Source organism: Platalea leucorodia, assembly GCF_965183815.1.
Source record: "Platalea leucorodia genome assembly, chromosome: 10".
Lineage (NCBI taxonomy): Eukaryota > Metazoa > Chordata > Aves > Pelecaniformes > Threskiornithidae > Platalea > Platalea leucorodia.
Window position 1 is genome coordinate 16,790,602 of NC_138832.1, and position 60,948 is coordinate 16,851,549.

Consider the following 60,948-nt stretch of genomic DNA (forward strand, 5'->3'; position numbering starts at 1 on the left):
GAAGAAGGTAGCCATGCACTTGTTTGTGCAAGTTTTTTTTCCACGCTTCTTTTGAGTTAGGCAGAATAACAGATCACAAGAATACTTATCAGAGACTATTTTACTGCAGTTAAGAGAGAACACTTTTTCCTTTATAAAAATAATAATTGTTGTTGAAAGTATGATCAGCCATATTAAAAGTATTCTTTTACTCTTTTTCCTGGCCAGATCTCTGACTTGGGCACCTCTCAGCTTTTCAAATAAATATATTTATCTGACCATGCTATTACTCCAGCACAAGGAAATACAGGGCCTTAGGCACACACAAAATTTGGATACCAATCTTGCCTCTACAAGAACCATCTTACACCATTTTCTGCAAAATAAGGTGCTGGATGATGGAAATGAAAATATTCCACTTCATTCTCAAAAGCTTAGGTGGAATTTTGTCCTAAATGGTGATTAACTCATTTATATTCCTTTTAAGCAGCTGCATAAAGATTCAAAGTGGTGCTCACAGATGCTGGGTAGGACAGCAAGTAGCTCCTTCCAGCCCACAGGGATGCAAGATTTTATGCTAAGGGGGAAATCCTGTTCACACTGGAGTAAATGTGGTTTTTGCTCTGCCTTTAATGGAGTTTCCGTTCCTTTTTCTGAACTTAAATGAGAATGGGATTTTACCCATCTTCTCACATGATGGTGGTGCAAACCCGAATTTTATTTTTGTCTTTTTAAAGGGGGAAAATGAAGATGAAACCATATAAGCCCAGAGAACAGATGCATCTCCAGGGGGAGAAGGACTCTAATAACTGTAGGGTGCTACCGCAAGCGTAGGGGGTGTTTGGGATGAGAAGAAGGTCATAACGCCACAGGAAGGAAAATGCACTGCTATTTCCAGGAGTTTTCAGTGAAACTTTAGAATTCACAAATATAAGGACAGATAAGGAACTGCAGGGACAGTGTTTCACATAGGCAAACTCTTGGGCAGTATATTTTTATGTTGCAAGTATCTGTGACTAAAATATTCCAGAAACTTCAAGTATATTGTTTACATTAAATGCAGTAATTATTTATTCATGTCCCAACTTTGATTTTGTTAAATAACCATAATTCAGAGGCAAGAATTTAATCCACAGAAAATTCTGCCCTCGGAGAAGATCAAAGTGAGTCTTGTGGTGTTAAGCACGCACCTACAGCACTTGATCCTGAAAAAAAATTAAGTGTGTGTTTCAGTCAGCCTATCCCTTCTTACCGGTTCCCGCGCATTAACCTAAGCCTCTGCCTGAGCATTCTCAGCGCCAGGATCAAGGACCTGCCGAGATCTCCACGCTGGGAGAGCCGAGGTCTGGAAATGTAGGAAGCGAACGCGTGAGAACACCAGCAGGCTGTGGTGGCAATGCCCACTCATTCCTCTGCATCTACCAACGCTTCAGGAAAGACTGAAAGTCTCTTGGGTGATATAAATATGCAAGATAAGTGCATACACTGGAACACAAAGGTGAAATACCCCTGTTTATGAGGCACAATTAAAATGAATAGAGGATGACTAATATAGAGGCAGTTTAAAATCTTTACATGACACAGTGTCAAGGCAACAGTGTTGTGCAATAGCACCGGCACAATTAACGCCGTGTCCCTGCCTTGGGCAGCACCGGGAGCGGAGCTCCCAGCCAGGTTCACCCACACGCTCCCATGGCAGGCGCTGGGTGGGCTCCACCACTTCAGCTCTCCGCTCGCTGCCACATCCCGGAGTCACGGGGAAACCTGCCCAGAACCAGCCTCTTCGGATCAAGGCAAGGGTATTTTTTCCACTTTGTCGTCTCTATTCTACTTTTTCCTTTCATTTGGCATTATCCCAAGCCTCACCGTTACTGCTGCGTGAAAAGCGAGAACATCATGTTGAATTTCTGGGCACACTCCGGAGTGAGATGAGGCTGAGGTGCCTGATCCTGTACTGGAGCTGGTTCTCGACTTAGCGCTGCGCAATGCAAACATTTCCTGGCTATGAATTTTTGCAGCATGTAATTTAAAGGCTAGCTTGGACAACCCTTTGCTCCGGATGAAAGATTGTGCATGGGAGCGTGATCTTGCAAAATACAGCCCAAGCTATTCCTCTGTTTCTTCATTTAATTATGTTACTCCTTCATAGTGCCTGCCAGGCTGCAGGTTTCTCCAGTGCACTGGGTGAGTGCAGCAGGGACAAGCTGGGTTTTTTTTCTATACATATATATATATATATATGTTCCTTGCTGTTCTTATTTTCTGACCAAAACTGGGTTTCTCTCAGTTTTATTGCTGCTGGCATATCTTTGCAACACAGCATTGTTAAAAACTAATAATATAAACAAACCTGAGGCTCTGCCAACCATCGCAGAGTACAGCCAAAGCTGCCCAACACCGCAGCTTGCTTAGCAATGTGTGAATTTTGTCATGTCAGAAATGCCTGGTTTCCCGTTCTTTTTTAACTTTTGGAAGGTTCTTAGTGGAGAGTGTGTTCTTCTAAACGAGATAATTGAAGTCATAGACATGAAAACTCTTTCAGCATTGCTATAGGAAGAGTGGCCCCTGCGTTCGCCCAGCCTGCTGTCTCTACCTGCCAAGGGCTGCAGGGGAGTTGGTTGAAACACTTCAAATACAACATGATTTCTGGTCGGAAAATCATGTTATTGCAATTAAGGGGTAAAGTGGTATTTCTGAGTGTTTTGCTTTATTAGAAGAGAGTGTTGATGCTGTTTGCTGTGCCTGCCAGGCTCGCGGGATGGGGGGTGGCTGTGGAAGCGTCCCAGGTGCCGACCTGGCCGGGCAGTGCCAGCACACCCGGCCGGCTGCCAGCACAACCCAGGGCAATGGCTGCGGCACCTGCTGCCTCCAGGGGAAACCTGCCCCAGCCCCAGCCCCAGCCCAGCCCCGCTGGGGCCACATCCTGCCTGCACTGCCCACAGCATCCTTCCCCGGGTGCCTCAGCTGCAGAGTGCGGTATTCTCTGTATGCCTGATCCAATACCCCAAATGTGTACTTGCATGCCCATGTACACGGGCTGCAGAGACGCACCTTAACTCAAGAAAAAAAAGGAGAGAAATGCCACATTCGATACCTATTTGTACCTTGCCTGAAAGAGGGCAGGAAGGATTTTTCCCACTTGAATGAGGGAAGGGTTGCTGTGTTTCATGTGATGAGACTGTGTGCCTCAAAAACCCGCTCTCAGTGGGAAAATGAGGTTTGCCACTTGTGGCAGTCAGCACAACCACGCTATTTGCTTTGCCTCCGATAAGAAAGAAAACAAGAAATACTAACTGCGTGCAGAGGTGCCCTTTGCCTCGTCTTCATCAATAATAGCCGATGTTCCTCAGGGTTATTGCTGTAACAACGTCACTTCCTTTTCCTCAGTGGCATCAGGTTTATACTAAAAACCTCATAGCAAAGCCTTTTGTCCACTGTCCCCTTTTTGGTTCTGCTTTTGTCCCCCGTGCTGTGCTTTGGGGAACGCGCAGGGGACTGGGCCATGCAGGGAGGCCGCCCGCCTGCCCCCTTCCTCCAGGAGAGCGAGGGCTGGGAGAGGAACAGGAATTTGGCTGAGCAAAAAAAGCCAGGGGTCAGGTATGCCAGCTGTGGGAAAGGGCTGCTGGGCAGGAGTGAGCTCCCAGAAGGAGCAGATCTCCCAGCATTGCACAGGTTGAGGAGCAGCTTTCCTAGAGGAGTTGCAGGGGGGAAAAAACCCACCCCACCCCCCCAAAAATACCCACCAAGTAAGAGAGAGCGCTCAGTTTTGGAAGGGGATTACATGATGCAGCTGCTTGCAGCAGCACCCTGGGTCCTGAGTCAGGGACCCAAGGGATGCCCCCAGCCCCGTGCTCCCTCAGGTCACCCCAACTGTGGCACAAAACCCGCGTTTCCCACGGGAGCACCCCAGCGAGCGCTAATCCCTCCCGGCAGTACCTTCAGCAGAGAAAGGAGGAGGCTATAGACCAGTCTTGATGCCACAGCTTTTGGTAGCTACTGCTTCCAGAAACAAGAGCAGGACAAATCAAATCCCCGGCAATCGGCATTACCTAATGGAACAAGTGAAGAGCGGCCCCACCTCCGGAGCTACCGCGGCAGGGCCGGGGGACCGCGGCCTCCTGCCACCGGCGCCGGCCCCTCGCCCGGTTGTTGTCGCGGGAAGGGGGGAAGCAGCAACCCCAAGGAGAAGAGGGAAAATAATTACGGTAGAGAAAGGGGGGGAAAAAAAAAAAAAAAAGTCGCATGAGGAAGGAAACAGCAAATGTTAAATCAGTGACTCATGGGATGGGATGACTAATGCCGTCAGAGCACAGCTCGTGTCGGGCAGGGAACTGGTGCCGTGGGGAGAGCAGGGAGGTGGCGGGACCCGGCCGGGGCGGCCCGGGCCCCGCCTCGCTCCCCTCCGCGGGGCGCCCGGCAAAAACCGGGGAGGGGAGGGGAGGGGAGGAACGGCCGCTGCCGCCGGGCTGCGCGGCCGAGCCCGGCCCCGGTGCCGGTGACCTGCTTTCCGCCGGCTCCTCCCGCCGGACAGCACCGCCGCTCCCCGCGGGACCCGCCCGGCCCTGCCCCGGCCCTGCCCCGGCCCTGCCCCGCCCCGGCCCCGGGCTCCGCGCCCGCGGCGGTCGCGCTTTCTGCGCGCCTTCTGCGCCCCTTCTGCGCGCGTTGCGCTCCGCCCGCGCGGAGGGGGCGATGCGGGCGGGCCCGCTCCCGGCGGGGCTGCCGCCGGCCCGCGGCCGCCGGTGGCGGCGGGGAGGGGAGGAGGAGCGCGCCTGTGCAGTGCCGGGAGGACGGGCTCAGCCCCGCCGCCGCGTTACACAACCCGCGGCCGCAATAGGCGAGTTTCACAAGTCCCGCCGCAGCTCGCCGGCAGCCCGCACCCACGTTGCGCCCACCCACCCGCTCGCCAGCCCTGCCCCTTGCCCTGCCCGCCCTCATGCCATGCCTGCCGCGGGCAGCGGGACCCCGCGGCGGGCGGTAACCCCTGGCGCCGGGGGGGCACCGCGCCGGGGCTGGGCATGGCACTGAGAGCGGCTGCGGGACACGCATCCTCCTAGACGGTACGTACCCGCTCTGCGGCGGGGCCGCGGGTGCCGCGGCCCCTCGTGGGCTGTGGGGGTGCGGGAGGGGGTCCCCTCACTGCCAGCCCGCGGGGATGCGGGGTGCCCCGGGAAGAGCCCCCGCTGCAGGGCCGGGTGCGCGGCACCCGCCGCTTCGCCCTCCCTCCTTAACGCTTCCAGGACGGTCCCAATTAAGTTTTGGAGAGGAAAATTTACAGCTTAGGTCGGCTGATCCCCCTCCCCAAAAACACCCGTGTGCGGGCTGCCGGGCGGCTCTCCCCTGGCCGAGGGGCGGCGGGGAGCGGGCGCGGGGCTGCAGCCGCGGCGGGGCGGGAGCGCGGCGGGGCCGGGCGGCGCGGCGGCCACCGGAGCCCGCCGACGGACCGGCGGGGGAGCGGCCGCGGGGCCGGGGGACCTGCGACCTGTTTGGGTCGGGGGGCGCCGATTTTCTGGAGGCTAAAATGGGCCTGAAGGCAGTCTTCTCGTGCTGTCTTCGAGTTCTGTCGTTCTGGGAATGCGTTTGCCTGAAAACACGGTGGGAAAAACCTCCGAACTGAGTCTGGTGCCTAAATATAGCGTCTAAAATCCAGGTTGAAAAGTTATTCCTCCCACCAGGTTTATTGTGTCATTTGATTTTACAGACTGTTTACATTATAAGCGGGGAATTATGAAGGCTTTTAAAGTCCCTCATATGTTTCAGCTGTGGATTTGTGAATGATAACTCCAAGCCTTGGTCCTTAATGGCAGAAATTGCCAACTGATTGCTCTGGGTAGCTCGCACTGGAAGCACGCTTCAAAGCTGAGCCCTGCGTGATTCATAAATGAAGTGTCAGATGCACTTTAGAGAGCACTTGTCCTTTGTAAAATGCCACAGTCCCCAAAGGCAGGAGGCTCCTGAGCCAGCCGCAGAGCAGGTCCCTCCTACGTGGATTTTGGAGGAGTCCAGCACAGCAGTCCCTTTTCGGGGGCAGAACCGGCACCTAAGTGCCAGCTAGCACTGATCCCTGAATGCAGTTGTCTTCTTCAGCAGGGGAGCAGCCCTGGAGATAACGTACCTGAAATCAAAGCTGTGAAAACGTCCCATGCTTTACCCGCCTGCGAGGGTGCAGTAAAACCTGGGAGGGCAGGGTTATTTATTAGCCTCGGTTTATTTTGTCGCGTGCAGTGAAAGCGGCGGTGGTGATTTAGCTAATGGGACAGGACGTTCTGGTGTACAGATGGGAAAATGTCAGGAGTCGCTTCATTTTTAGGCAGAATGAGGGTGCTCCCCTGTCCTTATTTTGCTGGATCGCTGCTTGCTAATCCCTAGCTCTGGAAATGGGAACTTGCCTTAAAGAGACAGCTAGCTCTTCATGTTTTTGATACATAGGCTTTACAGTCCTCGTAGGTCCTACGAATGTTGTTTGAAGCAGCACGTAATTTCAGGAGTATGCAGTGTGAACCCCTTGTACTGAACATACTACAACATGTGCTGTTTTGGTTGGGAATTCATGTAATTTTTATAAACTTCCTAGGCTGCGATGCCTCACCATAGTTGTCTGGTGAGAAAAATACGTTTAGATTTTTGGTTTTCTAGAAACTGTTTTTAAAAAAAGATAATTTTCCTGTAATGTGCTAATCAGAGTAAACCAGCGTGTCAGCGATGCATCGCGGAGGAGCAGAGCACCCTGCGCGCTGATGCGCTGTAACGCCGGCACTCGGGGCTCTCTCGCTGACGAAGTTCTGACAAATGCAGCAAGCACTAACGAGGAGAAGATGCTCGGGAGTTGAGCCAAAAGTGGAAGTTTGTGTGCAAGGGAGGCATTCGTATCTCTTGGGCTAAACATGTTTACTACCGAATCTTTAGAATTTTTATGGAAGATGTAATAGGAAAAATGCAAATGGCTTTAGGAGTGGTTGCTTATTGCTCGTTTATTCTGTTCAGAGCTGTAGATTAGCGTTATTTGACCTAGAGGAAAAAGTAAAATTGGTTTGAAATTTTTTTTATAAACTACAGAGTTCAGTGAAATTTGGCAGTAAGGTATGTGATGGTTCCTGTTTTTTAGCCACTCAGACTATGTCTGTATTAAATTATTTCGCTGGTTTAAGACACACATCAAGTACTCAAAAATAGCTCAGGGTTAAAGATTAAAATTAGCAAATGAGTAGTTCATAATTAAAGTCTCATGGCGTTGGAAGCAGCATTACATTTCAGAGATACTGATGTCGAATCCAACTTCTGCTCATTAGTAGTATCAAAAAATTGGTAGGATGTCGTTACAGTTTGGAGCTAGGGCTTGTCTATGCACAGAAGTTGCATTGTTTTGCCTTAAATTACGCAACCTCCCAAGATTCACGTGTAATGATACAAAGATTTTGATGCCAACATAGCTCATTCCTTCAAGACTGGGGCTATGTGCCCATACCAGAACAACTGAATCCAGGCTTGTACTGGAACAGTTATGGATTCTAGTGGAATAATATGGCTTTAGCCAAAATAGTAAAACCTATAAAACCCAAAATAGCATGGACCGGTCTTTGCTGGTATTATTAAAAGGATACACGTCTGTATCACTTTGGTTCCAAATCTCTATTAAGCAAGTACAAAAACTGGGTTTATTTGTTTCGACCTGGATGACACCCTTCTTTCACGCGAATCTTTGTTCACCTAAGGCCACGCTCTGCTCGATGTGCCCCACGTCGTCCCACTGCAGTAGCAGCCCTGCGCCCGTCGGCACAGCCGCGGCCGGCGGGGCTCTCCTGGCTGCAGCTCTGCCGTGTCTGTCCCGTTCTGCTGCCCAGGCTGAGGCCATTTCTCTTTTTTCCTATTTCTCTGCTACTTTTGGCGCACCCAGGACTGTCGCACAGAGCAACTTCTTGCCCTGTGGCCTGTGTGCCGAACGAACAGTGCCCCTGTGCAGAAGCCCTGCAAAAGCCTCTTTGTTATTATTCCAGTCCCACTTGAGCCCCGGTTTTACGTGAGGTTGAGGTGGTGGCGAGGCCTCGACAAGCGCTCTGTACACAGCTGGGCTTGCTGGCTGCTCATCTGCTCAGCCTCAGAAGCACCAGATTCAGCCAAACCGCAGAGGTGTGTACAATTAATGAGAGACTTTGGCCTACTTCATATTCCATTATTGGCTTGGGCCTTGTCTACACGGGGAGATTACACCCATTTAGTTTAAGTCTGTTTTTAAAGTGATTTGATTAACCTGATGTGACCTCCCGTAAGGACGTTCTTATTTTGGTTCAAATGAACTTATTTGGGTTCAGCCAAAACCTGCACTTAGTCAATTTACACAGATCTGAAATTAGCCGTGCCTAAACTGAAAGGAGAACTGGTGTCTCTAAATAATGACACAACTTTCTCATGAAAGCAGAACCTTCTGTAGAATCTGGAACAGAGTGTAATTACTAACAACTCTGCAGGAGACTGAAAGCTATTCATAGCAAAGTTAGAAAAAAAAAAAGAAAACAAGCAAAACTTAAATATCTTAGTGAGACAAATGAAGAAGTGCCAATAATCCCAGTCCTGGAATACTGAAAGCAGCGGCACAAGGCTTGCACGGCTTGCAGCAGGGTTCTCCCGTGGCTCTTCAGCTGCAGAAGAGGGGAGGCATTTGTGTCCTGTACACGGAGTCGCTATACAGTCAAAAAATAAAAAAGCAATGCAGGGAACTATGGGCCTGCTGATTTGAATGCAGTAGTACACAGTGTCTCATGACGTATTTTGTAGGAAAGAATAATTAGACATGGAAATAATGAGGAAGCAGGCTAAATTACAACAAGATTTTATCAAAGATGGATTGTGCTAGACTAATCTAACATCTTTTTTGTATAACAGATTATTTAGGTGGGGTAAGGGAGGAATGTAATTTATCTAAAGCCAGGCATTTGATACCGTGCCCCACAGGACATTATTGCTTAAAATGAAGATGGTGGTTCAATACAAGAATTGAAAGGTGGAAAAGGAGCTGGCTAAGGAAAAGATACAACAGTTGCATGCAAATAAGGTTGTCTGAATGGAGAGAGGTATTCAAAGAAAGTCATCGGGATGGAGAGAGATTAGTGCTGTTGCTCCCTTGGGACCAGGCTTGCTTGCGCCTGTTGAATGGAGCCGCTCTGACCTGTGGGCAGGATTTGGGTGCGTGCCCAGGAGCCGTGCGGGGTTACACAAAGTTGGGAGGTGTTGTCAATATGGAGGAGGATCAGATTATCATATGAAAGGAATTTAGATGACTTTGTTGATTGGAGTGATAGAAATAAAATGACATTTAATAGTGCTGAGTGCAAAGTCATGCAAAGTTTTAAGCATGGAGACCAGTAACAAGAATTTCCAGTGTGAAACAGGAGCTCGTCAGCTGTCCGTGATGGAAGGGAGAGATGGCTGGTCAGGAGATACCTGCAAGCAAGCAGTGAGATACAGCTGTGAAGGAGACCAATGACATCCTGGGATACCAAAGGAAAATAATATGAGGGATTCAGGGAAGTGTGATATTATCGTTGTACAAATCATCATACAGAGCGTCGGTACAAGAGCTTTCGTTGCTCATGGAGTAGTCCATTGGGATTTTGCATAGCTCGGGACACCCCAGTCAGGAAAATGTTAAATTACAACAGTAGGAGGGCTAGAGATGAGGTTACACAAACGGACCCTCTATTGTGTGAAGTGAGGTTAAAGAGAATAATTTGTTTAGCTCTGGCCAGTTGAACAAATGAAGGGGCAGGTTACAGTAGGTCTTTGTAAACCCAGTTGGGACTAAATAGCAAGAAGGCAGAAAAACTAAGTCAAAAGATAGCATCCGCACAAGATCAGGTTGTCTAAGTTGGTCATGAATAAATTTGGATGGGAAATTAGAAGAAAGCTTCTAGCTACCTAAGGATTGAAGTTGTGTAATAGTCTTTCAATTAGGGTAGTTTTGAGATAGATCTTGATAATCTTATGAAAGAGATTATACAATTAAATTAGAGAGTTCCTGGAGATAGGAAATTAAGTTTGCAGAGTTAGTCCTCTGGTCTCCAGTATAGTCATATTTTTAATGTAAGGTTGAAGGGAGAATGGACCTGGTTTTGTTTGCACTATTAACCCCATGCATCAAGGCTTCTGCTGTTTTCTTGGGAGCCAAGGCAAGAATGAATTTTCCTTGTTGTTGCAGATTTGAATCTTTTTTTTTCTCATATTTGCCTTCCTCTCAAGCACTAGACATTGAAAGTGTGCGGTGCAGAGACTCCTTGTAGCGTTAGATGGGCACAATTGCCTGCAGTTTTTTCTGGCATGCTCCCTGGTTTAACCTGTTCATCAGATTTTGGGCCAGAGAGGCATTTTTCCTTCAGGTTGTGTTGCCAGTAACTGTATTGTGCTTCATGGTATATTTTCTGGGATCTGTTGCTAGCCTTGTTTAATGAACTCTGTTTGGATACAAGGACACGCAGTACTGGCAGTGATCTTCACCTGCCCTTTCTGTGGCACAACACGGTTTAATCTTTAGTGCTTCTGATGTGTATCGTGAGTTTGTTGTAGGATGTGAGGACGTGTTCTGGGGCTCCTGGTGCATCTCGACAAGTTGAAGAGATGTTGTGAAGTAGCCATTAATAGTGTTGTTTTCTGGGGTTGGTGTCCCTACTGTTCCCTTTCTACCTGATATTCCTAAAACAAGTTGCAAAGCTGGACTTAAAATCAGCTCTGCTCTGGTGCTGATCAGAGCAAAATTCTGTCAATTGTGCAGGATAACCTCCAGAAGAAAGAAGTGATTGCTGACCATTAGTGATGGATTAGTAATTTTAAAAACACAGTTTTGTTACAGGGAAGTTGAATGTATAATGTGCATCTTATTACAAGAAAGGGAGAAGGAAAGAAAAAAAACAACAGAAAGCAAGCAGGCAAGCAAGAAGGAAAACAGCTTGACTTAGCCTGAAGCAGAGATCACATACCTGATATGCTGCCTGTAAAGAGAAATTGAAATATGGAAAAATGACAGTGCAGATGAGGATAATACTGCGATGGTAGAAAAGGAAGTGTGTTAACCAGGCTCCATGGAGCTGTTGAAATGCATCAAATCATCTGACTGTGACTTGTATTCTTAGGCAAACACAATTGTATAATTGGTTAATTTGTCGACATTTCTTTAGTGCATAACACTATGGTAACCAAGAGGCTCGCTAAACATTGTCACAGAGCACACTGTAAAATATGGCTTTCCTTAGGAGGGAGGGAGAGAGGCAGAGCAAGACCTTGGAGCTCTAACTTTGGAGGACTGATACACACACACACACACACACACACAAACGCACACAAGCGCACACATGAGCAGTTGGAAGTGGCCTCCTGTTGATGGTGGTGGAAGATGAGCATACGATGGTTTGCTTGTGACGTGCATGTTCTGGGTATGATTGAAGAGGTGACACTAGTTAACAACTGCCTTGAACACCAGTGCTACCCGTCTTTTGCAGAGCAGATGGACTGGGGACAACTATGCCACCCTCCTGCCTGGTCCCTAACACCCAAGGGTCCCGAGCAGACAGGGAGAGCAAAGGGCTTGGTCTTCCCCACACCACTGCTCACGTGGCATGGAGGACTATGCCACCCTGCTTGTCACCCTCCATCAGCTTTGGGGACCTCAGTCCTCCAGGGCTGCTTCTCAGGGACATGTTGCATGAAATAGAAATATGTGGAGTTTTACAGTGAGTATGTAATTTTTCACTATGAGGGTGGTGAAACACTGGAATGGGTTGCCCAGAGAGGTGGCAGATGCCCCATCCTTGGAAACATTCAAGGCCAGGCTGGACGGGGCTCTGAGCAACCTGATCTGGTTGTAGATGTCCCTGCCCATTGCAGGGGGGATGGACTAGGTGACCTTTAAAGGTCCCTTCCATCCCAAAGCATTCTGTGATTCTATGGTGATTCTACCCTGGGCTTGGCCAGTAGCTGTGTTGCACCTGCGGCTGCCACCTGCACTGCTCTCTGCGCCCTCGCTCTGGGCAGGGATTTAGGCAAGCCCCTCTGTTCCCCGTGGCAGCGTCGCGGCTCAGCAGACGCTTACACTCGACCTCTCTCTCCCCACGATTAGTGTTCCCCCTCACCTATAGGTGATCTATTAGTCAACGTGAGGTGCTTTGTTGAATGGCAGCTGTAGGCAGATTAATTGATTGACTAACAGATAAACACAAAGATATTTGTAGGTGTGTTTATTGTTGTTTACAAACTGCCCAGGCTTAGAAAGGATTTTCAAGTATGTAGCAATGGCAGGAATCATATCCATAAAAATGCTAATCTCCTCTCTTGCTTCATCTGTTCAGCGCACAAACACATGCATACACACATGCTTAAAAGAAATTAATAAGGTTTGTTTGTTCTCTTCTGGGGTCAGCCTACTTTAATCTTGTTTTAACTCACAGCACAATGTGCCTCATTGCTTCAGGACAATAAAGTTTTGACCATAAGCAACACACTAAAAGTAAACCATTTTTTTGAGAAATAAATGAGCAATAGATGAGCTGATAATAGCTCCCATTTCCATTGTCTATGCAAAATAATTAATGTCAAGGAAGATTTTCAAGCAAATGCAGATGCTTTATCTGAAGAGGATGAGATGAACTCCTGGCCCTGATGAAGGCAAAGGCTGAACTTCCATCAACTTCTGTGCAGTGAGGACCTCTCCCAGAGTATCAGCCGAAGAGAAAAATAAATGTCCCAGGGAGTCAGCCCTTGGGCTGTTTAAGACTCTACTGCACAAACTGCAAATATGCTTTTATGTATAGGAGAAGATGCTGTGTGTTTGGTCCACTGTTGGCTTGTCAGAGCAAACACAGCAATTAGAGAGGCTGTTAATAGCTGGGGAGGGTTACACCCCTTGCTGAGGAAGTTTGGCCATAAACCTGTTTGTCCTGTCTCTGAGTGCAGTGTACACTGCATGATTTACAGTAAATTAAAAATATTCACTCTGATCACACTGTTTCCAATCAAATTTTATTAAGTGATATATTAAGTGCGTGTGTTAAGTGAGTCATGTGTGGCAAAAAGACGGGACTTTGGTTGACTTCACTACTGATGTATATATTAAAGATTAATATCAGCAGTTTGCTTTTTCTCTCAAGTAGAGTAGTTGGAATGGCTTCATTTTGGGGCAAGCTTTTAATGGCAGGGGCGCAGTAGGAAGTATTAATAAAACAAACTCTTGGTGCTAATCCTAACACCTACATTTTCTATTTAATCTTGCTTATTGCAGAGGGCTGAGCTTTGTCATTAGTGGAGACAATGTGTCAACACAGGAGAAGTGAGTTACTTTATTTTCTTTCCATCATAAACTCTGGGGTTAGCCTCCCACAGGGCAGCAGTGATGTGGAGCGGTGTAATTGCAGAGGGAGTATACATTGGCCCCTGGGTGACAGACGATTCTCATTGCTCATTCTGCTGGAGCATGGACTTCTGTGAAGCTAAATCACTTTCTCATCTGGGGCATCTTCACATCTCTTGGGACTTGGCTCTTCAACTGCAAGACCTCCTGGTATCTATGTCTCACCAGGCCTGGAGCAGAAGTCCATTATCGGGGGAAGTTTGCACAACTCAGGAACCCTTGCTGAAAATTTTGTGTGGGAAAATTGCCTACAACTCCATTTTTCTACTTTCTGGAAATAATTCAGAGTTTGGAAGGAGAGGGTCCCAGAAGAAGGTTGTTAGAGTAGGAGAGTGTGTATGGTTCTGTAAGAGTCCTGGTATACCCTCTGGAAAGGCCAAAGATCCATTGGCTAAAATGGGAGAAGAATAAATGCAATGAACTAAAATTGCCACTAAACCATTTGGAAACAAGAAATGAGGCTAAATCAGAACTTCATCTTATCCAGGGCACTTGTTTCAAATCTGGAGCTGAATTCCTTATCTTGGGTATATTCATAGTTAAAAAGGCAGCTAGTAGAGCTATCAAGATCTAGAGCATTAGACTGATTAGTTTGTTGGTAGTAGGCTGTTGTGACTAGAGCAGAATCTCTGTTTTTGCTTGAGGGATGGAAAAAAGACTAACGCAAAGAACAACTTCTGTGTTTTGATTTTTTTTGAAGGAAAGCATATGAATATTAACAAGTGATCCAGCTGGAATAGCATCTTTCTTTAAAATTGTCCTTAGAGATAGTGTATTATATTAACATGAATTTGATTGCACGGTAAGTAAAATTTTATAAATATAAATCATCATCTTATTTCAAAAGCTGCAGTGCTGAGGAAGCTATTCTGGGATTTTCTAATATAGTCCAGTTTGAATTGTTTGAATAAGAAGAGATATCAGTGAATAAATCAGATAATGAGCTGCTTTACATAGAAAGCATAATGCCTATTTATGATGTATGGAAGCCCTAAGAGAGATGAATTGTCGGTTTAATCTTCTTTGGATTGTGTTTGAAATCTACTTTTATGAGGCATTCCTGACTGTTCCAGAGATTACTGTTCAGACACTTATATAGACTTTGTTTATATTTGATTTACAGCTCTACAAGGTCCTTTGCAGGCAAGTGTTCGCTTTCTTCAGTTGTTTTTATTTGGTTCCTTGACCTTGAAGTAAAATTTGTAGTGATTTTAGATGTTGCCAAAAGTTTTCTTCTGACCTAATTGCTCTTGTCAGAACTTAGGAAGCAGTGTTAGCTCAGGGGATGCACCTTACCAGAAGGAGCAGTAATACAGATCATCTCCTTTGTCATTGGCATCTTTGACACAACATTGAAGAGCTTTGCAGCTGACCTGAGAGGGACGAAGATTTCTCCCTTGCTCTGAAGAGTATGGAGTTTGGAGCCATTGCAATAAATACTTCTTTTTCCTGCTTTTTTGTAAGTGCTTGTGATAAGTTTCCTGTGGAAAAGAGGATTGCTGGATGAATTAAATCAGATTAACTAAAATTAGATTTCTCTCTGTTTCTAACAGTGCATTGGCATTGACCGTTTACCCATAAAGCAGCTGTTTTTTGAGCAAAAATCTGGAATTTATTTTTGTGTCTTTCCTGACATGAACGTCATGTTTTATTAGGGAATCATCTCAATCAGCTTTACTAGCAGCTGATTTTCCAGACAGCCTTGCAACACTTGCAGCAGCTTCAATCAAAGAGCCCTGATGGGGAAACGTTGCTGGAAGGATGACATGCAATGCTGGAGTCTGGCAGAGCAGGATTGCTGCTCTGCATAGAGGAAGCAAACATCTGTGAGATATTAAAAACTTTTGACAGGGATAGGAAGATAATTCTCAAGATAATTCCGCGTCAAGCTCTGCTCTAACTTCTCTCTCCTGCCAGGCTTCCTAAGCCCTAGGTCATAAGGTTAGAGAAAATTGTGGGCTGATTGTGTCATCCTTCACCTGTAGATACAGACCTTCCCAATTGCAGTCAGTCGCCACCAGACCCGCATAGCCTGTCGTCACCCTCCTATTAGGGATGACTGTTTCTAAAACATTAACATTCATGTCAGGTCTAGATATGGATCAGCACAGGCTTAAATCATTGTCAGGAACAGATGTGAGATACCTCATCAGTTATTTCCTAAGGAAAATGAGTTTGATTGCATGAATAGTTGTAAATATTTCATTCAGCAGTTCAGCTACTATGGCAATGGTAAACAAGCTTCTGAGGCTGAAGAGAAGCATTTTGTGGTACTGTACTTGATTTCTTATTCATTTAAACTTCAGTGTAGAAGAAAGCAGCTTAGGTACTTTGGATTACTTTTTGTGACAGCACTGGTCATAACCAGGGGCTCACTTTGAAGAGAGCCCAACGTACTTAACCCTAATAAACAGGGCCAGCTTCACCCTGGTTTACAATGTGCAGCATTTGTCCACAGGATGAGCGCAAAGCTGCAGATTTTGCCACTGGGACATGATCATGGCACAGGAATTAATTCTGGCTTCAGTAGGAAGATGGCAGCCTGAGCACCAAAACGTCCGTCCTCTGCCTCAGCTTTGCCCCTGCCCACCCGATGCCAAGCTTTGGTGGTCAGCATAGGCCTTGGCTCGGAGTTGAGCCAGGACTAGGTGCTCAGTGCCCCTGGCGTGCAATTGCCGTGCGATAACTCTGCTGGCTCTCTGGCGCCTTGGCTATACCTAAGCAATAATTAAGGGCATGGCTTTAATTTCTTGTTTGTTTTGCACTTCTCCCTTGTTGAAAACAAAACTGAATTAAATTGGAAGAAACTTTAATGTTAGATGAGGGTAGGTGTAATACTAATTGCAGTGAAGTAGACAGGAGTTTTACTACTGATCTTCTGCAGAAGGGCTGATGAGAGGAAGAAAAGGAAGTTAGCTTTTCTCTCTGCCTAATTGAATGTTTTCCCTGCTTGAGTTTTGGCTAAACTATTGTATAGGTTGCTTGTGATTTTTAGGAGACATGCACAAAAGCAGCGCCTGAAAGAAGGAGGTTGGGAGTACAGATGATATTTGCCTCTCAAACATGGCGTGAAATTCTGAGGAAACTGGGACTGCCAGCTAAAAGGTCATGGGCATTTTTAACTTGTGCTGCTGGCTTCATGCTACTGCGTAGATGTTTGTCAGGGATCTTGCTGGCCTTGGTGGTATTACGTAGTCAGATTATCACAGAAACAAGCTCCCTCTTTACCCATGCATTTTTTATGCATGTACATCACAGTATGATTCTTTCCATCAGCTGGTGTTAATGTGTACTTTCTTGGCCAGCCTAATTTTTTTGTGTTAAATACAGTATGGACATTGTTAGTATATGGATATACTGTTTAAAGTGCTGTGGTCAGGAAAGCTTAAGGTAATAAATTCGTGTTTATCCTAATTCTGGAAAGCACAGATGTTTAAAAAAAGAGGCATGTGCCAATGGGTCTGGCTAAATGGAGGGCCAAGCTCTTCAATGCTCTTTTCATTCTGTTCCAGGTGAGATGCGATCTCACACTGCAGCCTTTTCAGCTGGCCCAGTCTCTTACTTGAAAACCAGGGACCACAGATATCTATAGGTACAGATCCGCCGTCCTTGCCAGCCACATCCATACAGCCAGGATTGCTCGGCAGGATGGCAGTATCCATCACTGTTGCCATTAACTACTTAGTAGAGGAGAGTTATCCTTCGAGAGAGATGGACCCATGTATTTAATTTACTGGTTGTGTTGGAGTCTTGGTTTTGACTCATACTAGGAGGATTCATAGTACTATGATACAGGAAATAAAGCATATTTTAAAATGTTCTGCATGCTTGCACAATTCTAATCCACAGACAGCATTTAGATGTCCAGAAAAGCCCATATGTCCTTAATTTCAGGGATGCCCATCCTTGTGGGACGTGACCAGTTCTCTGTCCTGCGTCCTCCCTCTGCCATCGGTGAGAAATCCCCGCCTGTCCGTGCTGCAGCGGGTGACGAGGGACCGTGCGCCCTGCAGCCCTGGGCAGAGCAGCTAAAGAGACCAGAACCTCTTTGAGGGCATGATAGCAGAAACGTTGCTGTTTGATCCGTTCCCTTTCCCCTGAGTCTCTGTGTTTACTTGACTCTTTTTTACGTGAACGTTATCTGGGAGGGACACATCTTTTCTGGTCTTAAATAGTTAAAAAAAAAAACCACCAAGAGAATCCCCAAAGCAAAGTGGACATTCAGTCGTGCTGAGTCATATTTTGTTATTACGGCTGATTATCCAGCCAGCCATGCAAATAAACTGCAAGGGGGAAAAAGGATGTGTGCGAATATCTTATCTATGACAGAATGAGGCCTTGGGTCTTTGCGCATAATATGTGTAACAATAATGACCTAGTACGAAAGTGTTCCAGTGACTGACATATTTGCAGTCTAAAAAAAGATAACAAAGTAATAAGAGGGAGAGAGGGAGAGATCTGTGGATGTTTATCTTCTCTTTTCTTCGTTCTGAAGGAAAGTTTTGCTTTCTCATTATATTTCTAGTGCATATCAGCGGTACCATGCAGAATGATGAATATGATTGCAGTTAATTGTTTAAATATTCTTTTATTCCTGAAGCTTTCAAAACAAATAACCATCTTTTGAGGAGCTAGTTGAGAAGTGACGTGGGCAAGATAGTGCAAAAGAGAATATTGGATGTGAAGTTAAAAGTGCCTCAGAGAAGAGAAAGATAAGTAGGGGGGCGGTGCTTTAAAGAAGGAAAGAAAACCAGCTATATTATTAACAATACCAGTAACATAAGTGGCAGCAATTCTTCTTGAAAAAAATTTGTAAGCTTCAATAGTTCAAATCCATCCTTGGTGTAACAGCGATGGAATTACACTTGGATCAACATCTTTTCTGGTGCATAAGTCTTCTAGTGTTACCTAATGCAAATACTACAAATGAGCATGACTTTGTCCAAAATGCTGACTAAATTTATCATCTGTCTTCTTCATAGTAAACAAGAAGAGACATCTGTGGAGAAGGTCTGGTAGCCACAGAAAATATTTTGCATCACAGTGTTTAACTGGTGCCATTATGAGCTATTCTCAGCTCAAAGAGCTGTTCTTTAGGGCAGCTGAGACACAAATGTATATTTGGTGCTTCGGACCCTTTGCAACCGTATTATGTATTTGTAATGCAGGAAGTAAAACACTGGGTGGAAAAGTGCCACTTCAAGACAACTGTGAGTGATTTTGGAAATTCTGAGTAATGAGATGAGCTTTCTCACAATAATGCTCAAGTCTAGCCCTTAATCATACACTTGAAACAAGTGGGCTCAGACCTTATGAAAGGTGTTTACTTACTTAGCTTTAAGGCACAGGCCAAGAAATAACTTGATCGGATTAGGCGAGTTTGAATAGGAACAGCAGCAAATAGAATCAAATGAGTGTGAACGATGCTGCTGTGCTCTCTATTAGAAAAATATCTGCCAGCTGCCGTTGTAGAGTATAATCCTGCAAGATGCTGATGCCTCCGATTCCCATTGCCCGAGGGAGCTGGGCCAGGGCACTTCAGGCGTGCGGCTCCCATTACTCACCTTAGTCAAACAATGGTTTTTCTCTGAAATCCTTCTTTTCCCTGATGTATAAAGGCTGATTCTTCTCTACCTCCTCTTTCTTGAAAGGCTCTTGACGCTTACAGGGACTGGGTGCGTTGCTGGTTATTCTCAGCTGCAAGATTACAGAGATGGCAGTGGTAAGGTCAGCGGGGCATGAACACGGCTCAGCTGGAGAGCAGATGTGAGCAGATCATTTAAGAAAAGCAGCTGAAATTCTCGGAGCCAAATGAGGATAAGACAAATTTTGAAATGTAAGGGCTTTGTTTAAATTCCTTTTGACTTATGTGCACATTATACCTGGAATGCTCCAGAATTAAACACACCAAGAGGGTAAAGAAGTTTCTTCTGCTTGAACTTGGACGCATGAAGCCAAAGATGTAAAATGAGGTCAGTTAGCTCAGCTGCGGTGAATCCTTTGATATTCATTTAATGGATAAGTAGCTAAAACTCTAAGTAAGCTTGCATGGGAGGCTTTGAATTTTAACTACTAAAGCTCTTTATAATTTTCTCACAGGTCTTTTACATAGACTGGACATTAGGAAGCATTTCTTTACTGAGAGGGTGGTCAAACACTGGAACAGGCTTCCTGGAGAGGTGGTTGATGCCCCAAGCCTGTCAGTGTTTTAAGACACATTTGGACAATGCCCTTAATACCATGCTTTAACTTCTGGTCGTCCCTGAAGTGGTCAGGCAGTTGGACTAGATGTTCGTTGTAGGTCCTTTCCAACTGAAATAGTCTGTTCTGTTCTATAGGGCAGTTTGTGTTCAGACAACTAGCGCTGTTCCACTTCTGCTGCAGTACCGCTGCAGGTCTCCTCAACCTGTTTTCTCACTTTTTCTGTCTCTGAACCAGAAGTGAGAAGTGGGCTGGTTCTGGGAAATTCCATCATTTTGGCAGTTTTGGGGTTTGAGATTTGGGCTGAAGTCAAGAAGTTGAACTCTGGATCAGGAGCTGAATTCTCCTCTGCTATAGGGAGTCTTTCATTCAGGTTCAGACCTATCTCTAATCCTTTTGTCGTAGTATTTCCTTTTTTTGAATAGCTTCCTTATGTATTGAGTTCCAGAAATTCCAGGCTGGTGATACACATGGGAAACAGATTGCAACAGAGAGAAGATTAAATTACTCAGGTCTAGGATTACCGAGGCAGAACATTTTTTCTTCATGTTGTTTGAAAAGGGAGAAGAATCTTCCTTTTTTTTTTTTTTTTTTTTTATTTATAGGAAGGAGTTTGAGACCAAATGACTCTGAGCTGCCCTTCCATTGGTCAGTCAGTGATCACTTGAGGAAAAAATAATGAACTGGGTTTTTTTCCCCCTCCTTCATTTGAAAATCAGTTCTTACTGGTGCTATGTATTTAGGGGAGTTCTAAGACTATAGTCTGATGCTTCAGGAAGCTTATTTTAGGAGGGAAGACTTGACTGAATGCCAATAGACAGAGCTAATCATCAGGACATCTGGATTCGCTTCTTAACTTTGCTGCGTGACCTTGGGTCAATGATTTACTTCGAGCTTTTCCAAAACGTGCATTATTTGTAGGTGCTTATGCTGGGTTTCAGCATTACTGAAAATTAGGCTGTAACTGCATTTACTGTTTCAAATTCAACGTCCCAAAACTGGGACACTCGTAAAAAGAGACAGAAGTAAAATGTGCCCCTGTTTCCTCACTTGTACAACTAGGATACAACTGTGTTTATGGAGTGCGCTGAGGCTTCCTGACGTAAAAGCATCAGAGGAGAGAAAGGATGGCAGCAAGCTGCTTGCAAAGCGTCAGAAAGCAGATGTTGTTCAGCAGAAATCAAAGGACACTGAACAAGAACGAGACTTCCCAGACCTCCCACTTTATCAGCCAAAGGGCTCCCCAGACCGTGTAGAGGACCAAGCAGATCTAAGGAAGTGCAGAAATGACAGAGCCAGGAATAGCCGGCTATCTGCAGACTCTCTGCACAGCATCCAGCTGCCTTCCCACATGTTGCCCAACAGCATTAGAGGAGCAGCTGAGTTGCCCTTTCTTGGAGGAGGGATCCAGGAACGTAGCATTGAGCGTGGACAGGGCAGCGCCGGTGTAGCAAGCTGTGTGCTTCCAGGAGGCTCTGGTTTGTGTCACATACAGGCAGTCTGTGCATGCCAGAAAGGGGCAGGCCTACTGTGCAGGTGTGGATCAACTATGCTAAACATCTGCTCGTGTAGTGGAAGTGCTGATAGTATCAGGTCCCTTTCATTAAATGGGCTAGGGAGTTGGTAGACTCTTCTTGCTTTCACGGGTGATAAGAGTGGACATCACTTTCACAGGCGCATCCTGACTCCAAGATCGACTGTGGTTGCTATTGGGCTTTGAAGTGAGCTGAGGCACATATATAGGGCAATGGCCAGGGGAATGTGGTATGTAGACAGAAGATGTTTGAGTCTGAAAGAAAATCCTCCAGTCCACAAATAGCTCCCACCATCTGCTGGTCCTGCAACCTGTGAGCAGGTGGACTTTGAAGCCAAGTCATGCTCAGCATTTTTCTTCTCACTGGAGCAGAGCACTTTGGAAGTGTGTCCTGGAACCACCTAGGACCCACTCCTGCCCCATTCGAAGGCCCCTGCCTTTACTGTTCAAGGCAAGCAGCCCTCGGGCCTTACGGTTATTTTTTGCATTATGAGTTCAACCTCCTGCACAAACAAACACAAAGCACAAATGCTCATCTCCTCATCTGTACTGTCCTCAAGCATCTGAAATGCATTTTATATGCAAGACTGAGAAAGGCAAAGAAGAAACGAAGCAAAAAATGTATTGTTTGAGGAGAAAAACAGAACAGCTAAGGACATGAATGCTACTATTGCCTCTTTCAATGAACTGGTAGTTGCTGGAGGTGTTCTCTTGCTGAGAAAAGTAGAGGAGAAGGTATTTAGTTTAATTAGATAGCTGATTTTCTTTGTTGTCTAATGATTACATGTATTCTGTACACAGGGAGAGCATAAGGCATAAAAGTAGGTAGTCTGATGACATATGGACTTTATGTAGCTGTCTGCTTGGGATGAGTTTCACCCATAGTAAATAGAAGAGGAATTACAAGAGGGGTTTCATGGTAACACATTCAAAAAGACAGCTTTGATGTGTTTGTCCTAATATCTACATAGTTGCCAAAGCAAAATCCAAAACCGAAAAAGGACCCAATGACCTCACTTAATGCCATAAATACAGCTGATGCAAGCTATGTCCTCTTGGTGGGAGTAACGCACAGTACCTCCCAGGGAGAAGCTCCAGCTGGCGAGCCCTGAAAACCGAGCACAAGGTGTCAGGGTGCCCAGCACCCGCTTTATAGGCAGTTCTGCAGTCGGTGCAGAAGCCAATGCTGTCGCGTTAGCACTGAGTGTTGGTTTCTTTTAAAAATTTCCTAGCTGGTTTGCTCTGATAGTGTTGAAACTATTCTGAATGAAACCCTGAAATTAGCCTGAATTTCAGCAGTGGGTTTATGATCAGATGATGTCCATATTGTTTAAGCTGCAGAATCAATAGCTTTGGGGTTTTTTTAGCTTGTTGAGCCACTCTTTTCATTGCTGAGATTTATTGGGTTAACCTTCCCACACACACCCCCCATCCTTTGTGATTTGCCAGAGAAGTGAATATGATAGAAAGTGGCCTGAGGCATGAGAGAGGGAGCTCTGCTCACCTTCCCGTTGCACGCACCCGGCAGGAACGGTTACTTAACTTCCAACATCAGGAGGTGAGCGGTGCAAGAGTCATCCTGAATGTCACCACTGCTTTCCTCGGTAGAAATTGCTCTCGGTATTTTTTTGCAAATTGCTCTGAATTAAAATGTGTGTTTATATATGTGTGTCTATGCACCCACTCACACACATGCATTTGCACCATCAGGATCAGCCATAAGCAGAAGCAGAGCTTTAAGAGCATTTGTATTTGCTGGAAATTTTGGAGAACATTCTGTTCAAAAGACTTCTGACTGTTGGATTTCAATATTGCTGCTTTCTCTGTAGCTCTATGTGCCTTTCCTAGAAATAGTCCCATGAAAACACACATCTCAATTTCTGCTGAAGGATTAACGATAGACAACTACCTTTGCTCCCATCCTACACGAGGGAAAACTAAGTTATTATTTGAGGATTATTTGGCTCTATGTCTGACGGAGTCAGGTGTGTTGAAGAATTGTTAGATATCATCATTTCATACTACACCACACATTTACCTTTCCTGTAGTAACTGCACGGCTAGACATGAACACAGGTATTCATCCAAGACTGTAGAAGAAGTATTATTTGCATTTATGCATATTATCCTACCCTGCTTGTGCCAGTCGAAATATAGCATGCCAGCGAAATATAGTCGAAATATACTATTTAGGGTTGTGAATCAGCAGTTCTGCCATGTTTTGAGAATTTTAAGGGGCTATTAGACAAATTGATAGAATTAATTAAATGCATGCCCTTCTTGTTACAGAAACCCTGGAGACATTTTAAATAATATTCTACAATGCTGTATCTTGTACCTGCAAGGTTCAGTAATTTGCTGGAACAGAACAAACTTGGCCAGGTATTTTCTCCAGGATCTGACAAAAATCCTAGAGAACAAAATGTTCCAGTAATGATCTTTTCTTTTCAAGTGTCTGTTAGTTTTTAATCCTTTCCCCCCTTTCTTTTGTCAGAAAACAGCATATCCTGGTGAAAAAAAAAAAAAAACAAACCAAAAAAAAACCAAAAAACCACATCACCATTGTTCCTCCCTGTATCTTTCATTTCATTGCTGTGCTGAATCACAGTGTTCTGATACAGCCTTTTTTATGGTGTAATTGTTTTGTATAATCCATTTTCTTTGGGCACCTCTTAGCTTCTGTCTGAAGCTGTTACTGCTATAATGAATGTAGTCATAAATCTGTCACAGGTAACAAGCTAAATTTAGAGCTCAATAAACCAGGGGAGGGTATGCTGTAGATAAGTGAGTGCATTGAGATGCAATAGTTACAATAGTGGCACAAAAAATCCTCTCCTGACAGATTAACAGAAGAGGACAGAATATTTGGTTCCCTCACCAATTCACCACCATTACCGATGTTCCAGTAAACAAAGACACTGTGTGAAAATATAGGTACAGTCATGGCACGTCACCCTGCCTTGACACCCCCAAAGAGTGCAGGTGCGTGTTAGCTGCCACGGATGAGCGTGCCGTGCTGGGCCGTTGCCCTCAGCTGTCCCGCAGTGGAGATGCAGGGTGGTGTTTCTGTAAAGGATGGAGCTGCACGGCTCTACTGCTGAACTGAGGGGGATCCCAGTTCCTCCAAAGAGGGAAAGGGTCTGAAGCTGGAATTAGGAGCTATCAGGCAGGACAGGACCCAGTGCTCCTGGACCTGGACCAGGGTGGTGTGGGAGCCAACTGTGTTGAAGACAACCCATCTGATCCCCACCAGCATCATCTCTAAGGCAGCGTGTCCCCAGACAGCATTTGGCAGTCGTGCATGCCTCAGAACTGGGCAAGCCAAGAGTTCCCACAGGTAAATGGCTGATGATTGTCAATGCTGAGATCACGATAACATTTTTTTAATTTTTGAGAAGAGGACAGTGAAGAACACGGAGAAGAAAAGGCAATGGAATGATGAAGGCAGATGACATAAGAAACAAGATGGGGAGAAACCACATTCAAGAAAGATCCAATTTTCTGAACTGCAAACCAATGGATGTTAAGTAAGGGGGATAAGTGAAAGAAGAGCAGGAAAGAGTGAAGAACAACCGAAGGCAAGGCATGGCAAGGGAAGGAGAGCGTAAAATGCAAGCAGAAAAAAAGTAAGCAAGCAGATCAAATAACACAGAGCTGCAACTCCTTTGCCACATCTGTTTCAGTGTTTGCATTTCCATGTCGTGCTTTCATGCTGAGCTGTGACGCGGCAGCGGCGAGGCAGTGCCGTATGGGGTACACCAGCAAAGGGTAATGCCGTAGCCGTACAGCAGCTCCTGCTGCTGTTGTCCCAGAGGTGGGTAAGTTTGTCATCGAGTCTGCTCAGAGTAAGAGAAAGACCTTTGCAGCGGAGGGCTGTGAGAGCCGCTGCCATGGCTTTCCTCTGTGCTCTGTGACAGGCGAACGTCTGGGTAGCTCAGCGGCACAGGACAGGCGGCAGGGCTTCGGCGCTCCGGTGCGCGAACGGAGGTGGTGATCACTTCTGTGCTGAACTGCCATAAAGATTCAGTGGCACTGTTTGGTTTTTCAAATGTCATTTACATTAGCATCTTATAATTGAATCAGTAGCACTTTACTGAAAAGGTTAAATTCTGCCTTTTAAAAATTAAATCAGCTGTTTAGCTGTCAACCACAGTCATGCCCTCCTGTTGCCTCAAGAAGAATGAAACATTGGCATATTGACATATGAATCGTATTGCTGGAGAATGCATTAACTCTCTTATTTATGACTGCGTTGTGCCACAAAGTGCTGCATCTTGTAATTGAGGGCTCTCTGCTGAATTCACTGCATGTAAAATCTGTGGAGATTATTAGCACAGCACATTTCCATAATTAAAATATTTCCTACAGTATAGATTTGAAGACTCCCTAAGTGCCGTACATTACTCAAATGCAAAATTTTATGAAAATTTAAATGCAAGCACAACAAAGTTTTTATGCATAGAGAATATTTTTAGTTAGACCAGTTGATATAGTTGGAAAAAAAAAATCAAACTAGCTGGGTTCAGGGACCCTTTTTAGGTGACCGATGAAAGCCTGGTTTGTTGCTGATCACAAAGGAATGTGCAGCATTACACTCATAGAGTGATCTTTGCCTTGCCATCAGTGACATAAACAAATAATTAAAATTAAAGCTATAATAAAGCATTCACAGGAATTGTTGGTTTCAGGGGATGATTCTTACTAATGTGATGTTCCATGAAGAGTTATCCTGAGGTAATGTTAGTATTTTGATGATTTGCAGCAAGCCAATAAATAAACATTTTCTTTATTCAGAAGTTTGCAGTTAGATAGCTCCTGAAGTCAGTCAGTTCTGCAAAACAAAGATTTTTTAAAAAATTCCCTCTCCTATTCTCTCTTCAGTAAAAAATGTGCCAGAATATTGCAGATAGCATGGAATACTGCTTTAACTATTAGCTGTGTGTCTGAGAAGTCCATTTGTCTTGTGAAGGCTGTTATACTACATTACCCTGTCTGTAACCCTGGAAACAACTTCAAATACTGTGATACTTGAAAAGTCTAAAATATAAAATGCTATGAGTATTTTTTGAGACTCCCTGTACAAGGGAAGAAAAAACCTTTTCACTTTACAGAGGGCATTAAGCAATGATGGATGTGCATTTTTTTGTGAGAAAGCTGATCCTCACCTACTGCAGGTGGGGGTGAAAAATGATGCTGGCAGCACTGACGAGTGTCCTCTCTCTTTACCTGCCCACAGAGTTCAGGAATCCTTCTCTCCAAGTATTGCAGGAGAGGATTTTCAGGAGGCAATAAATAAATTTTGATCCCTCTGGTTAATACAGTTAAGGTCAAAGAGATTCTATCTGGAGCTATGTAAAATACTCTTAACATGCAGACACACTGCTGTCAGTAGTGCTAAGTGCCTTATCTTGCTGAGGAGTGTATACAACCCTTATGAAACTATTCTTAAGTATTCTAGTTACTATATTTAGCTCTGGCTCATAACAAGACAAAAAGCACTTAGCTAAATGTAGTCCTGAAGTGCTTAATCCGGTTAAGAATATTTTGTCCTTAGGTGTCTTCTACTAAGGCTTTTTGTAGCTCACCATCCTGCTGCATCATGCAAAAAGCTTTTCCGTGTGTTTGGGCTTGTGAATTCTTTTATGGCTATTTATTCTGTTAGAGCCTCGAAGTCTGGTGCTGGCTGAGGACATCTCTCACGTTCATTGAGGGTGTCCCACTGGGACTGACCTGGGAAGCCTCATTCCTCTGCCCCTTGCAGCTCACATCAGCCGTACAGCAGTGGGATGCGATTGCTGTGGCTAGAGACTGGAGAATCTGGGCTTCGTTTCCCAATTTAGACTCGGTGAGCATTAACTGGACTGTTGTCTCTCTCGGTGACCAAACAGCTTCCCTCAACTTACTGCTATTCAAGCTGGCTGGGAGGGCAACCATGCATACAAGGCAGAAAACCTGTCAAGCTTCTTGGGAGTTTTCAGTTGTTAGGCAACCCATGGGCAAGGCGGTGTGAAGGTTTCTGCATAAAGCTTTGCGCTCAAAGCTCGGAAAGAATCCTTTTGTTTGACTTAATTTTTGCATACTTAGAATCATAGAAATCATAGAATCACAGAATGCTTTGGGATGGAAGGGACCATTAAAGGTCACCTGGTCCATTCCCCCTGCAATGGGCAGGGACATCTACAACCAGATCAGGTTGCTCAGAGCCCCGTCCAGCCTGGCCTTGAATGTTTCCAAGGATGGGGCACCTACCACCTCTCTGGGCAACCCGTTCCAGTGTTTCACCACCCTCATTGTAAAAAATGTCTTCCTTTTATCTAGTCTGAATCTACCCTCTTTTAGTTTAAAACCATTACCCCATTACCCCTTGTCCTGTCGCTGCTGGCCCTGCTAAAAAGTCTGTCCCCATCTTTCTTATAAGCCCCCTTTAAGTACTGAAAGGCCGCAGTAAGGTCTCCCCGCAGCCTTCTCTTCTCCAGGCTGAACAGCCCCAGCTCTCTCAGCCTTTCCTCACAGCAGAGGTGTTCCAGCCCTCTGATCATTTTTGTGGCCTCCTCTGGACCCGCTCTCACAGGTCCGTGTCCTTCCTGTGCTGAATGTTTCCTGAAAAATTGTGATGGATCTGTTTGCACATTCACAAGTGGTTTTTATAATTTAACCCATTGCTTTAAAAAGAATTTTCTTTATACCTACATATCTCTGAAATTATTACGAGTCAGCAAAACTTCTGTATGGGTCATTCTTCTAGAGGAGAAACAACCGTATGATTTTGATACAACAGCACTGACCGATGAGCAGCAGTGACTAAGATCAGCCCCTCGGTTCTATGATAGCTCAACAGGGTGACAAATAACATCACACGCTCCTTTTGAACTAGGCTAAAAGCTTGTAACTTGACCAGCATACGACGACTGTGAAAGCAGAAGCACAGCAGATCCACTGTGTTTACACGGGTTATGTAGGTGTTGTTTTCAGTTGCAGCTTCACTGGGGATATCAGGAGTTCATGAGATTTTCCCTGGAAGTTCATGTTCCAAACTGAAAATAAACACTTCATCCCAGCTGCATTTCTTACTGAATCACTTACCACTGAAACACGTTAGGTATTTTATATGTTACTCCTGTACTTCTGTTGTGTCAGGAGGCTCAAGCCTCTTGCAGCTATCTTCCATATTACATTTACAACCACCCCATCACACTTTATCTGAGCCGATTTTTTTGAGTGAATGGACTGACGTAATTTCATTTAGCTGCAATGAGCAGCACTTCGGCCTGTTGTCACACATTAGTCACATAAACCTCCCCTCAAAGCACTCTCCCTGTACCACTGGTCGGGATCTGTGTCGTTCATGGTGTTTAGCAGCCGCCTCACGTGGTCAGCCCCTGCCCCGTCCCAGCTGCCCTTTCCAGCGTGCATGCCTGACCTGTGTCTCTTGCAGTGGTTCTTCAGCCACTTTCTTGTGTTTCCTTCCCTTTGCGGTGTTTCCACTAGTTGGAGAAACGAACAAGCTCTTGCTAGTCCTTTAGATGATCAAAAATGGGGGGGTATGTTTGCTTGTTCACCATGGTCGCAAATACGTAACCCCTGGTAGTGGCAGCGAGGTTTTTTGCAGTGTCTTGAGCTGATGTTTGAACTAGTGGTAACAGGAGAAACAGCCATGAACCTGGGCTTAAGGTGGGAAGGTCACTTCAAGGGCATTAAAAGCTTGTTAAATTTGGAAGCCCAGCATTTGGCTGTTGTTGCAGGTATCACTGTCAGTCGTGGACAGTCTGGTTGCATCTGCATCCTTCCTGAGAACGAGCCTCATCGGAAGCCAAACAAATTCCAACAGCGACAGTTTCAGAGAGATGGGCGCTGTGGTGTGGGTACAGCCAAGAGTTCAGGGTCTTCATAAGTAACCGGTTAAATCTCAAACAAAAAGACGTGTGTGTCCCATCAGCAGCAAATCTTAGTGGGAGGCCTTGAATCCACAGGTGGGTGGTTGTGGCTTGCACTGACTTTAGGTGATCATGTTCATCTCGAAGGAGGTTTTTCATTGCAAGATTGGATAGCTGAAGTATGGATCATACTTGCTGGTTTTCATAGCATGCATGCTGCGTAAACTGTCATACTTTGGAAGGACTCCGATCAATCCTCAGTGGCCCCAAGCTAGTTGGGCCATTCCTCCACCCTGCTGGGCCACATAGCTTTTTGTACAGGAGAAGTCAAGTTGGCCTTCCAGGCTTCTTCTGCAGCAGCAGCTGGTGCATACAGAGCCAGGAGCCCCAGAACATGGTCCAGCTCCCGTTCCTGGAGGCTTCGCTGAGCGTTCACCAGTTATACTTGAGCATGTTTCTAATTTACGGTGGTAGACTTTTTCAGCTTGAAGTGATTGCTGCTTTCTAGGCTGTCTTGCCTGCAACTGTGTTTGAACTGGTTTTGCTTTTCCTTCCAGGATTAATTTTTGTCCATCTCTATTTACATGGTGATAAGTGCTAATCCCACTCCGTCAGTCTGGACTGATGAATCTGAGGAATAGAACAGGTAACGTCTAATTTGGCTTGTAGCTTTCAGTGACTCAGGCAGTGAGAACCACTCCCTCCCCATGGAGTACGTTCCTATTTTGGGACAAAAGAAATCACACAGTTTCTTCTGCCCAGCTCATCTGCAGAGAGGGAGATCCTTGCCCTGGAGCAGGAAAGGGAGGGTAAATTTTTGTAGCTTTTACTGTGAGCAGCATCTTTGACTTCCTATCAGTTGTGTGTGGTTTTATTTCATGTTACTTTTATAGCCACCAAGTTGTTTGAGCTTGGAGTAGTCTCAAAGCAAGGAAAAACGTTTGGATGTACCCACTGAAAAATGTCCCTTGGCTGCTGGGTGGGGTGGGAGGGTTTTGCCAGTGAAAGTGCTCTCTAGAGCTGGAGGCAGATTGGTGCTGATACCGGGGATGGGTGCGATCTCCTCTGTGGAGGTGTCTGAGGTGGGTGCAACCTAGCAGTTCTGACCCGGGCAATGTGGCATAAAGTGATGGCAACTGGCTTGCCTGCATCTGCCTGGCTCCCTGTCCCTCAGACTTAGCCCATCTGAGTCACAGAAAGCAAGTCACCAGCGAAGAAGTTACCCTCATGTTGAATTTCCCATCATTTCACAGGGCTTAAGAGTACTGTGTCCTTACTAGGAGTTGTTGCCAACTGTTCTCCTTACGTGTGCTACAGGAATGGTTAAGATAAAGTAAAGACAGGAGCCCACAATGACTGTTCTGGTGCAGGGACGTAGAGAACCCAGGGAACCCAGGTCACATTCCCTTCTTTTCACTGGTTAGTGCCAGGGGAGGAAGTTTTAACTTAAAGTTTTGGGTATGAATCCCAGGGGTAGGACACAGCTCAGATGATGTGGTGGAAGTCCACCAGTGCAAGCAGCAGTCATTAGCTGCAGGGTGCTTTGGATGAACCTGTCTATCATATCATCTCTTAGGTGTCCTGATAGTACCCTGCTGTTGCCTAATACTAATCCTTTGGGGGATTAGCACAGTTTCCTTCTTCTTCCTATGCCCTTCCACTGGGAAAGAAATCTCAGATGCTTTTTAAGCATTGCAATGCTTGAAATCAGCCAGTAGCCTGTTTGATTTCCCAAAACAGGACCAGGCACAGTGCTGCCCGGTACAGACAAATCGGCTCTCACATTTGCAGAGACGATGCTGATTCCTGTGCAGCGTTCAGTGCTTCGGCAGGGTTCCCCATCCTGTGGCAGAGGGGAGTGCAAAGGCAGGCTGAGGGGCTGCTGGCTCTTAGCTCTTCCCCTCTAAAGTCACGCTTATTGTAGCTGTATGTTTAGGCGTATAGCAACAGTTTCACATCTCAAGCCTCAGTAGCTGACAGAACAAGCAAGAAACTACCTAACAAGAGTCGAGTTTGGGAAAGGGAAGATTGAAACATCCAGGAGGTCACAGAGTACAAACAAAGCTCTATATTCTGGCATACTCAACAAGATCAGAGAATATGTCTCAGTAAGTACTTCTGTCTTTTCCTTCCAGAGCCCTGTGCTGTGTAAACGAACTGATGGATGAAGATGAGAAGGACAGAGCAAAGAGGTATGAAGGGATGCAGAGAGCACTGAGAGTGGAAGCTCTCTCAGGGGAGAATTGTGAATGTTGTGTTGTCCAATGCTTGAAAAAGTACTTGGGACCACTGATGTCAGAGGGAAACCCCCATGCAGTTTACAGGCCGTGTATAGAGGACCACAAACAGCATAATTAAGTCACCATATTCAAGCTTCTCATAGTGTGTTTGACCACCCCTACAGTGGGTTAGTCAGCTGAGTGGTCCTTAAATTATGTTGTCGTGGCCTCAGAATCTCGTGTTATCCCATGGCTATTTATTATCTTGATGCAGGACTCCTGACCTGTGATTTTACTGACTTCATGCAGTGCTGCCCACCTGGGGTAGAGTTCCCTGTGAAACTTAGAGAGCAGTCCTGCTTTAGCACAGGTATGAGTTAGTCTCCCTTCAGAGAAGTATTTGGCTCAGTTCTCATTAGTCATCGTACACGAGTGCCAAAACAGAGATGGCTGTGAACATAAATGCTGGATCTGAGAACCTCCAAATGCCAACCTGAATACAAAGGGAAATGCTTTCTGCATACCACACTCGGTCTAGATCACAGGAAGCATGTATCATCATGAATACACTTGAAAAGAAAATTAATTACTACTGGAAGAGGTTGTATGAAAATAGGGTTATCTCAGATATGAGCATTGGAAAGAACATATTGGAAGAAACTGAATGGATTTGCTTTCTCCTTTATTGTTTTTAATGGAGGGGAAAACCCTAATAAAACACTCTTAAACTGTATTAATGCAAGCTGGAAACTTGTCTGTGGTTTCTGCAGCCAGACTCTTAACATTCCCAGTTTCATATCTCATGTCAGCAGATTTTCAAAGCCAGATACAAGAGCGTGTGCTTGACTGCATTCTGCAGTTGAGATGTCTCTGCACAGTATTGTCTGCCTATAAGCTAAGTCAGGGAATAAAGAATCCTTTGCATTTTGACCTTTATGTGTGTGTACTAACTGCAAAGCAAAAGTTCATAAAAATGAGGTGGGCAAAACAAGAGAGTGTAGATGCCAGGACTTCTCTTACTGGGGAAATTTTGCCCATAACACCTTCACCTCGTTGTCACCACTTTTGAAACAATGGGAACTGCTGCTGAAGTGTATGTAAGGATGCAGTCTTGCTCAAATGGTTGTAAATCATATTTGTTACCTCCAGGCATTCCTTGCTGACAGCGAGCTCGGTCCTGCTGCAGGGCTCTAAGCACCAGCAAGGCGCTTACACCCGAGCCTAATTTTAAACAAATGAGCAGTCCCAACAGAGTTTAGATTCTTGTCTTTAAAGTGTTTTGCTGAGGCAGGGCCATTTACCTCTCCTTGGGTCGAGCTGTACGTCCTTCATTTTACTTAGCGGCATTTATGTTTCTGTCACTCAGGGCATCCCGCAACAAATCCGAAAAGAAGAGGAGAGACCAGTTCAATGTCCTCATTAAAGAGCTTTGCACGATGCTGCAGGGCCACGGCCACCCTCTCAAGATGGACAAGTCCACAATACTGCAGAGGACCATCGACTTCTTACAGAAACAGAAAGGTACTGGAGGGCGCTGGCGTGCTCCCATTGAAGGCACTGGCTCTGCATCTGCCCAGCAGCCAGTTTCCACTCAGAAGATGAAAACTGTTTTTTCCAAGCATCCAAGACCTCCAGAGAGGGCATGAACCTAAGCGAGGGGCAGAATAAGGCATAGCTGTTGGCCTCGGGAAATGGGCTAGGTTTGAATACAGTGCTGACCAGTTAAACATAGATATACTTGAAAAGATGCAGTGCTGTATGCTTTTTAATGTAGTGACATGGCTCCATCTCCGCAGCCCCTGGCACACTTTGTACTCTCTCAAACAAAGCATGAGGGAGGAAGAGCTGAGGAACAGCATGCACTACAAAAGCCAGGGGAAAGGGGTTTCTGTGCCCTGTTCCCAGGTCTCCTGGGGTAGGACATGGCTGGGTGCAGCCTGTCCTGCTGCCTGGGCCCTCCCGTGAGCCTTGCTGAAACAGCTCCAGAGTCATGGGCACCCTCTGCTCACAGTGATGCTCAGCTACTCTGAAATTAGCCCGTTGACCTTATTTTTTAAGGATTTCTTCAGACTGCCCAAAATGTCTCCTCTTCCTTTTCTTGATTGCTAATGCATTTGTATCGTGATGGCGTGGAAAATGACTGTTGCGTACAAGAAGGCTTTGTGTGGAGAATGATCTGAGGATGATTCCTCCAAAAGCCTCTTAAAAGAAATCTAGTGTTACTTGAAAACGAAAAAAAGTTCCAACTAGCATGAGTCATGTTGCTTTTTTGATGTTTTCTCTTTAAGAAATCACAGCACAGACAGAAGCCTGTGAGATTAGACAAGACTGGAAGCCTTCATTTCTTAGCAACGAGGAGTTCACCCAGTTGATGTTAGAGGTAAGAAGAAATTAAAGCTGCATAGATTAGTGAGAAGTAATCAGTTCAGTGGAGTAGTTCAGAGATATAGTTCCTTTTCACCTGTAGGTCACAATGCTAATGTTAATGATTTCTACTCTGCTGGCACAAATAATCCAAACCTGACAGAGACCAATGTTGTGGTAAATGCTTTGCAGACACAGAATTAAAAATATGATTGCTTCCCCTTAAAGATAAACAACTTTTCATTTAGGAATGAAGACCAGTTTGGCCGAGATTTGGCCTGGTGAGAAAGGAAAAAGAGAATTTCCCTTCTCAGAAGAGCCACTAGAGCTAGCAGTTTTAGCAAAAACTTGAAAGGACCTGAAAAAAACAGAGCAGCTCTCATCCTCCCACATCCCATTAGCCAGGCAGCATTTACTTTGCTGCCTTTGCTGCTGCTAGCTGTGCGGTGCTGTACTTGGGATGTGAGCTGTATCTTCTGCTTGAATTGCCTTTAAGTGCATTCGGGAGAACAGCTCTGATACTCTCACCTGTAAAATGCTTAGCTGATCTAGAAACACTCCATGAGCCTACGTTTTTCCCTTTCTTAAGGATGCTGCTTTGGGTTTGTGCTGCATGCTCCTGTCGTGAGGACATCTCCTACCCTGCGTGGGCAGCTGTTGCTCTTTGCCCCACCAAAACAAGGGTGTATGCTGGGCTGAGCTGGGAGGTGCTGCAGTGTCTTAGCTATTCCTTTTCATCAGGACATCGTGACTCACCTCCCTGGAAAAGTCAGTTCGTTCTTTCTGGGAATTTCTCTCACCAAACAAGCTAGTTTGTTCCAGCTGAATCAAAACAAATTCCCCCCTTAAAAGTGGCAGGGGAGAGAGAGCCCTTTAATAACGGTTGGCTTGCTGGACTACGTTAGACTGTTGACCAGTTTACTTAAAATCAGTGGGTTTTTTCCAGAGAGGGCTTATTTTCAGCAAAGGCAGAGTAGACAGAGTCAATGGTAGAAGATGTTGTGAAGAATAAGGAGAACACCCAAAGAGGAAAGCACATGCAGTGACTTAAAAAGGACAGCGAACTTTGGCTCTGGGACAGAAACCATTGCGAATAAGAAAGGGGAAACAAAACAAACTTTAAAATTGTTGTGTCACTAGCCTAACAAATGAGTGCTTTAAGCAAAATAAATAAGGCTTTAGATCTTGTCCATATTGTCCATAAATTGCTAAAAATACAGCATTGTATAATTTTTCTGTCTCTGCTTATCCATCCGTCTGTCCATCCACCCATCCACCTATCCACCCATCCATCTGTCCATCCGTCCATCCATCTACCCATCTGTCCATCCATCCATCCACAATGCTGGGTTTGCTGTGATGATATCTAACATCTCCTTACGCACCAAATTGTGTAATTCAGAACACATAATGAAATGACTGAAGTCACCAGGATTGTGTGGGTGTAGAAATTTTAACCACCGCTGTCTTGCCTCATGTTAAATAAATACTCACTGGGTGAAAAATACAACTCAATTTAATATTAATGAGCAAATAAGAATATAAGAGGAATGTTGAATTAGACAGCATGTGTAATTTTTATTTTTCCACATTGAACTATCATTTCCATAATTGACTTATGTTAGTTTTAGGCTGTTAGAAGCATCACCAAAGAACAAATTAGCCTATTATATTTTAAGTTGTTCCCTTGCGTAATTCTTTTTATTTTTTTCTTTTTGCCTGCTTTTTATCATTAGGCACTAGATGGCTTTCTCATTGCTCTTACCACTGATGGGATTATTATTTATGTATCTGATAGTGTCTCATCTCTGCTTGGACACTTACCGGTAAGTTCTGACAACGCAATATGTTGAAGAATCATTCCCCTGCCTTAGCGCAGCCCCGTCACTGCAGGGCTGGGGCTTGGTTTTATCCAACCAAAGAGGCAACTCACTGTGGGTGGGGGGTAAACCAACAAACTCTTAGGGAGTTTCTCAAGCTCCTGTGAATAACAGGTTCTCTGTCAGGGTCTGCGAGTTAGCTAAAAAAACCCCACCTCTGCAAAATCACTGTACTCATAGCTCACCGCTTGGCAGCACGTCTGAAGGAGGGTCTGGGTGGTGTTTATCCCACCAGGTATATGGAAAATCTCATGCTTGTGAAATCTGTGCATGCTGAAGCTCTTCTCAGATAGTTTAAAGATTATTTCAGGACTGAATGTATGCTTTTCTAATGTCATTGCATTTTTCTACTTGAAGCCCATGGTCTTTAGTAACAAATATGTGGCCTTAGAGTTTTCTGGGAGAATTTCTAGACATCAGTTAGCTGTTGGGTACAGAAGTTTCTACTGTTCCCTCAAAAACATTTTTCATTTTTATCTGGTGCCAAGCATGAGGCACCAGTGACGCTATGTGAGGGCAAATTTGAGTACACGGTTAACCTGGCTGAATGCCCTGGTGTGCAAAGAAACGAATACGTGCTGACATTTTGGTAGAACCCCTTTCGTCAGGATGTGTGGGTTTATCAGCACTGAAACACTTGCAGGTTGAGCTGACTTTGCCAGATGTTCAGCCTAAAAGACAAATGGAGGATGTGAGGAGAAGCTCTCCCACTTCTGTCTAATGCTTCCAAGGGGAAATGTTTGAAATTTTCATTTTGATATGATATTTCTCATCGTGTTGTATTCCTGTGGTACCAGAGATTCTTCTCCAGCTTGCAACTGGCTGAACTGAAGGGCAGCCTCTGGGACCTGTTCAACCTTTTGCAAATAGATAGCAACCCTGGGGTAAAATAACCTAAGGGCTATATTTTGCCCTAGATCCACCTGCAGATTGACTGGGCTTCCTTGTCTTAAGCATCCGCGCTAAACCAGCAGTGTCTGTGCTCTGCTGCGGGATGGAAAGGCGTGTGGTTGTGTCAGGCTGTACTACTGAACATGACAAAGCATTCTTTTGTATCAGTCAGATTTGGTGGACCAAAATATATTAAACTTTCTGCCTGAGCGGGAGCAGAGCGAGGTGTACAAGCTCCTTTCTCCACATGTGCTCATGACAGATCCCGTTGCAGCTGATTTTCTAAACGGTAAGCTCCGCTCTCGTCTGTCCGTCAGGGAAATTTGCCAAAGGCAAACAGCTCCCAGTGGAGCCTGCACAGGGCTCTCCAGCTATTTAATTCTCCTGCCTGCCACTTCTGTTTTGCCGCAGTTAGTATTTCTGGTTATTAATGCAGCACATCATCTAATGTTCCTACATGCTCCCAGTACTTGGTCTTTGATTTGGACAGTCTGTGTTTTACTGTCTGCTTTGCATCATAGGACAGTGAAGCTGCCCTCATTAGATATTTTTCCCAGGGCAGGATGCTGGACTGAGCCTGTGAAAGGAGTGAGGGGCTTGGGGGAAGGAAAAGGGTAGGAGAAATCCCAAAGGGTTTTGGCAGAGTCTTTATTCCTTAGGAAGCTTGCATGTCTCAGGACACCTGAGAAACCCTACATGTAATTTAAGCAACAGCCTTCCTATCTGAACGGTCCATCCGGATCTCTACTGCTGGCTTCTGTCCCACCCCCAAAATGTCCCTTTCCCCCAGAAAACGTCCCCAGCACCAGAGCAGGCAGCAGCGTCTTCCTAACAAACAGCCACGTTTCACCAAGCCTGTGTTGGGAGCCCCTTTCCCACTGGGCTCGCCGTGGCCGGGCAGTGCTAGCCTCCCCTCTCTGCTGCCCCGTAGGCGTCAGTGGGAACTGGGCAGCCCTCGTGCTGAAGCTCTGCCCTGGGGTTGGTTTCCTTCTGGCTGCAGACCGCATAGCCTAATCCATGGAATTCAGACCTTGGGCAGAAAACTGAATAAGACCTTGGAATGGTGCCCTCCACCATTAATGGAAAGGCTTAGGTTGACTTCAGTGCCCTTTGGATCTGGGTTCTACGGAGCAGTGCTGGAGCAGAGGACTGCAATATCGCTTAACAGCTTTACATGAAATCATGCGTGCACGAGGTCACAGGAAAATACTGCTGACCGATATTGCCAGGGCTTCACGCCCAGGGGTGGCTGTAAAGCCATGGGAGAAAGGGTGAGAATACATTTCCTTAAGCAGAACCAGCTGATCGTTGCTCCTAGTAGTTATATATTTACTTACGGGTATCAAGAGCATCCCAGCAGGGTGTGCTCTGATACCACAGCAGCAGGGTTGGTATACACACCTAGATAGAGTCAATAGACGGAGCATGCTAAAGTGCAGACTTCCAGTAACATTGTGTATGTCTCCCTCTTTTCTCTCATTTCAGCAGAAAAACAAATAGAGTTTTGCTGCCATTTAGCAAGAGGCAGCTTAGATCCAAATGAACCCCTGATGTATGAATATGTGAAATTTGTAGTGGATTTTAAATATTTTACTCATGGTAAGTTACTGCCACAGCCTACCTTTACCTCTCTACCTCTCTCCTTTAAATTGTATGTTGATCTGTAGCCTCCTAAAGGCCTTATTTCAGCTGAAAATGTCCCATAATCGGCAGGGATGGCATAAGCTGTGAACATGTTGGAGATATTTTTCATATAAAAGTGGTGGGAAGGCTGTTGGTCAGAAGAGTACGCTCTTCTGCGTGCTGTGCTTAAAGAAGTGATGCCAGGCTGATCCTGCCTCCATTTGAGCTACTGCCAATTGTAAAGCAGCCTACTTATTCAAATAACCAGTAAATTATACTATTCTGTGTCACTCGTGGCAATCAAATGACACTTTTTTAAAGATTAAATCATTTGAGAAATGTGTAAAACCTTGGATCTTGCAAATGTTGAGCTGGAGAAAGGCTGACAAGGAGACTGTAGCTGCACGCTGTGAGCTGCTCAGGGCTGTCTTATGAAGCTTCCCTGCAAGCCAGGGGTAGGTGGTTACAACGGTGTAACTCGGAGCCTAAAGGGTCATGCTTTAAATAACATCAGCGTGTATCAGTGTGGCATCGCCTTGTGGGTAGGAGGAGTTTGTTTCTTGGGTTTCATCAGTCATTGTACCTGTCTTAACACGAAAAGAAAGCTCTCCTGCCTCTTCTTCTTAAATAAATTGTCTGGTTGTGTCTAGTGCCTACACCCTCCTGTAATGGCTTTGAGTCAGCGATTGCACGAGCTTTCAGGTCAGCCACGGAGGAGCAGATTTGCCTCGTAGCAACTGTTCGTCTTGTCACACCGCAGTTCTTAAAGGTGAGAGCTCCGTGAGTGCATCTTCCCTTTCGCGCGGGCATCGGCCGGCGTTGCAGCAGCCTCTCAAAGAGTACGTTCTGCAGCACAGATTGTGCAGGGGGTTGGTAAATGAGAGAGGACACCGCTGTGTTTGTGAGTGGGAGATGACATAAGTATGTATGATGAGATTGCTTTTGAGAAGAGGCGGTCGTGTGCTGGGGTGTCTCAGAGCGGTCGGCCCAGGAACCACCAGTACAAGGTGACCAGCTAAACCGCTCGAAAAGTTGCAGCCTTTAAAGAAATACATCCCACCGCTCCTTTGCGTAAGAAAGCCACCCGCATCTTGAAACACTGTGAACAGCATTTTTCAGGGACTCTTTCTGCTGGTTTGTAAAAGTGTCCTGTGGCGCAGCACAGTGATGGCAGGGATAATGACCGTAGGTGCTGCTTGCTCGAGGGAGTATTAGCCAGCTCAGTTTGAGGATGGACCTGGTGCTGTCATCCATCTTCAGATACCAACATTTACAAAAAGCTGCGGAATTTTGCCTACAGACTGCAAGATGAGGCCCTTGGATTATTTGTCCTATCTCTGAAATTCAGCCCAGGGTAAATGATTCAGCCACTTTTCATCAGTTTATGCATCTGTAAAACAAGGCTTATACATTCCTTAGAGGAAAATAAGTCAAATGCTTTAAAAGCCCTGTATTTTGCTAAGGTTTGTTATACCAAGATGCATCCTTGGTCTTGTTAGAGGGCTCCTTTTGGCATTTCATAGAATTAAATGTCTGAATGTGCCAACTGTTTTGCAGGAGCTCTGCAATGTTGAAGAGCCATGTGAAGAATTTACGTCGAGGCATAGTTTGGAATGGAAATTTTTATTCTTGGACCACAGGTAAGAGATTGGGTTTTAGTCACTGAAGAATAAACAAACTGTAGTTTAAAAATAGAAAACTTTGTGTAGCTATTGCCTGAGATCCTAAGTAGAATAGCTCTAATCAAATGCAACTGAGTAAGTAATAATACTCTGAACTTACTTATTAGGCATCCTTAAATGCTTTGATGTTTTCCTTATTTTAGGCAGGTAAGAAACCATATAAAACAGTGGGAAAATGTCTAGGAAAATTTCTAACTTCACCAAGATATTAGGTCATTAAAACTGAGCAGTGTGGGTCCTGTTCCCTGTATTGGTTTTGCTCCTCTGTTTTCCAGCTGCAGCTTCCAGGAATCCTTCTAAATCTTTTGCTGTGTCAATAAACTTTTGATTTTCACCTTGAGAAATGATGGAATTTATAAAAATAAAAGAAAAAGCAGTGGATTAGGTGATTTAATTGCAGATTTGTTTTTGACAATGCCGTATGGTGGGCTAGGATTCAGCTTGGTGAATGAAACAGACTGGAACCACTTTATTAAGCTGATTAATATAGGATTCACTCTCTTCAAAAGCAGCTGGAGGTTTTTGTTCACCTTTTTACTTCTCTGTATTTGACATAAGCACATTGAAAAATCCTGCCCTTTCCATTATCCCTTCCTTTGCAAGCTGTGCAAAGGTAGCCATTATTAGAAATAGAAGACTGGTAAATCAGGCTGTAGGGAAAAAAATATTTGGGAGGAAAAAAACCTAACTATCATCTGCACATTTAGAGGAAGAAAGAGAGAGAGAGCAAATATAAATGAATCATAACTTGCATTTATATAGTAAACAAGATGTGTACCTCATGCATCATACCTTGAAGCAGAGAGGAACTGACCTGCAACAGCGCTACGGTTAATGCTGTGTGGTTTGGGACAGTCGGCTTATTATTCATGTTGTCGAGATCTTGCTGGAGTGCCTTTGTTGGACTTTAATTGGCCTGTCCAATAATGCACATTTTCAGAATCAGGTGATTAATGTTAAGATTCGTAAAAGAGCCCTAAGGCCCTTATTTCACGGTCTGACGAAGTGAGCTGGTTTTCCAAAGGGCTGTGTCCCAGCAGCTCCTGTGAATAAGGCGAGCAGGAGCTGCTTTGAAACCTATCAAAGAGTCTTTTGATGAATCTGGGTTATGACTCAGAGAGGAATCTTTCTGCGCCGGGTGCTTGCAGCCACTCCAGTCCCACTGATATCCCCAGGGAGGAAACCATTGTTACTGAGAGTAAATTAAGCTGATGCAGATGCTGCGGCAGAATTTGTGACAGACCTGGATGCGAGCAGTGAGCCAAGAAGGTGTCGGGGATCGTGTGGGTTGTCTCATTTAATCACCGATTCAAACCTCTCTCCGGTACAGTCCGCAGGATGCTGTGAAACGTTGTTGGGTATTTTGCTGTTTCTTGCTTGTTTGTGTCAACTCGCACCACCTGGCGCTGGGGTGTGCCGTCAGCAGGGGCAGGGGGTACCCAGCATGAGTTGGAATCAGGACCTGTGCTGTCATGATGACAACATAAACTGGAGTACAGATAGATAATGCAGAAAGCACTCCATAGATCTGCATAAACATTAGGAAACTAAGAAAAATCTGTATTCCGGGTCTACATGTAAATACGTGCAGAGGAAGAAAACCTGTCAACTTTGATAATGATCTATTTGTCTTGTGGTCTTCTTATTTTCCCTTCATTTATTAAAAGACTGCACTCAAAAGGCTTTCTGAAGACTCTGCATTTCCATTTGCACAGCGAGCTGCAGGCCTCAAGGCTGGAACTTAAGCTAACAAGACACTTTTAAATTGTTCCACAAGCAAGGCAGCTCCTTGTCAAATGACACATGAGGAGCATTTTGCGGTTGCTTTCTCAGTTAAAGAATTCTGGTGAAAGTCAGGAAAGCATAATACTTTCCTGATCAGCTTGAATGTTTATCTGATGTGCATCTGAAAGACAATATTGTCTTGAATATAAGCATGTCATTAAAGATAGGAGAGACACTGGCGCATTCTGCCAAAGAGACAGCAAGGAAGGACACTTTAATAAATACACATATTATTAATCATCAACAGAAATCTGGGTCACATGAGGAAAAGGAACACAGTGCTATATGAAAAGTTATTTGAATAAATAAGGCTGTGTTGTGGCAGAGACCACTGTGTACTAAGTGCGCTCTGTTTCAAGAGATTTGCCCTCAGAGAGCGTGGAGGACTGGCTCTTCCAGCCAACCCCTCGTGCTGGGACTCGGGAGCTCCTGCTGCGACCTTGATCCTCCTGGGGCTGCCGTTGAGCAGATCCCTGGCTGTCCTTCCTTTTCCCCTGTTTCCCATTTGGTGCCAAACTGCTTGCGGTTGTGCGGAAGAGAGAGGTTATAGACCCATCTGGGCTCTCTTTAGTTGAATAATCTATGCCCACCATGTCTCTCAAGAGTACAAATGTGGAGCTTGGGTCGCTCAGCCAGGACAGGACAACTTCCCATATTAATATCCAGAAGACTCAGGATTGGTCCATCCAAACCCAAATGTACTTACACTTAAATAATTTTTTGCTCATATTCTTGGCCACTTTATGGCATTCACCTTCACTTTGTGGCGTTTACCATTCACGAGGGTCACTCGACACACCAAGAGAAAGGCAGCGGGAGAGGCAGGTTTATAGGCAGTGACACCTTCTGACTGCCCTGGTTTTGAAACGTTAACCGTTTCGCTAACACACCGCCGCCTTATTCCTGAGGAACACGCTGAACTTGGCAGGTGAGCCTCATGCCATCACCACATCCAGCAGCCAAAACAAATAGGTGGAGCCAAATTAGCACAAGTCATGCCTCACAAAGTACGTGTGCTGCTCAGATTGGTGCAAGCAGGAGTGTATTTGAGTGCTAGGGGACAGAAGGTGGCATGCTGATATAGGGAGTAGAGGCAAAAACTATCTCCTCACATGTTGTGGTTATCTCCTCACATTTCAGTGTTGTTTCATAATCGTAAGCCAGCAGGCTCCGGTGAAGGCTGTGCATAAGCTCAGTGTTGTTAGGACACCTGCTTAAAAAAAAACCTCATATTTTGCCTAGAAAATAGAAAATCTAGAATTGACAGCAGAATAGTCAGCTAAGTCATTGCACTGTGCCCATCTAAATACTTCCTCGCCTCCTTCTCTACCTGCCATAGAAATAGCAGCCCTTAAAATCAGCCCCATGCCTATTCTTATCTTTACATAGAAACATTTTTTGCTGGTTATAATTTCCCAAGTTTTTCCACGGGAACAGTTACTTTTTCTTTTACCCAAGCTGGTCCTGATACACATTGCAGCTTCCCACTTGCTCTTTCTTCTGAAGTTACTACCCCGATGACATTTACATCCAACCTACTGGATAATTTTACTCGAGCTCCACGTTATTATGCAGACGAACAGCCATAGCGTTTCTCAAGCTGCGTGTCTCACAAGCGTGCCTAACGAATTGAGTCACTTGCATACGTACATGCCTTTCTCTACACCCACATAATGAATAGGCTATGAAACAGTAAACACACACCTTTTCATTTTCTCAATTTTTACCTCTCGCTCGCTGGTTTTTTTTTTTTTCACTTGTATATGAAAATACATCGTTGTGTATATGAAAATCCACTCCTGATTTCCCTGCCAAGTGAACGTATGAGATGGTTTTGGTCGCTAGTATCGCAGCATATCTGCCAGGATGTCAAAGCGTCAGGTTTTGTGCTCACTCCCTGCCTTTGCTTCCCTTCTAGGGCTCCACCTATTATAGGATATTTACCCTTTGAAGTTCTGGGAACGTCAGGGTATGATTACTACCACGCAGATGACCTGGAGCTTCTTGCTAGGTGCCATGAACACTGTAAGTTCCTCTCCCTCTGCACCGTGCCTGTCTTTGATCTCGCTTGTCACTCGTGCAAAACCTTCTGCTGTCGTCGCAAAAGGCACCTTTATCTGGGGCAGGAGGGAATTCCCTCTTCCCATGGCAGATTGTCATAGTTGACGCTTCCCTGGGAGGCTGAATCTCTGCAGAACTCTCTCAGCTCAGGAACTCTTTATGCAGGTTTCCCAAATTGGCAAATAGCCTGTTTGAGCGCAGATTGTCTGAGAGTGAAATGAGATTAATTGGGAAGTCAGAACCTTACACCCTCTGCCCCCGGTTTGTGAGGGCAGCCCCAAACCCTGGGGGGTTTGTTGATTGTCACAGTTCATGGGGTCTTGCTGTTCCCCTGGGCTCCAGGGTCAGCCAGGAGGCTCAGCTCACCAAAATGCCTTCTGAAAGCAGCATTTGGATCGCCTGCCTGTGCAATTAGAGATTGTGAACCTCACTTACTATCAGTAAAATGGTTCTGGAGATTCAGACTCCTTTTTAAATTCAAAAGTACCAAATACAGATTCCCTGTGGGTGAAGATGGCTCATTTTTGGTCGACCTGAAAGTAAAGCAGAAAAGCAGAAAAGTCCAGTTCAGGCTGATGGTGAACACCAGAGAATGTCCATTAAGTTCATCTTCATGCAAGGTGAAATACTGTGACCAGCAAGAGCCCAGGAGGAGCCAGGTCAGGAGGAGCCAGGTCAGAAGGAGCACTTAGCCCGAGTACTGCGGCAGTGCAGCCCGCTGCTGAAGCACCATGTCCTGCTGAAGGCTGGAGCCGATCTGAGGAAGGGCAAAAGGTGGCAGCAGACGTGGTCTACTATTAATCAGTGTGCTTTTCTACCAGATGAGCATGTGAGATGTTTTGTCCTTGAGACTGTATTTTTCCGTTTCGTTACATGCACTTCAGACTGAGATTTGAGCCAGAATTAGGTCTGTCCTCCAGCTGGTTTGCATTGCCAAGCACTGTAATGAATAGTCACTGCGCACTTTGTAAAACACATTTAGGTAATCAGGTATTTTGCCAAGAAATTTTACTTGTAGGTTTCCTGTTGGGCAAACTCTCTATCTGTCTCTCTGCTGTCTCCATTTGAAAGGAGAGAGTTTTGTCAAAAGCAAACAAGGACACCCCAACGAGTGGAGAAAGTGGGATGCTGTAATTACTCTGAGATGCAGAGCAGCGCGATGCAGGGACACCAAGAAACTCCGCAACCCCCCAGGGCACTGGAGCTAGCCAAGCTGCTTCGTCTCTGAGTTGCAAAGCACCCCCAGCTCTACCACGTACCCTCTACCACTTACACGTATAAGATGCTGAAGGACCTAGTAGAGAATGGAGAAAATTACTTCTTCTCTGAATGTCAAGTTCCCCACTCCACTTTCCTGCTGGCTTTTCTGCCCTGTCAAGGCAAAGCGCTGGTACAGAACAGGCGGTGGGGAAGCGGGTGGCCCGGCTGAGCACTCGAAGGAGGCTGTGAAAGTGGCTAGACGCAAGTTGTGTCAAGTGCAGCAAGCGTGTAGATGGGAATATTAAAGGAATATTTTAATTGCTCTCAAGTACAGTACTTTTTAGTGCTGTTTGCTTAAAAGACCATTCAGACAGAAGTGAGCTACTTAACCAGGTGATGTCCTTTTGGTGCGGTTTGACATAGACGCTAACCATATTGAGAGTGGGTCAGATCATTCATCGGAGAATCTATTTAGTGATTTATGTGCTACATCTCCACTAGCCATGGATCCCCTCTTACATATTAAAAGAGTATTTGCACAACACACCTGAAGGAAAGGATCTTTTAGTCTTACTGTGCAGGGGGATAAAGTCAGGTGCTGGCAAAGTGACTTACAGAAGTTGCTTCAGGAAATCTCTGCCAGGACTAGGAGCTGAATGGTCCCCAGCATGGCATATTAGCCAGAAGACCTTCGCTAAGTGCTTCATCTAAAGCCCATCACTGTTAATGGGATTGCTAAAGAAGTTAGTCCTGATATTTAACAAAATACAGGTGTGCAGGTGAGTAAAAATACTTAGGTTAGTGTGGCTTGGTAAGTTCCCGTTTGTCAGGTTGACCGCTCTGGGCAGGCATCTTGCCTACTGTGAAGTGAAATGGGTTTGCTTAAACCACGTGTGTATTTTACTTTGCATTAATTATGGGTATTTTATGTGAGCATGCTTTATTTTGTACTCCCAGCAGTCCAGGAACAATTAATGTGGTTATTTAATGTAGTTCCCCTCATTATGTTCCAGTTGTATTACACCACTTGAGAATTTTCTGGACATACCCTGATAATATGTACCAGGTCTGGTGTATTTAGGTCATCTCTCAGAAGAAAACTCTCAGTTAAACTGCTAGAAGTCCACTATCTTATTGTTTTGTGCCATTATTAGGATCCTGACTTCAAGCCCCCAGTCTCTGAAATGCATTCTCATGTACTTGTGAAAGGCCAATACTTTGTTTAATTAATGTTATTTATGCTTATTTCAGAGGAGTCCACGAATAAGGTATAAGACTATAGCTAGTTATATAGTTATATATAATGCCAATTATTAGTTATAAGAACCACCTCAACATAGCAAAGTGCGCTCTTGAAAACCAGTAGCAGAAAAGAACCCAAATAAAAGCTCAGTATGTGGTTTTGTATCATCTGTCATGTTAATAAAGCCGCAAGAGCCATTTTAGTGCAGTGGCAGGCTGCAAGAGGGCTATGGGACCAAGTGGTTTTTCTAATCGCCTTTGCACCATGAAATTTCTGTTTGCTAGAAATTGCTTTCTTTTTTGTTTAACAGTGATGCAGTTTGGAAAAGGAAAGTCCTGTTATTACCGGTTCCTGACCAAAGGCCAGCAGTGGATATGGCTACAGACACACTACTACATCACCTACCACCAGTGGAACTCCAAACCCGAGTTCATCGTTTGCACGCACCTGGTAGTTAGGTAGGAGCAAGCACCAGCCCTTCACAATGTATCATCTCCCGTGTGCTCATCCATTATTTTTTCTAGTTCTGTTTTGTGTTAGCCACATATTTGCTGTGCATATTGACACGCTAAGATGGTATGTAATTCTATAAAACTATTGTGACAGGGAACATGGGGAAAAGCATAATGTGTTTTCATTACTCTTTTCTTTTTTTGGCAACCGGGCCAAAAGCCTGGAAGCCACCGTTGGCCAAGTCTGTCAGTGTGTTACATTCCGCTTTTATCCCTAGCGACGACATGGCCATAGGAAGAATTAAAGCTGTTAAGAATCAGACGGCTTTATGGGCATGAATGGGATCATACATCTCCTACAAAACCTTTTGATCAGAGCTTTAAATATTTATGACTTGAAGTGAGCTGCTGTCCTGCTGGCCTTGTTCCTCCCCTGAAACTCAGCCCAGGATCCCCCCCTAGTGGGAAGCTGCCTTGCAGAGCCGTGCTGGGAGGCCCTGCGAGCGTGGGATGCTGGGGACACCCGCCTTCTGGGGGGGAACCTGCTTGATCGCCACTGTCATCTGAGGAAAGGTTGTGTTAAGACTGAGAATATCATCGCTGAAGGGCTTGAAAAATAGTGACGTACTGGTTTGCTCTCTTAACTTGAGTAAACATATTGCTCACTGCATCTTTCTTTACTGTCAGGGATCTGTGAATTTTTTTCTGGTCCCCCTTTTTCTTGTCAAACGTCTGGAAGAACAAACACTAGTAAACTGGGATATTCTGAAACACGGGCTGAGAACACCTTACACCACTAAGCAGGTGTAAGTGATTAGAGCTGTGTGTGCTGCTATAAAGTACCTGTGAAGTGTTATTGTAAGCAAATGTTAGACAGAGAGATTGCTTCTGAGTTGTGTTGCTTCTGCCATCCTTCGGGGAATTCAGCTTCACTTTAAGCTCTGAATTTATTGTGCATGAACTTGTTTCTTCTTTCTGTTTCCAGTACCTCTTAAACATAGTGATACAGTCCTAAATAGATTTTTAAATTCAATTCTGTCTCATATAATTAAGGTTTAGAATATATTATTGAAACACACAAGTTAAAATGTGATTTCAGGAAAACTCATTGCCTATAATGATATGAGTTCAGTTCAGCACCTTCTCTTGCCTCCCACAAAGGTTATGGCCCATTAATATTTCAGCACCCTAAATTCTGGCACCTTTCAGTGCCTATGACCCACAAGCACTCAGAGAGTCTTTAAAACATCCTCGCCAATTTATCATAGAATCATAGCATCGTTAAGGTTGGAAAAGACCCTTAAGATCATCGAGTCCAACCATTAACCCAGCACTGCCAAGTCCACCACTAAACCATGTCCCTAAGCACCACATCTACCCGTCTTTTGAATACCTCCAGGGATGGGGACTCAACCACCTCCCTGGGCAGCATCTTCCAGTGCCTGATTGCCCTTTTGGTGAAGAAGTTTTTCCTAATATCCAACCTAAACTTCCCCTGGCGCAGCTTGAGGCCGTTTCCTCTTGTCCTATCCATCGCTTGTTACTTGGGAGAAGAGACCAACCCCCACCTCGCTACAACCTCCTTTCAGGCAGTTGTAGAGAGCGATAAGGTCTCCCCTCAGCCTCCTCTTCTCCAGGCTAAACAACCCCAGCTCCCTCAGCCACTCCTCATAAGACTTGTGCTCCAGACCCTTCACCAGCTTCATTGCCCTTCTTTGGACACGCTCCAGCACCTTGATGTCCTTGGAGTGAGGGGCCCAAAACTGAACACAGGACTCGAGGTGCGGCCTCACCAGTGCCAAGTACAGGGGCACTATCACCTCCGTGGTCCTGCTGGCCACACTATTCCTGACGCAAGCCAGGATGCCATTGGCCCTCTTGGCCACCTGGGCACACTGCTGGCTCATGTTCAGGCGGCTGTCAACCAACACCCCCAGGTCCCTTTCTGCCAGGCAGCTCTCCAGCCACTCCTCCCCCAGCCTGTAGCGTTGCCTGGGGTTGTTGTGACTGAAGTGCAGGACCCGGCACTGAGCCTTGTTGAATCTCATACAGTTGGCCCCAGCCCATCGATCCAGCCTGTCCAGGTCCCTCTGCAGGGCCTTCCTACCCTCCAGCAGATCGACACTTCCACCCAACTTGGTGTCATCTGGAAACTCACCGAGGGTGCGCTCAATCCCCTCATCCAGATCATCAATGAAGATGTTGAACAGGACCGGCCCCAACACTGAGCCCTGGGGAACACCACTCGTGACCGGCCGCCAACTGGATTTGACTCCATTCACCACCACTCTCTGGGCTCAGCCGTCCAGCCAGTTTTTAACCCAGCGCAGAGTGCACTTATCCAAGCCGTGAGCAGCCAGCTTCTCCTGGAGAATGCTGTGGGAGACAGTGTCAAAGGCCTTACTAAAGTCTAAGTAGATAACATCCACAGCCTTCCCCTCATCCACTAAGCGGGTCACCTTGTCATAGGAGGAGACCAGGTTAGTGAAGCAGGACCTCCCTTTCATAAGCCCATGCTTGCTGGGCCTGATCCCTCGGTTGTCCTGCACGTGCTGCGCAATGGCACTCAAGATGATCTGCTCCATGACCTTCCCCGGCACCGAGGTCAGGCTGACAGGCCTGTAGTTTCCCAGATCCTCCTTCCGACCCTTCTTGTAGAGGGGTGTCACATTTGCTAACTTCCAGTCATCTTGGACCTCCCTGGTTGACCAGGACTGCTGATAAATGATGGAAAGTGGCTTGGCAAGCTCCTCTGCCAGCTCCCTCCCACCGCCTCGGGTGGATCCCGTCTGGCCCCATGGACTTGTGCGCATCCAGGTGGAGGAGCAGGTTGCTGACTGCCACCTCTTCAACAACTGCGGCTTCACTCTGCATCCTATCTCCATCTCCCAGCTCAGAGGCCTGAAAACCCCAGGGATGACCAGTCTGACTATTAAAGACTGAGGCAAAGAAGGCATTAAGTGTACCTCAGCCTTCTCCTCATCCTTCGTGGCAATGTTTCCCTCTGCATCCAACAAAGGATGGAGATTGTCCCTGGCCCTCCTTTTGTTGCTGATATCTTTGTAAAAACATTTTTTGTTTTCTTTAACGGCGGTGGCCAGTCTAAGTTCTAGCTGGGCCTTTGCCTTTCTAATCTTCTCCCTGCATATCCTCACAACATCCTTGTAGTCCTCCTGAGTCGCCTGCCCCTTCTTCCAAAGGGGGTAAGCTCTCCTTTTTTTCCTGAGTTCCATCCAAAGCTCTCTGTCCAGCCAGGCCGGCCTTCTCCCCCGCCTGCTCGACTTGCAGCACATGGGGACAGCCTGCTCCTGCGCCTTTGAGAGTCCCTTCTTGAATAACATCCAGCCTTCCTGGACTCCTTTGCCCTTCAGGACTGCCTCCCAAGGGACTCTGTTAACCAAACTCCTAAACAGGCCAAAGTCTGCCCTTCTGAAGTCCAGGGTAGTGGTTTTGCTGACCCCCTTCCTTACTTCTCCAAGAATCAAAAACTATCATGTCATAGTCACTGAGCCCAAGACAGCCTCTGACCACCACACCACCCACCAGGCCCTCTCTGTTCGTGAACAGCAGGTCCAGCGGGGCACCTCCCCTGGTTGGCTCGCTTTCCAGCTGTGTCAGGAAGTTATCATCTTCCACGCGCTCCAGGAACTTCCGAGATTGCTTTCTCTCTGCTGTGTTGTATTTCCAGCAGATATCTGGTAAGTTGAAGTCTCCCACGAGAACAGGGACTAGAGATTGTGAGACTTCAGCCAACTGCTTGTAGAATACTTCATCTGTTTTCTCATCCTGGTTGGGTGGTCTGTAACAGACTCCCACCAGGATATCTGCCTTGTTAGCCTTCCCCCTGATCTTTACCCATAAGCACTCAACCTTATCATTATTACCTTCGTTGAGCTCTAGACAATCAAAACACTCTCTAACATACAAGGCTACCCCACCATTATCCTAATGGTGAATCATGTGGCATTGTTTACTGTAAATATTTTATTATTTAAGAGAAAAAATAGTGAGGAAAGCAAATATACACTTTTAGAGGCACATTCCTGGGGATTCCTGCACCTCGCATTGCACCCAGGCAGCCGTCGGTTTGTATTCAGAGCTTCCACCGGTGAGGGATGTTAGCTCTGATGTAGCTGTGCACCCACAGAAGGAGAGGACCTGGTCTCCTCCTCCCCAAGGCACTGGCTTAAGTCTCACTGAGCTACCGTACAACATGCAAAAAATTGATTCTTAATCATTAGCAGGCTAGAAAATGAATGTACATTTGCTATGGCAGTGTACCTGCACAGAAGCTGTAGGATCATTTTTCTGCCTGATTATGGAAAATGGGAATCGCCTTTATTAGGAAAATTGTACTGAGGACAAAGACACCCATTTTTGTCTTCAATAACCAAGTGCACTTTGCTTTTAGATTAATTTTGCTTGGAGGCATCCAGGGCCAAAATTTGCAAAGGACTGTCTACGTTTGTGCTTGGAATGATTAGTGCAATTAATCATATAGGCTCTGCGGTCCTGGGCGCAGTGGGACTGGGACACTGCCCTGTTGTTTCTTACCTGTGGATGTTCAGCATGTGCAGTTATTCACGGATTGCAAGGCTGTATGGTGATGTTCCTCTAAGCACCTTGTATATGAGAGTGTGTGTGTGTGTGCGTACTGTGCAAAGCTTGTGACTCAACATGAAAATGCCATAGTGACCTGTATGGTAGGATAGTTACCATACAGTAAACAATATCCAGACTGAAAAAATGGATTTTAATTTTTTTTCTTTTTTTTTAGTTATGCAGAAGTTCGAGCTGAAAGAAGGCGAGATCTTGGCCTTGAAGAGTCATCAATTGAACTGGCATCCTCTTCTCTAAAGGTACCATGTCCCTTCACAGTTGAGTGAGTAGGTGTTTACACTGAGTAATCGCTTACCAGTCGTAGGAAGATCTTTCTGTTCTTTCTTCTTCTCCTTTACTCCTATCTCCTTCCAAGCCTTCCATTGGGTCATAACCCAACTCAGGCAGACCCTGAGAAAGTTTTCCACTGCATGGCTCTAAACTGCCGGTCTTGGTTCAGGCGTAGAACTGCAAATTCAGCGGTTGCATTGCTGCTGTTCTATTCATTATGTTCCTGAGACCGTTACACAAACGATAGGTGAAACCACCCCAGTTCAGAAGCAGAAGAGTAGAGCTGGAGCTGGAGGCGAGATTGCTGTACCTGTCACCGTTAGTAAGGCGCAGAGGATCCGAGCGCAGGGCAGTACCACGTGGTACCTGTTTTGTTAACGCCAGCTCATCGCTGACACTCAGACAAAGATTGGAAGTGAAGGGAAAACACTTCTTCTTATTCCACATTTCAGCTCTGTTTACACCATTGGGCAGGATCGCATCAAGTGTAGGATTGTGACCAGAGCAATAATTTCCATGGCTTAAATCAGCCTGGCATCCCAACACACCTGCCTAATTAACAAGGTCATTTTAATTACTTCTAAGATCTTCCTCTCAGTAGTGTACAAATAAGACCAGTAATCAAAGTCATTTCAAGTGGATTGTTGTGTAATTATCATTCCATTAGCCTCATTGCTCTTCAGACATTACTTTATACAAGCCGTTTATAGGATGTATAGGGGAAGCTGTCCCAGAGATGTTTTGCACTTGAGCAAGGACCATCTTGCAAACAGCCGTTCTCTGTCACCACAGCACACATTTGTGTCTTTGTCCCCTTTCCACATGATAGCTGAGCTATTTTTCTGCAGACCTTAAGCTGCATCTGTTGATGTAACGCAGCTGGAGGAGAGGCAAAGTGATCCTCCCTTTGCTTGACCGTCTGGAGGGGAATGGGAAGCTGGGGAGCTCCCTGGGAGGCGTGGGGAGGGTGGTGGCACAGCCAGCGTGATCACCCACGTCCTGCAGGTGAAAGTCTCCTGCTACCCAACAGTTATGGGCTGTTTGCCGTAAACCATCTGCCAGGCGGCATCTGTCAGTTTGGTGTGACGGCTCCAAAGCTGTTAATATTCACTAGCTTCAGCTGTTCCCCTCTGTGGATGTGCTGCCAGGTTCCTGCCTAGAGCAGCCTGCTGGGAGCGACTGCTCCCCGGGGAGCGGCGAGCGGGATTGCAGCTCTCGGCATCGCCCGGTACCTGTCCCCCTCAGGAGCCATTTGCTGTAGGTTCTCCTAGGGCTGCAGCTGATGTCCCCATGCCACTGCTCCATGTCCCTTCCCAGCCTTCTCTCTTCATCTCTGCAATGAATAAAACCGTTCCCCAGCCAGCCCCTCCTGCTACCTTCATTCGTTGCCTCTGCCACCACTCCCCAGTGTGACACAGCCAATGAACTGTGACATCCCTGAAGAAATCAGGCAGAAGGAAGCTAATTATAAAAGCATATTTCCATTTGCATACAGCTTCGCGGGCAGGAGGGTGGCACACCAGAGCACGGGGCACGGGCAGCAATCCCACAGCATTCACCCAATGCACGGTGCGTCCCCTCCACTGCCGCTCACTGCCGCCAGACGGGTGTCCCGGGACAGAAATGTGTGGCATCGCCCCAAAGCCAGGGGTGCCTGGGGTGCGATCCTGAGGGTCCTGTCTGCACGAGGATACCTGAAGGCTTTAGGGTGAATACTGAGGGGCTGATCGAATACTGCAGCGGGATTTGGTGATGTGGTGCTGCAGTGCTGACCCTCTACGCACCCAGTCTGTTATTTTTCTCTGCAAACAAGCAGTCAGGGAGGTGGAGGTCCCCTCTAACGCCATCCTCTCCTGCTGACAGTCTTGCCGCTTGTGCTTCACTCCCCGCAGAGCCACAGCAGCTACCTGGACATGGGCCAGTGCGGCAGCAGCCAGGACGCCAGCCGGGAGGGAGTGTCGCTGTCGTCCCACAGCTCCCGTCGCTCCTCGCACACCGCCCTCTCCGACTCCGCGTGTAGGTGCCAGCGTGGCCGGGGGCAGCCCAGCACGGGGGCAAGGAGCGGGCTGGAGGGCAGAGCAGCCTCCAGAATACCGGGGTTCGGCTGGGAGTGACCAAGTCAGGGCGGGAGGGGGCTGCTCAGCACCGGGACCAACGTACTGTGCCATAACAAGTTATGGTACGGCAGCAGAGCCGCAGCCACGTGCTGCCTCCTCCCTCTTAGCCCACTGCCAAGGTGAGAGCAGCTTTCTACCATCTAAGGGTTGTGGCTGTTTGCTGTGGCTCAGGGGACAGGAGGTGACTCACTAAGCTGAAGCAATTTGATTGAGCCTTGAACCTTGACAAAACTTTTATTATGGGGTGGTTTGGTCCCTGATGATAAACCCCTGCAGAAGGAGTGCAGAAGGCTGCCGGCCTTGCTGGCAGCTTCATGCCAGCTCCCACGAGTGCTCCCCTATCCTGGGGGCTGTAGCGAGGTGACCGCAGTGCCCGTGCGTGGCTGCAGGTAGGAGCCAACTCAGGGGGCTTTTCTTGAAATACTTGCCAGGGGGAGAGTGGGAAAGCTCATCTAGAGACACCCATGGAGGGAAGGCTGAACCTGGGCGTTAGCATCAGAAGGGAGCCCCACGAGTCAGGCAGAGAGCCAGAGGGACCACGGAGGGGCAGTTTGGGGACCCAGTTTGGCAGCATTTGGGTCTCTGCTCATCTGCGTACGCAGAGTTCGGGCTTGGCCAGGGTACCCAGGCATGGATCTGCTGTATCACAGTGAACCGTCTCTTTTCCAGCCACGTCATCCACACGACACACGGACACCAGCACGCCCACCCGGCCGTCGGTGCCAGGGGGGCAGGCAGAGAAGGCAGCCCTACGGCTGGCATCGTCTGGAAGCACTCAGGTCAGTGGTTCCTGCGAGCAAAAGCCTTTCTGATGCCATAAAGAAATGAGCTTGACAAACCTTGATCTTGCCCTCAGAGAGGCTGGATCCCCACCTCTGAGCGTGCTGGGCCTGAGCATGGGATTTCCCAGGGCTGTGGGGAGCGTGGCTGGCCAGCAGAGCCGGTGGAGAGCTGCTAGAGGCTCCTCTGCTGCCTCCTTTCGGGATTCAGTTTGCTCCTCCAGGCCAAACACCTTCTCACACCGTGAGCCTGCTTTTCTTGGGGTTTGTACACGTGAAATGGCCTTTATCTAGAAAAGGATGCTGACACTGAGGATTTGCAATTAGCAGGGAGCATGCAGGGGCTTAAATTCTCCCTTCAGACTCATCCTCATGGAGTTGTCTAAATTCCCAGCTCTTCATCGCCGCTATGAGCTGGTATTGCACCAACTCTGCACTAGAGGTGCTATGGACCTACAGTAAGGCAAAGTTTTCATTTCTAGGCCATAGCAACTCCTCAAGCCCCTGGTGAACACCTCCCTCAGCATCCCGTGGCTCAGCCGGCAGTCCCCTCTCAGCACGCTGTGATGGTACGTCGTTTATTTTTGTTAAACGCACTGGTATGGCCAGTCAGCGAGGCAAACTCGGTTCACTGCTCTTACCTCCTTGCTGGCTGGTCCCAGTGTGGGGGCAAGGTTTCAGTGCCCCTTCTGTTGCTGTTACTGAGATTTACGTGCAACCAAATTATTGCAACCGCTTATTTCAGCGAGGAGACAGCAGGTAGGAACACCCAAGGAAATAGCTTAGAAGAAGGTTTACACTTGTCATTGGGGGCTGCTGAATGCTCATCTCTGAATTGCTGGCAACTAACTGCAGGCTGATATGGTGCTGAAGAGTTTTATTGCCCTGGTAGAGGAAGGGGATGTCGTGGAAGGTTTGAGTTAGGCCAGAAAAAGAGAAAAAAACACAAGAAAAATGTGGGAGTCATAAACCGTAACTATGAGGCCCATCCTCGCAGAGCTTTGAGGTCTGTGTAGTAAACACTCGGCCTATAATACAGGGATTGAAAACTGCCAACTTAGGTGTGAAGGATGGGTCCCAGGGTGGGATTACAACCTAACTTGGGCCTGGCATTTGGCAAATATAATCAGCAGCACAACGGAAAGCCCAGCCTGGAGGTGTGGCGAGGGTTAGCACGCAGTGTCTGCCACAAAGCACAAGTGGTCCGAAATCAGCAGGGTGTCACGCTGAAGGGACAGGGGAGTCCGTGCACAGACGCTACCTCTGCGCAGAAATTTAACAGACCAAGACCTGGAGGGAGGCACTGAGTATGAGCCAGTTGTGCTGCTGCTCTGGAAGTACAGTGGTAGTTTGGTTAAACACGCAATTGCCATTTTTTTGTCAGCATCACATTTTCTATGGCAAAAGCTGAAAAGCGGTTGTTTTTCTGAAGCCAGCATGACTATGAATGTGAGTAGCAGGAGTGGTCTTACCCCATGATCGTGCTCTCTGTCCTCCGCAGCCAGTGTACCATTTCCCAACCCAGCTGGGGATGATGCATCAGCTGAAAGAGCAGCTGGAGGAGAGGACCCGCATACTGCAAGCTGACATCAAGACGCAGCAAGAAGAGCTCCATGTCATCAAGGAGCAGCTCCAGCTAGTGCAGGACTCCAACCTGCAGGTACCCGCTGCCCCCGGGGGTCCCAAACCCACAAACCATTTGCTTTTCCTTTGAGCATGCAGATCAGTGGCAAAAGCATTTAGAAATGAGCTCTGGATAAATTGGTAGTTTGGTCTCAGATGTGGGAGCAGTGTCTCCCGAGAGATGAGTGGCATCAGTATCTGCTTAAGTATTGAATCAGTAATTTTCATGAGTTAGAAAAAAACAATCCCAAGCTAATCCAAAGTCCCCCCTGCACAAAAACCTTGGCGGTTCGGTGGCTGGTTAGTGCTGCTGGATCCCCAGTGCCATTCCTGCAAAATGCAACGGGCGTAATGGAGCTGGAATGGTCGTGGCTCTGAATAAATACTTGGGCACAAGCTAACATTTGATTTTCTGTTATTCATGGTTCACTTTGCCCCTGGATTCAGAGATGTGGCTGCTGCAGTGTTATATATGTTGGTAGAGACAGCCTGGGAGCCGGAGACGGTATCTCCCAGGCAGTACAACCACCGTATGAGCTGCAACAACTCATGTGTCTCTATTATTTAAAGATGTTGATGCAGCAGCCGATCCCTGTCGTCTTTAACAACGTGCAGCACCCGATCCCCAGGAGGCCGCCGCCGCCGCCGGGGACGCCCAGGCAGACCACAGCCAAGAAGTCACAACAGCAAGGCCTTTTGGGGATGAAGCACTACTGCGGCACCCACCTGCCGTCACCGCGCCAATTCCTCAGGGATCCCTGCGGCACGGCCGCCCAGGTTGCCGGCTGCTTCATTGTCTTCATCATCCCCTTTCCTGGCTTTTTAAATACTTGTCTGCCATGTCCCCCTTCCCCGTGGTCCCGCACATCTCCTCTGTGCTGGTTTTACTGCGTAGCTGGCATTATGAAATTTGTGTCGAGAGTCAGTTGCAAATGATGTCATTCGACTGTAAAAATGAAAGCCAGATAGCCTAAAAGCACTAAACCCTGGGGACCGCTGGAGTGGTCCTGGTGACCGGAGAGGAACTGAGTGGGAGGTTTGGGCTCTCATTCACTTCTGTTTGCGATTGCAACATGGTGGTGGTTCGTAGCCAGTGAGAGCTGTGACTTTGTAACATGGGGAAGGAGGCATCATTTTAAAAGATTAATTTTCTTCTGCCTGAGAAGTCTTGGAAGGCAGCTTTGAAAAACACGTTTGTCAGCACTAGACCTAAATCCACTATAGATGATCACTTTTCTTTGGGAAAGAATTGAGGTGTCCAAAAGCAAAAAAGACCAAAACTACTGCTTTAAAGGACGGGTGAGATGCTTTCCTTGGGGACTTCAGATTTGCACTCCTTCTCCCCTCTGAGGTGGTCTCTTCTCCCTCGAGCCTTGCGTGCCCTTACCCTTGTACTCTGATTTCCCAAGAGACCATCTGCTCCTGCCACTGGGGATCCCAGCACCTGCCGTGCAGGGGCAATAAATGCAAACAGGTTGGTTGTCCTGAATAGTTACACTGTTCCTATTGCTGTGTTCAGGGAGAGAATCCTACTGTTCCTTCTCCTTTTCCCATCTGCGTACTGGAAGCAGTTACTTTAGCCTTCTGTTAGGGAGCTTCAAAAATTTACGTGGGTATCTCTCTTCATTTCAGGTACAGCAGCAGCAGCAGCACCTAATGAGAGGAAACCAAGCCCAGCAAACATGTCTGCCAGGGCAGACGAGCATTTCAGTGCCCCTCTACAACAACCCCATGGTGTTTTCGCAAACGCATCCCATTACAGTGGCTGCACAGATGCCAACTGATGGCGGCGAAAGGCAACCGCAGCCTGACTACGGCCAGGACAGGAGCCTCAGGTAGGAGCGCAGCCCTGCTGGCACTGTCCTGATGGCGGTGATAAAAAATAGCAATAGCGGGTGATGGGGAGGGCAGGCACATCTGGGCTCAGGGGGAGATGGTCGCTGGGTGCCACAGCAGCGGCGTAGGGATGTTCCCTCCTGCAGAGCTCTGGGTCAGTGGTGGGCCCGCTGGGTGTGCAAGCAGGGTGCTGTGCACACTGTGCCGTACCCTCAGGGGCCTGAAATCCTTTTCTCTCCGTATTTCCATAAATTGTCCATGTAGCTCAGTAACCTTTGGACATCTGTTGCTGTCAGAGGGACTGAACAGGAAAAACTAGCAGGGACAGCCTTTCCCAAACCTGTGTCTGCTTGCTCTGAAGCTCCAGAGTGTCTTTTCTCTAGCCAGGACAAGAGCCGTTGCAAAGCCATTTTTCTTTTATACAATGCTGGAAACGGTGTATAAAACATATACAACTGCCCCGAACTATTCACCCACCTTTCAGGGAGGTATCTTCAGAAACTGCCTCCAGGATCCAGCCATTTCAAAATATTGTGTAAAGAAAAAAGATAAACCCTAGAGGTCTCACCATCTATAAAACATATTTCTTACATGAGAGATTTAGCAAATTTCAGCTCACCTCTGCAAGTGCGTTAGACAAGGTGATAATAAGCATCCTATTTCATTAGCTTTTTCAGGGTGATGGTTTGCATGCTTTCAGGGAGGATTTTCAGGGATTCGTTTCTACAGACTGACAGTCAGGAGTTTGGACCTCTCCCTTCTCAGATGGTCCCCTGTTTTTCCTCCACCGCAGGATGCTGTTGGATCAGTCTATCCAAGCCATGATGCCCGCCGCCAACGGCAGTGGCCAGTCCACGCAGAGCAGTGCCAGCAGGCAGCAAGGAAAGTGAGTCTTTGCTGGCCCTTGTTTTCATGCAGTGTTTTAGCAGGGCACTTTATGGCGCTGAAAATTACTTTGAAAAACTCGTACGTGATCACGCAAACACAAACAGTCTCAGTCTTAGAAGAAGCAAAAGGTCAGCTGGTTAGGAGAAAAAGTAATGAGAATATTTTTTAATTACAAAGAACTTTATGGTAACTAAAATGCTTTGAAAAAAATATTTTTGACCATTTTCTGGCTTTTGCAAAGCTTAAAACACCTAATCAAGTCATGGAGGAGATGTACAGCCTTAAAAACCTTAATTGTCTGCAGTTCCAGTCCATGCTTGATGGGGAGGGGGAAATCTGGGGCTTGCTGTCGCCAGGCTCTGCATGGTTTGACAAACCCTGCTCCAGTCTGGTTCCTGCAGCACTTGGGCTCCCCAGGGCTGCTCCGGTGGTGGGTCTGGGTTTGGGTCCTCACACCTTATTTTCCTCCTCATGGCAGATTCGTTGCAGAGCAGCAGATCTTGCCTCCCCCAATACAGATGCAACCGATTACCTGTAGCACTGTCCGACCTCCAGCCCCATCGCCCGTTTTCTCCCCGTCTCTGATGATCCCACACACCAGCTTCACACCCCACCAAACAAACACACCGGTTCATCTCCACCAGTGGCCACAGCAACAGGTTCAGCAGCACCGTCTCTACCTTCAGGTAATGGAGCGGGAGTAGGTTTGTGAGGATGCACAGGGACGGCTTTGGGGTTGGGTTGTTTTTCTGGGGGCTTACCTGGCTAATCAAACCTGGTCAGTGCACTTGCACATCCTCCAGGCCCATTGGATCTGCACGTACCCAAGTGCTCAGCCTTTCCAGGCTGGCTCTGCACCTGTTCAAGGCCATATTTTCCAATGAACTCGGTTATCCCTTAGTGTCCAGAAGAAATATCCAATTTTTCAAACACAGCTTGTCATCCAGAGGAGCTCTGGTGGGAACCTTGCTGTAGATGTGAAACATGATAAGGGATAAGCTCTTTTGAAAACATGCCTCTTGCTGTTACGTCTCAGCATAGCAAGGTTTTTATCAGTTCCCATCACTGCTTTCTTTCAATAAATGGGTGTTTCACAACACAAATCTCTGGAGAAGTTGATACAGGTTTTTTAAAAGCACAGCTTCATCAGTGCACGCCAAACCAGTGATGCTGCCAAGGAGAGGGGTTGTCGAAACTAATAATTAATTAGTAATTAATACACTCTCCAAGACTTGCCTGGTTGGTAGAGGTAAGTTACGGTCCTCCAGGCAAAGACGGTCGAAAACAAAGCAGGAGGCGTAGGTACAGCTGAAAGTAGTCATGCAGCAGGACTGGATTTAGAGTAAGAAATGAATCGCTGTCAGCAAATGTGGACATGAGCTGTCCCCACTTTGGGTATGTGTGCTCACGGGCTGCACCGAGGTCCTGAGGACTAGCAATATGGACAGCAGAGCGATGATGCTGGGGGAGATAAATAGCTCCAGGGCAACAGAAAACCCGACTTCGGTGCCACAGTGCCTTTAACAGGGGGTGAACCAGCAACTCCACATCTTTGGGGTGCCAGCCATGGGGTGGTACATGGACAAGGTTGCTCTACAACCTCTTCATTGGTTGCCTGAAGATCCTTTCCATGTTGGACATCCTGCAGATTTTACCTCGCAACCAAGTAGCTTTTGAAAGTCTCCATTCCTGCTGGGCTCCCTGTGGGGTTGGTAGGATGGATGAGTCCTGCTTCCCCTCTGTACTCTCCAGGCATTGTTAGTCGTGCTGGTAGCACCAGCATCCTGAGCCGCTTGTCCACAACTTGTCCCCTCGATGGATAGAGGTTCCTTTAGGATTTGGTACTTGCACTCCCAGGTACGAGCCTCAGCATCAGCCCTGCATCAAGAGAGGGAGCGGATGGGCGATAGGGCAGGTCTGACTTGTCGGATTTGTGTCTCCCGACAGATGCAAGGTCCTGAGCCGGTGCCCGGGGGTCCGACACAGCGCATTTTCCAGCCCCCCCACCCGCCGCAGCAGAACCCCCTGAGCTACTTCCTCCACCCGCAGCAGCAGAGCCGCCACGCGCAGGGCCAGGCCTGCAACCTGCCCGACCTGCCCGAGATGCAGCTGCCCTGAACGCCGGGTCCGGGAGGCAGGGACCACCTTGGCTGCAGCCGCTCGGTGCCCCGGGCACACGCGGAGGGGAGGACGACGCCGTCAGAGCCCGGGACGGGTGAGGTCGGGCCCCACGGGGAAGGTGGTGGCTGGAGGGACAGTCCCCGCTGGGGACGGACGGCTCCGGGGGCACCTCGTCGGTTGGGATTTCCACGCAGCCGGTCCGTGATGCTGCTCGGGCAGCCGTACGTGCTCTTGCCCAGCAGAGCAGTACAACTGGAAGGCGATGGCTTTCTGGCTGCAGGGAGGTTATTTATCAGGTTGCCACAAAGATTGCTTTGCA

At 46.6% G+C, this 60,948-nt stretch overlaps 1 protein-coding gene across 1 annotated transcript; it reads left to right on the plus strand.

Moving 5' to 3' along the window:
* Positions 1 to 31,126: 31,126 nt before the first annotated feature.
* PASD1 (PAS domain containing repressor 1) lies at positions 31,127 to 60,626 on the plus strand (the record flags this gene model as incomplete). Its single annotated transcript, XM_082323070.1, has 20 exons — positions 31,127 to 31,167; positions 32,561 to 32,715; positions 33,483 to 33,574; positions 35,295 to 35,384; positions 36,498 to 36,618; positions 37,815 to 37,928; positions 38,603 to 38,721; positions 39,510 to 39,592; positions 43,338 to 43,444; positions 46,234 to 46,381; positions 51,153 to 51,234; positions 53,158 to 53,281; positions 54,052 to 54,161; positions 54,644 to 54,730; positions 55,663 to 55,821; positions 56,355 to 56,561; positions 57,417 to 57,619; positions 58,414 to 58,506; positions 58,987 to 59,194; positions 60,456 to 60,626. Exons 1-20 carry the CDS (start codon positions 31,136 to 31,138, stop codon positions 60,624 to 60,626), a joined length of 2,505 nt encoding a protein of 834 aa, XP_082179196.1. The 5' UTR covers positions 31,127 to 31,135.
* Between the last annotated feature and the right edge of the window lie 322 nt (positions 60,627 to 60,948).